The following is a 60,177-nucleotide window of genomic DNA, read 5'->3' as shown; positions in this document are numbered from 1 at the left end:
CATGGTGTTTTTATCTTTTATTTAAGTGTTATTGCTTTTTATGTTTCATTAGCTATGGCTTTATGCCGGCAATAAATTCCTATCTCTTGTTGATAGGGCAAAGTGGGCTTGGTTCCGGTATGCACACTCAGTGTGCCTGGTCGGCCCTAGCGAGGAAGCGAGCTATTTGCTTGATCAAATGGAAGCAACCTCCTAGTGGCAGGATGAAATTAAGTGTCGCCGGATTTATTTCCGTGCGGCAACATAGTGGGAAAACTGTGCTATTTGTAATGATGCTTCTTCGTTATAGAGTTATCTTTCCGGTATGTCACCGCTATGTCAAAGCAAATGGAGTAATCATTTGTGCACTCTTTGCTAATTGGTGCTTGTTAGAATACATAGATTTTATTGAGAGTCCTGGTATTATTTCAGGATGTTCTCTCTATGCTTATTGTAATCTGGGTTTAGGCTCTACGTCCCCCTTTGTATTCTGCAAATGCTTGAGGGCAGCAGCACCAGCCCATTTTCAAAAAAAAAAAAAAAAAGTATAGATATATATATATATATATATATATATATATATTGAAATAGTCTAATCTTATATTTTAACATCACTAATGATTTTTGAACAAGGCAGTAAAACTTTGTGGCAGAGTTGTATTTGGCAACGTGTTCAAAGTTGATTGGTTCTCCAAACCACGTCACCGTTACCCTGTGCCTTATAAATAATTAAATATCAACCCCTGAAAGAAGAATCGTCTCCGGACTCTCTCTCCCTCAATGGAATCGTCAATCGCTGCACCGCCGGCGACAAGAAGCAGCCACGAGAAGCTGGTACAGAGAGTAATATTGCTGGCGATCCGAGGGCAAAACTGTCCAATATGCTTAGGAAGCCTCGAGCCTCGCAGCGCGGCGGTGCTGGAGGCGTGTAAGCACGCGTACTGCCTCCGATGCATTCGCAGGTGGAGCACTTTGAGACGAAAATGCCCGCTCTGTAATTCCAACTTCGACTCTTGGTTCCATAACATCACCCTTTCTTCTCCAAATTTCCACACACAGATTTTACCGCCGCTCAATACTAACGCTTCTCGAACTAGAAGCGGCGAACATCCAAGGTCAGAAATCTTCGTAATCCTTCTGTTTTTGATTCTTCAAGTTTGTGGAAATTGCGATTTGTAGCTGAAACTTTTTTTTTTTTTTTTTTTGATAATTAGGTATGTGATGAATGAGCGGCGGCGATCACGGCCGTTGCCATGGCGGCGATCGTTTGGACGGCCAGGTTCTGTGGCTGCAGATGTGATCGCTCAGAGGAAGCTTCAGTGGCGTGCAAGGTAAAAAAAAAAAAAAAAAAAAAATTTATTTTGTGTGTGTGTGTGTTTGTGTTTGTGGTTTTGGCAATTTGATATTGTAATTTTTTGGTGAGCAGTATATATGGCAGACGTTTGCAAGCTGTTGCTTCAGCTCCAAGAAACCGTGTTCGAGTGGTATGTGCATGCCATTACTCAATAGTGAGTTGCCACTATCTGTTTAAAGATAATGTGCTGTATGATTGATTACTGGAATGAAGGGTGGACTGAATTGTATGCTGTTTGTGAATTTTCAGAGTGTGCCGGTTAACGATGTGGTGAAGGAGAGAGTGTTGCAAAGAGTAGAACCTTGGATTAGAAGAGAGCTGCAGGTTCTTCTTGGAGACCGAGATCCGTCTGTTGTTGTTCATGTGGCCACCTCGCTATTCATTGCAAGCCTGGAAAAGAAGGATTGTGTCTCTTCAGAGCAACGTAATGTACTAGATAACTTCCTTCAGCCGTTGCGCCCTTTCCTCCTTGATCGAACTGATATGTTTTGGCACGAATTAAGGTAGTACTAATGACCTTGGAATCATCTTTTATGGCATTTGTGTTTGGTGTTTCTCCTACCTTGAATGTATAGATGTCCAACTCATTTGGAAGTCATCAGTTCATCGTGTTTCAGTTGGGGCTAAATGAGAAACATTGTTTCATTAGCTGAAGTTCATATTACTTCAGTAGGAAATATCGTTGATAATCTTGTGTTGCCTTTACTGTTTTATTCACTTGTATATAAGATTAAAAGATAAGTAAGAAGCCAAGATTTATGTGAAGAACATCTAATGAAAAGTAAAGGCAGTCCTTGGGGAACTTTTAAAAGCAAATTAAGAGTGAAATCCTTTTTATTAATTTTAGGCATATATGTCAATCATATGATTTATAAGGCGCAGCAGGCCTAAGCTCTCTACGAAAAGTGAAGGTCCTGTAGGACACCCTCAAGTGTGGAAACAATCAAATCCAACACTTTTTCAAAGTTTCATCAACACCAATGAGCCTAGAGTGGTTCATATAGATGTTGCTGAACCTATCAAAACTCAGTTTAAGATTCATTTTATACGTCTTAGGGCTATTTTAATCATGTCAATCATATCATAAGTAAGTTGCAGAAGGCCTTGGTAGGACTCTAGTTAAAATTCACTTTTCATCTCTCTATAGAGGTGAAGAAAGTAAGTAATCTATTTTTCATTTCTTCCGATTGCATTATGTGTTTTCTAACCGGAAATATTGCCCTTCAGATGTTTTGCAGAAAGTCCGTTTAACATGGAAACCTATGATGCCGTTGTTGAGTACAGAAGGCTGAGTTGAATGAAGAGAGAAAATTAAGACTATTCCTCATCTTTCTCTCGTATCTGTTCCAGTTTTCGCGTTGGACTATCAAGTTATTAGACGCTGTTGAACTTGCGTATGCATGGATATGAAGTTCTGTATGGTAATCTCCTCATTGAGGAAGTCAGAGGCGGCATGCCCAGTCATGTTATGCATTACCTGAGTCATTTGAGAAGGTAACGAGCAATCCTACAGCTTTAATGTTTACGAACAAAATTCGAGGATCATATATGACAACTGCTACTAAAACAATCCAAAAAGCAGGAGCTCATTTTATGGACTCAAAATCTAATATTGTAGTCGGAGTTGCTACCAGTTTTGGCACAGCAATTAGTTTTGCTTTTTCTAGACCAGCAAGAAGGATTTGAGGTTATCTTTATCTGATGGCTTTTAGAGTCGGGTGTTTATGAGAGGCACAGTGATTAGTGTTTCAGCTTTCTGTCAAGATGCAGTAGAAGATTGGTGAGATGGCGTTTCTGCTTGTTCAAGTGAAGTTATTCTACTTCAAGGTGCTGTGTATGAGCAAGCTCATAGGACTATCTTGACTCGATATGCGGCTCTGAAGAATGATAGAAATTAGGAAATCTCTAATCTGCACTTGTGAAAGATCTCTCATTTTGTCTTCACATCACGAGTCTCTTTTTCAGCAATAGGAGATGACCATTTCTTTCTGCTCAATCCTATACAACTGCAGTTTACATGTGCAGAACACAACGGATATCTTATGTTAATGGGAGTGATTAACTCGTAAGATCTGCAGGTCCTAGGGTCAGTGTGCGATCTTACTGTCATGGTGGATTGCACCTTGGTCTTTCTCCTACAAGCCTACAACAAATTGTTCAGGTTGTTCCAAACAACTTAGGATCATTCAGTATTCCCACGTGCTTACCACTTGCATTGTTCCACAGGGAACATGGAAGCCTCCAGTCCTCTGATGACTCGTGGGGGTAGGAAGAAATGGGGTTGCTGGGAACATTTGAAGAGTATTTATGATGCATCTAAGACAGGGAAGCTAGTCAAGGTCCTCACTTATGAAGTATATGAGTTTTTCATACATGAATCTAGTTTGCTAGAGCACTGTAATTTGGAGTTGGAAAACACGTCCTCACAACAGAGGTGTTTTGCAAATATCTTTAACAAGACGGAACAAAACAAACCAAAACAAGACCAATTTTGGTGCAAAAATGCCAAAAAATAATAAAAGTTCCATTCATTTTGGTTGAAGTTGCCTTACCATTTAAAGTAGGAATTTTTTTAAGCTCAAAATGAATGCTGTTGACTTGGATTTTAGAGTTTGATTTAGAACCGACTGTCTAATGATATAGTTGGAATGACCAAGAAATTCTTGGCATAGATATCACTGTTTTTGCTTTCTCTAGATTAGATCGAAAGAATGATTTTCAGTCTATGAAAAGATGCAGTAGACGACTGGTGAGATGCTGTTTCTGTTTGCTCCATTGAGGTTGAGTTTCCAAGATTCCATATAGGAGGAAGCTCTTGACACGAAAATGCGACTGTCAAGGAAGGAAGTTAGAACCTCTAATTTGCACTTGTTATAGATCGTTCCATTGGTCTATACATGGTAAGTGTCTTTGTCAGCAAATGGAGATGGCCTTTTCTTCTGGTCGGATCCTATTTCATTACAGAATTTTCATGTGTCCTACATGACCTATAAATTGAGTTAATGGAATTAATAGCACCAGAGTTTTAACATTTGAGGCATCCATGATGCAGATTTTCAAGCTCAGTGCAGAATCTTGCGATCATGGTAGACAGCAATTTAGCACCTTGGTTAAAAGGAGACGCATAGTACTGATAAACTTGTCTCTGAAATTTTGGTGTGTACTGATAAATGACCAAGGTGCTGGGTCTTCTTGGGGACCAAGATCCATCCATTTTTGTTCAAGTGGCTGCCTCACTCTTTTTTCCAAAGCCTTGAAAACAAGGATCGTGTCTCTTCAACCATAGCAGCTTAATGTCCGAGAAAACTTCCTTGAACCGTTGAGCTCTTTGCTGCATGTACGAACTGATATATTTTGGCATGAACTAAATTAATGAACTTTTGAGTTTCATTAGCTTCTGTGTTTGGTGCCTCCATAGTATGTAACATTAAAGAAAGGCAAGAAGCCAAGATTTATGTGAAGAACATTTAATGGAACTGTAGCCCTTAGGTGTGGAATTCAAATCTTGTTTAATGTTCATCACCAACATCACCGGATCTTTCAAACTCAGTCGAGGACTGGATTTTGTTTTTCCCTGGCTAGTTATGCCTCCTACGTAGAAGTGTAATCCAACACTTTTTCAAAGTTTATCATCAACACGGTCTTCCAGTTGAAGATTATACGTCTTGGGCTATTTTAATCACGTCAATCATACGATAGATAAGTTGCAGCAGACTCCAGTAAAATAAACTCATGCATGTTTCATTTCTCAAAAATGAGATGACTGATTTCACCTTTTTTTTATAGAGGTGAAGAAACTTTTTCATTTGCATGTACTTGTTTTTCTAACTGAAACAATTGCTCTTCAGATGTTTTGCAGAGTCCATTTAGTACGGAAGCTTATGATGCCGTTGTTGAGTATAGAAGCTAAGTTGATTGCAGTGAGAAATTAAGTCTATCAAGTTATTACACGCCGCTGAACTTGCATATGCATGGATATGAGGTTCTGTATGGTAATCTCCTCAGCGAGGAAGTTGAAGAAGGCAACGAGCGATCCTTTATGAGAGTCTTGATGTTTAAGAACAAATTTCGAAGTTGATTCATGAGAAGGGATACTAGCTAGAATAATTGAGAACAATTAATATATATAATTTCTTTTATTGGCTTTAGAGCTTAGCTAGAAGTTTGGACCTCACATAAATAACAGATTACCGTGAGCAAAGGAAGCTTTTGCATAAAGAAAATGGGATTTTCATCAACTCAGTTTTTTACCGATATGAGGGTGTATTCATAGTTTATACACGAGCTATAACTCTAAAAACATAACTCATAAATATCGTCAACAAATTAGGGAGTTCAATAGTGCTCTTCTGGCTAAGCATGCTTGGAGATTGATCCAATGTCCCAACTCTTTTTGGAACAAATGGTCGAGAAGAGATATTTTTAGGGCTTCATGGTGGAAGGAGAGGAATGAGATTATGTGAGAAAGAGGGTGTGAAGCTGTGTAATAGTGGGAAATGAACAAGAGATTGATCTGTAGATGAAGGTAGAAATGGCGAGTACTAGTAAGGGAGGCCTCGAAGGTAGAAGGCAACCAGATCATTGTATCAATTGGAGCTCCGAGAACAGCAAGGTTATCTGCACAGCTTTGAGTAGTTGCATGTAGGTGATCATTGGAAGTGTGCATTCTTGATAGATTTAACTCATTGAAGAAGAGACTTCAACTGGAGGAGATGAGCTTGAGACAGACCTACAAAATGAGCCTCAGGATCGAGTAAAATCTCAAGCATAAGCACAACCAATGACATAAGGCAAGACCATTTCTACACGCGTGGAGTTTAAAGAGCGTTATTCACTAAACAACCGAACTTAGAAAATTTTGTACAGAGCATCTCTCTCTCGAAATTAGGAGGCATATAGCTAAAAGCTAAAATAGAGAGGTGGTAGAGACTGATTTTTCTCAACACGTTCTCCAAGAGAACAGTGAATGTTATCCATTAATAGGTCTGAGCATTCCAATCAACAATTAACTATACTAGATCACATATCACATTGGCATACACAATTCTACAATACTAGATTACATGTCGAATTGGCATACACATAGCTACAATACAAAGCAATTCTTCTCGTTAAAACAAAATGTCGCTGCATTTGTTAGTAAGCAGACAAACGTTCTCCTCAATGAGTATTTAAGCTTCTTCTTCTGGTTCCTCCTCTTCTTGGAGAAGATTTTCCCTATTGTCATGTGCCCAAAAACCACGCACATCTATGAGCATGCTGGCTACAGTACCTCCCTGTTTGCATGCAAGAAGATCCGCCAATGTTATCCTTAGTGGATCAGCCGGCTTAACCATGTCCCAGATTTCGTCCCTTACATCCTCAATACACAACTCATAGTTTCCACCCTCAATCCATTTTTGGTGTACATCCCTGTTTCATATATCAGGAAAGTAGATCTGTCAGTTGGCACAATTTACCAAGGGGCCAGTTTAAAGCATATCTATAATCACACGCTGTAAAATGGCACTAGAGATGTCATAGATTATTGAATATGTTTTTGAGATTCATTTCTCTAAGAATCAGAGACTTCTAGATATTGCTCAAATACTGCAAGCAGGAAATACTAGAGGTTTTCTGTAGGAAGGTTGTATCAGTTAACATCCCATCTTTTGGATGCTCCCTTCTTTACTTCCATATTTGGCTCTGCTTGGTGGCTTTGAATAGGGTGAGAAGCAATCGTTAGCACCACCAGCAGCCAAGGAAAGCACAGAATCTGAAGTCCTACAAAGTAAAACAAACGTTCCTTCTTTTCTAACTTAATATCAATGTCACTAAACCCTAAGTGTAAAGAATATCTGTGATTTCATACTATTCAATGACACTATAGATCTCATAGGTTGTTGAATATGTTTTTAAGATTCATGTCTCTGAGAATCTGAGACTTGCAGGTATTGCTTAAATACTGCAAGCAGGAAACACTAAGAGGTTTTATGTAGGAAGATTGTATCAGTTAACATCCCAGCTTTTGGATGCTCCCCTTCTTTACTTCCATATTTGGCTCTGCTTGGTTGTGCTTAGAACATTGTGAAAAGCAATCCTTTTGCACCACCAGCAGCCAAGCAAAGCCAGAATAAAATTTGATAACATCAGTCATTCTACAAAATAACAAAATAAAAGAAGTTCCTTATACTTTATTTTTCATATTTGGTTTCTATGAAAATATGCAAAAACAAGTTAATAGCAATCAACTGAGAATGTTCACCTGAAAAGAGAGTGTATATCAGCTGTTGTAAGGTAACCCCTTCCATGAAGATCAAGGCATCGAAACAAATATGTTAACCCTTCTGGAGTGTCTTTATTTTCTAAGGCCAAGACAAAGTCCAGAAAACTTTCGAAGTCCATTTCCCTAGAATTTGCTCCACCAATTTTTCCACGACGAGCATGCTCATCAAACACTATTGAGAGCATATCAAATGCAAAAGCATGAATAAACAGGATGAAAAAGAAAACCAAGATGCATGATAAGATAGTTGCGGTTGATCTATATAATATTGTAAAGAAAATATAGTGGACATCATAAGAAGTAATATTTCACATTGATTTTTTAGCACTTTCAGGTAAACGAATATGCAGTGTAAATTGTGGAATCTAAATTTTGTGCATACCTCTTTCAATGATGATTTCAGTCAACGTCCCATCTGCATATTCTCGAAGTTCTTGCTTGCTTAACGATCCATTATTATCTGTATCAAGGCCAAGGAACACATCTACAGAAAGAATGAAGGTGCAATTAGTTATAAATTATACCAACTACTAAGTTTTCAACTATAATCATCACATTTAGCTTGAGCTTAAGAGTACAAGATAGATATTTAAGTCTAGTCTTGACGATTGGTAAATCAATGACCTGTACCATAATGAAGATATCTAGAACAGGATGACTTTGAGAGGCTATCAAAACTAAAGGTGATCAAGACATGAGTCATTATGCATCAACAACAATAAGGATAGGCTACACAACCCCGACCTAGACAAGGTAGGCTTAAGAGACCATCCAACTATTGTCAATTTAACTTGGATAGAGTGTTGATCTTCGACCAGAACACTATTAAGTGAGTCTCAAGGTAGATTGCAAAGTGCAACCATGCAGAGTGTTGATCTATGTTCATTGTGCTTGAATACCTTAATACATAATGTCAAATTTGGATGTATGCTCACTGTATGAGTCCATGACTATTGTATTATATGTGTAAGAATAGATGAGCATATTGATTGTCCATCAACCAATTGTACATAGATAAATTGAGTAGTATATGATGAAGTAATTTGTACAACATGATTTAGGGTAATTCTATATCCCAACATATTCCAAGACATTCTTAGGAGGTCGGTTTAATTTAAATACAACTGAAGAAAACACAAAACAAAAACAAAAAATCTAAACAGTGAAAAAGTATCAGAATAAAATCATATTATTCAACTGGAAAAAAAAATCATATTAATTTAAATACAACTGAAAAAAGAAATATAAACAGTAAAAAATTATCAGAATAAAATCATATTATTCATTCAGAAAACCTAGTCCTATTCATCCCCAGCTAGGACAGTTTCAGAACTTTCACAAAAAATACAGCAACTTATATGCGATAGATATTGGTTATTAGGCTTTCTCTTATAAGCGAAGAGAATTCATTCAGCATTCCAAAAACACAGAAACAGGCATTCATCCTTACCCTTCTCCCCACCCTCACTATCCCTTGGACCTCTAAGACAAAACTAGTCAGGAAAAACAACGGATTTAGTTTCTATGTAGCAAAATGCCCTTTTTCCTTAGTGTTTGTGTAGTGAAGTGCCATTTTTCTTTCATATCATTAGTCATGCTGGAACAGGAATGCAAGTGTTACACTAGAATGGCAACAGATATATGTGACAAGTAGAATATAATCAATCAGACAAAAGCAAAGTAGGTATAGATATGGAACCACGCAACATGAAATGAAAGTTTAGATACAAAAACACCCACCACATATTCGCTGGGCAGATGTCATGGAGAACCAATTTTCTGCTTGCTCATTGTCAGTGACTTCTTCCTCACTTTCCTAGTATCAAATAAAAAGTCAGAACATAAAGTTAGACAAGATCAGACTTTGCTCAATGCTTAATCCTAATAATTAATTGCTTTTCAGAATAATATATACCTAATAAGATGGTTCAATATATACAATAAATTTTTGACAGATTCTTTGACAACCTACCTGGTGCAGTTCCATTAATTCCTGGAGACAATTACTCAATAACACCTTCTTTATGCAGGCTTTTCCTGCATGCCCAAAAAAAAATATATATTTAAGCTATTCGTAACAACACAAGAAGATACAGTATCTGTTCAACTTAGAGCATCAAAACCAAAACCTATTCACAACAAGTTTAGCAGCCCAAGATTTTATATCTAATACAAGGCTTATAATGACTTTAAGTTTTCAACAGTATCAAAATTACATAAGAGGAAAAGATAACTCGACAAACCTCGTCTATGAGGGTCACAAAAGAAGAAGAACTTCTGTGCAGCTATGCGGCAATACATGTTAAGAAATCCTGCAGGCATGTCCCGTAGTTGCGCCAGATTAGGTATGAGACCTCGTATATATGCTTCCATTTCCTAAATAATTAAAAGAAAGCCATTATAATTATAGGCAAAGATGAAGAAAGATGGCACATTATTAATCTGTGTAATATCATATAATAGATTATGTAGCCAAAGACATAATTTCAATAACTCGATGGTAGTTTGCAATGAGTTCATACATGACGCTGAAGAAAACCATCAGAATCCTCATCAAGCTCACTCATGTCAATTCTAGCTTGTGTCAGTGAAACCTGAAAGAAAGAAATGGATAGTAAGTAGCAGTAGTCACATTCTATGAGAGAGAGAGAGAGTTTCAAAAGAGATAATGTGGTCTCATATACGCACCGTTCTCATCACATAGAGATAGAAGGGCAGAATGGCAATTCTTCCTTGTTCATCTTTCTCAAACTTCATGAAATTTGAAGGGCTGAAAAAGCGACGGCATTTGGGCCCTATGTGCTCTGTGCATACAGAGGCAATGTGGCAGAAGTCTTCATAATTCATCTACAAGATAAACAAGGGGACTTATCAGCCAGATCTAACCACACAACTAAGAAGTCATCAGGATGCAAATCCATAAATTGAAGATTGATAACATAATTGAAGCAGATGAGACATCATAATACTACAATAGTATACTCATTTATAGATTCCAGAAAGAATTAATAAACACTATTTTGAAAACGATAAGGGATATTTACAGCATAAGGCAAATCCTTAAGCAAATTAAATGGCCAAATTACCTTTTCTGCACCAGTTGCATCATCAATCACACAATTTTCCCTTAAGCAAACCCACATGGAATCCAGATCATCAGCATTTAGCAAAAGATCAGATTGCTTCTGCAAAACCGTAATATACCAATAAAGCATTATGCCAGGTGCTTAGCCAACAAATGAAACAGAAAAAAAAAAAAAAAAAATCAAAAGCAACATAAACAATCAGCTGGACCAGGAAGGAAACCCTCACCTTTAAAAACCGATATTTTGCGAGCCTCTGGACCCTTTGACTAATAGATCCTTCTTCAGGTTTCTAAAGCAATGGGAAAAACATGCAAAGTCAAGGAAAGTGTAATTACAAGAATATAAACAAAAACACAATCAAACAATACTAGTTTTGAATTGTCATTGAAAATACATCAGCCTTTCATACTCAAAATGCCCATCATGAACATAAACCCTAATACAAACAAAATTTTACCACATGCCTTCTTATAGAAACTTGGGATTGTGGCAGCTTCAGCACTTTTTTGTTGCTTCTCTTTGAAAATGTCAAGCAAGATTCTCTTTGTTTCAAGCTCTACAAAAGAAAAAGGCAGAAAACATGAACCCTTGGTTAATTGTATGCCGCACACAATCAAAATTCAGCATCTAGACAGATACACAGGTTGCATCAGCTTTAGCTTCATCTTTGCATTACCTCCGCAGAAATAATAACAGATTAAGAAAGCATATCCAATATAGACACAGATAAGCAAAGCATATTATAGTGGCCCATATTTACTGAGAAACTTGGGAAAGGACGCAAGTAGAAAAGACTCAAAGAAACCAAAATTAACTATTGATGTTGGGTAGCACAAATGAACTATCGATTTAGTCAAGTGCACCCAATTTCAACCATTCCCTCAAAAGAACCACTGTGAGGGAATGACATCAACTGCTACACTTGAAAAAAACTGAAGCTTGAAAGAAACCCAAATTCTCTTACCTAGATATACGTGTTGGTTAGCAGTATCATAGCTTAGCTTACTAGTGTGATATTACAATCGTAGAAAGGCTAGCACTTGATTAATGGGTTCAAATGGGAAGCTCCTAATTGGTATTACAACATCTTGCTAATGGTTTTTCTGGGCATTCAAGCCTTACAAAACCGAAGCATAAAGGAAACCAATCTTTTCTGCTCTGCTGCATATTTATGTTGGTTTGGATCATCATAGCTTAGTTTACTAGTTTCATGATTATGGATTCTATTGGGAATCTAATTGATATGAGGGGGGTTTTCAAGGCCATTCAGCTTGCTCTACAGAAAAAGATGGAAAATTTGCATGGAAATGAGATTGAAATTCAATTCAACAGTAACAAATTGAACTAACAAGATAATGAAGAAGAAGATGATAATGAGAAAGTGAAATGTGAGGAAGAATACCCATGAGGGCTTCGGATCCGAGTCCGGCCCCGGATCCGATGTAGCGGCGGAGGTTGCGGACCCACAACATAGACGAAGCCGGTGGGATCTTCCTCTGCGCGGTCTCATGGCTTTCGCCGTCACTGGACCCGCTGTACATTCCACCCAACTTAGGTTTCCGGCAGCCCTTAGCCTAGAATATGATAAAGATGGAAGCTTGCTCTGATCCAACGCCAAAAGTCACGAAAGGGAGAAATGCCTTGTGATTTTTATGGTTTTCTTCTTCAAATGAGTCGAGGCCTACGAGACCTTTGTCCCAGTCCAAAGTCCAAAGTCCAAACTATAGGTTATTTTGATTTTTATTTGCATCATATCCGTATCAGAATTCTCATAATTTTGAATTATGGTTGAAATAATATTTATTCTACACACAGTTGGTGTATAGGCGTGTTTTTGGTTGAGCCTCAAGTTCGATTCTCATTGTCACTAATTCTGTGTTGGATCGTGCGATCTGTAAATCTCCTGCAGAAATTCATATATGGAGGCTATGAAGAAAAGTATGTGTTCCACGTCAGTCATTTAGGATCGAGGTTATAAGTCTACCCTGACGCGAAGATGTAGGCTAGTCTTCCTCTTTCCAAACTTTTTGTAACCGGAAAAACAAATTTCTAACCAATGATTTAAAAGTCTTAAATTTAAAGGTCTTTATTAGAGTCACACTCATTCATATATATGATTTTTTTTTTTTGTCTGACATCCATTATGTATGATAAAATAATATATTTCTCAAATAAACTCAAAAAGTGAAACTATATTATGGAAATGAGGATTGTGATGAGAGTGACAGTATAACAAGATGAAGTTAGTGTCTTTTTTATTTTTTTAGAATAGATGAAGTTAGTGTCTAAATCTATTTGTTTTATAAAAAAAATAAAATAAGAAAGAAGAAAGAGGAAGATAATAAGTACGGAGTTGATAAATATATGCCGTTTTGAACTATATTAATAAGTTAGTGTGAATAGTGTCTACTTCAATAATCAATAGTATCTCAAGAGAGAAGAGTGGGACAGATTTCCTTGTCTTCCAAGGCTTCAAAAAACAAAAACAAAAACAAAAAGAGCTCACCTTCCTCCAAAAAGTGTCATATTCTTCAATTAAGGGCCTTTATATAGGCCAGGGGAGCTAACCCTAATCAGTCACCTTATTTATTTATTTATTTATTTTTTTCCGGTTATCACACTACTATTTGCAAGATGGTGTTTCCCACTGCTAAGACTCGAGCTCAATGGGTCAAGGTTTTTTCCACCATTGTGAATCGTGCCCACGAAAATTGGAGTTCTTTTCTTTAACTAGGGTGCAAACTAAGTAAAAGCCAGAAGAGAAAAATGCACCAACAGTCCCTCAATTCTTGTGCACCGGCCAGTTTGATACCCAGACTCACAAAGTTATCAATGTGATACCTAGAGTCTTATATTGCTATCAACGACATACCTCCGTCAAAAATCTGTGAAGTCTCCGTTAAAATGCTGACGTGGCAAGCACGTGGAGAAAAATAAAGAGAGGAATGACCAAAATAACCCAGACTGATGGCTTCAATGACTTATCTGCCCTTGAAATTATTTATTTAGATAATTTTTTTTTTCTCTCTCTCTCTCTCATTTTTCTATCACTTTTCGTTTCCAAGAAGGATGAACCCCAGATTCAACAAGAAGGATGAACTTCTATTCATCAACTCCAGATTCAACAATTGATCAACAAGCAGGGAGTATCACACTTGCCGCTAACCATGTGATGTGGAATGAGTAACTCAATGGGGGGACTTTTCTAGCTAATCCTTTTTCTATCACTTTTCGTTTTCAAGAAGGATGAACCCCAAATTCAACAATTGATCAACAAGAAGGATGAACTCCTATTCATCAACCCCAGATTCAACAATTGAAACCAAGAAAGATGAATCAAGAAAATACTAAAGCTTAATCGTAGGAGCAGAGGAACGCAATAGAGAGAAGGATATCGCAGAAGTAGAGCAACCCAGTAGAGAGAAGAATTCAAGACAATCTGTTACGGCATGTCCAATTCACAGCAAACCAAACTTAATGTGCTGCACTGAAGCAAGAAAACGCACAGGTAATCATGGAATTGGGATGGTCTACGAATTTGGATTAAGGATTGAAATTGGGGAAAACATTAATAGAAATCGAATTACATGATGATCAGAACCCGAAAACCTGGGGAAAATGGGCAAGGATCTGAGCGACGATCAAGTCAACTCGATCGATGAAGGAGGTCTTCACCCTCTTCGACACCGACAACGACAACAAGATCACCTCGTCTGAATTGGGAATCCTAATACGGTCCCTGGGCGACAATCTGACCCAGGCCTAACTCAAATCCTTCAAGGTCCTCGACAAGGACGTCACCGGCTTCGTCTCCGTCTCCTCTTGGTCTGGGTGCCAGCTTCAACAAGATCGACTACGTCAAGCCAAGAATTTCAACGACTTCAACTATTTATTTCTTTTTTTATCTTTTATTGATATTTCTGTCAATAAAAAATAAAAAATCGATTAATTCAGCCATTTGGGTAAAAAGACATGTTTACCCTTTTTTTATCCTCCATGTGCTTGCCACGTCAGCATTTTAACGGAGACGTCAAGGAAATTTGACGGAGGTACGCCGTTGATAGCAATATTAGACTCCAGGTATCACATTGATAGCTTTGTGAGTTTGGGTATCAAACTGGCCGGTGCACAAAAGTTGAGGGACTGTTGGTGCATTTTTCTCAAGCCAGAATAATGTACAAATGTACAAGTTCACATACGTGTGACATATACCATGACATGATGATATGCAAAAAAGAATAGTAATTTGTTTTTTTTTTTTTTTTGTCATTATTTGATTGACAAAGCTACTTGCATTCAAAGTAAACTATGACTATACTAAGCTACGGTTTTGATGAATGGATTCTCTCCTGCAAGTAATGATGCATTTAACTAAGGATGATGTCATTTTAATTACTCAATTTTCCTCTTAGTATTCAATTAGGACATTGTACTTGGGAGAACCTCCTAATTAATCCAATTAAGGCATAAAACTAACTACCTAGATTTTACCCCAAATCCGATTGTATTTGATGTTTAACAGATAAGTTCTTAAGGTTTTAGAGATGAAGAAAGGGAAGTGAAATTTGCACTCCTCATTTTACAATTCATACTCTATGTTTCTTTTTTATCATCTCAAATTTTGTCTTTTTATAATGTAGATTGTAAAAGTGTAATATTAAGATACTACAAAAATGAAACATCTAGTGTGGATTGTAAAATTGGGAGTGTGAATGTTAGCTGGATTCTGGAGGATTGTAAGAGATATGCTAGTTCTTTTGCTTTCTTTTGGATTCGGTTTAATTGTCGTGAAGCAAATAGTGTGGCCAATAGGTTAGCACACCTTGCTAATTGATGTAGGACGAGATTTTAGCCAATTTCAACCAAAAATCTCGAAAAGAAAGAAGCGTCTTCACATTAAGAAGAATAATTTGAATATTGGAAATTGGTATTCAAATAGGCTTCTTAATGATGGAATTAATCATAAATTACTCATTTGGATATATCGGGATTCTCGACCCTAAAATTACAATCTAAGAGGTGCCTTATATAGGGCACATAGCATAAACCTAATGCAACTAGAAAACAAAAAGAGCAATTTATTATAGACTAAAACTAGGAAACCTAATTACACCTCATTAAATAAAAATTAGAAATAGAATCCTAGATACTAAAGTATTCAAATTATTATTCTTAATGTGAAGACGCTTCTTTCTTTTCGAGATTTTTGGTTGAAATTGGCTAAAATCTCGTCCTACATCACTAATGGTTGTACGTTAGATGATTTTTGGATTGATGAGACGCCTGATATTATTTCATATGTTCTCTATGAGGATCAATGTAATCCTTCTAATGTAGCTCGGGGTTCAGGTTATATGTTACCCCCCCCCCTCCCGGCCCCCGCGGATGCAAAATTATATATATATATCAATAAATGAAACCGGTCGTGGGGCTGAGCCTCCTAGCTAGACTGGATTCCAAATCCTTTAATATATATATATATATACACACACACACACACACTAAAGGTGATTGTAATTCATAACCTTCATGTGGACATATATCATGCTTTCATGCTTCATGTTCAAAATTGATCAAGTCATACTGCTCATGCGGTGCAAGCTTTTCTGGATGATTTAGATGGGGTTTCTAGACCTAGAAGGACTGGGAATACTGCTATTTCTTAGTTAGTTTCTTTCTTCGTTTTTCTTTTTGGGCCTCTTTGGGCTCCTATTGTAACCAAAAAAAAAAAAATTTGATCAAGTCATAATCATTTTCCATGCAACGACAAACACAATACTCAAATTGATTAGTTTCAAAGCATATGTATTCAACTCTTGACTTAGCATAAAAAGTTGTATTCAAATCCATCTCAACAAATTCATAATATTATTTCAATACAAGATTGGACATGGCTTTCAGTCCTAGTCAGAACAAATTAACCACTTACTCAGTTTGGCGTCAAATCTATGAAAAACATAGATGAAAATTAAAGAGGTAAGAAAAGAGTGAACTAATTGAACCCTGACAACAATGACTATAACTCTTTCTTGGTTCTCCCCCTTATTTGAATGCTCCTTGATGATGATGTGAATGGACGATAATGGAAATATGATGTTCTCTTGACCAGATTTGAGTGGTAGGTGATTGAGTTTATGGGATGGTGATAAGGGTTTACAATGGTAGAAGATGGTTGTTGTGGTGATAGTGATGAAGTGTGATTTTGGATTGTTTGGACGTGGAGTGTATGAAGAGATGGAGCAAAAGATCATAATGAACTGAGAGATGGTGGTGATGAAATAGATGACGTATGATTTGGATTTTTAAGAGGTGGAGTGTATGACGAGATAGAGCAAAAGAGAATGAACCGAGAGATATGGTGAAAAATGAAGAACAGAAAAAGGCTTATAAAGCCTTGGAATTTCAGCTAGAATAAAGAACAGAGAAGGAGAAGGTGGTGGTATTAGTAGTTGGCAGGGTGGTGTAGTGGAGGTCATGGTGGCACAATGAGAATGACAACCAATTGTTGGAGGGAGGTGGTGATTTGCTGGTTGTTACCATATATACAGGTTGCAATTGTGGTAGTGGTTAGCGACATTGACCTTGCCAAAAAGGAGATTGGTGTGTGTAATTTTCAATTTTTGTTCTTTATAAAAAAACTATGATCAAGTTTCTAACCCAGACATCATATCCACTCAATTAATTTGGGAAACTATGACAAAGTTGTTATTTACTTGTTGTAGCCCCATTTTCAATCTTGTAAATATTTATTAAACAAAAAGTCCAATGATATACTTGTAAGTTGTAACAGAACTCAAATATATATTAAACAAGTGAAATAAGATTTTTCACCTTTAACTCAGCAGTTTTTTTCTTTTGAAGACTAACATCACCTTACAACGTACTATGACAGATATGGGCTGCTTGGTAGTACTAGGGCTGTCACTCGGTCGGTTCGAATCGGTTATAGGTATTACCAACTTCAAAATCAAACCTTTCGGTTTTAAAATTGACCTACCAATTACCAACCAAAATTTTTGGTTTTAAATTATATCTACCAAATTCGGTATTTCGGTTTTTGGTATTACCAACTTTAGAACAACTAATTCTTTGTAATATAAATTAGAATGAACAAAATTAGGTTTTTCAATTTTATAACTGTAAACTTCTTATTCATCTACTAATCATAGCTTTCTTTTGTATATAATTTTAGCCATTTCAATAAAACTAGGTTATTTAACCATCTTGGACTAGGTTACTCAAAATACATGTACTATTAATGTAGTATCTCGAGTAATGTTCATACTATTATGAAAACTTTTATGTTTATTTCTTGATATACATGTATGTGTATTGAAAACCATAGTATATAAAGCTAATATTTAGATAATCGATAGATTCAGTATTTACCAAAACCAAACCAACTTTTTCGGTAATTTTCGATTTCAGTTTTATCGGTCTCGGTTACCAAAAAGTCGGTTTACCAAACTTAAAGCATCGGTTGGTATTCGGTCGGTTTGGTAATTACCAAACCAAGTGGTCCTACTTGGTACCATAGATGCCCTTTGAGATTCTAACCATTCAGATGGCATACTGTCAGTAAGAAAAGTACCGAGTACGTTTTTGAACAAAATCAGCACGTTTTTGAACAGCCTAAATGACAGGGCAGGTACATAGAAAAGTACCGAGTACGCAGGGGTAAACAAAGTTGAAGCAAGATAACAGCTTTATTTTTTTTTTTAGAATAGAAGCAAGATAACAGCTTTGGAGTCGTGCAAACGCTCAAAAAAATTCAGGGCACCAAACACCTAATAAGGTTCCTCCACAGATCTACTATGTCCCCTGAGAATAACATTAGAGATCATATCGAAGAACACATTCGATTAACAACAAGCAAACATATATTCTTATACCTTCTCTTTTGTCTCAGACCACGAATTAAGAAATTTAGGGGTTAGACGAAAGAAAGCTTGATGCAAACACAAAAATGAAATTATAATGAGAACCCTCGATCTAGAACAAACAACACTTAAGTAATCGAAAGTGCAAGCATATATATGAAGCCTCAAGTGGTGGACCAAGTGCCAAGATCATATTCTTTCCGCATAATATCTTAAGTTTGCAGCAACATCCGCAATAAAATTCGCCTCCCCGAAACTACTAATTGCATTCCTAATTTTTGTCGTGACACTCAACTAACCCTCTAAAGTTTAGTAAGATAGTAAGATGTGAGGATCCTGGGAGTAATTTAGGGCCCTTATGACATTGTATAGTCTTTTGTTTCCTATAGTTGCAGTAGTGCGTGATAGGACTGATGGCCCCTCCTAATATAACGTCAGTGAGTAGGTGCAAATCAAATCCAGCATTGCTCACATATTCGCGGACTCGCAGCGAATCTGAATCGAGCTCTCATAATTTATTACAACGCACAAGTAGTACTACAACCTATTGTAGTCTCACTAGTATGTACAATTGATTCTTATAAAATGATAATGAAAGTTGGACGGAAAGGTAGTTGAGTTGAGGGTTTAGAGATGTGCTGGAAGTAATATATACATACATATATGTATATGTATATATGCTTCATTCATTGAACCCTAGCTAGAGTCTAGAAAACTAAAAGAGAGTTGTGATCTTGGAGACAAGCTATGGTACTTGTGGGTATCTCATACACTCATTTACAACTATTTGAACAAAGAACTACAATTATTTGAACTAAAATTACAACATTGAGAACAAAAGTTATCATATTCATTTACACTATTTACATATAGTTAAACAAAAATTACAACATTGACAATGAATTTGTTCAAAATTAAGCTTGTAACAATGTCGTAAGAGGTGTAATTACCATTATTAGAACTAAGATTACACAAAATATGACTCAACATTACAACTCTAACAACAAATTTGTTGTCACTTTTGTAAATGTGGGTATGAGATACCCACAAGTACACTAGAATTTTCCGTAATCTTGGTATAAGAAATACATTATTCAATAGGGATTTATAGATGTGTTCGCGCCTCTTTGAAACTATTTAGTTAACATAACTAGCTTAAGAAACATACGAATAATCAACTTTACGAGTTTTTGTACCAATCCGTTTTGAGTACGAAGACCACATCGTGTACTGACTATTCTTTGTGTGAATGACAATAGGACCGACGACTTGCTCTTTTCCCTCCTTACTTTCGAATCATCTGACTAATGTTCCATAAGCAAAGCCCTAATAGGGTCAAAAGTTCGAGACTAGCTAGCTAGATTCGGAATATAAATTTCCAATCAAATAATTGCATATGCTTCTAGCTCACAAGGAAAAGAAAGTTCATTTAAATAATGTAATAGCTTGGCAGTTTGTTTTCGGCGTAACAAGCGGGATTTGGGAAAAAGGTTGCATAAAATATGGTGACTTTAAAAATGAAAAATATAAAAAACTGGTCTTTCATAAGGTAACATTTCATTTCAGGTCTCCACATCTTCAAAGTCTCAAAATTAGCAATGATTAAAGCATTGCGTAAAGTAAGAGAAAAAACACTTCAATTATTGCATATCAAGAGCTCAATATTTCATACCTACGATCTTGAAGTCTTGAACCTAGGAACATGATTTATAATTGAGTAACATAACATGCTAAATTATCCGACGTATATACACTGTTTATTTCATTGGAAAAAGATGAAAAGAAAAAACCAATGTATAATAGATTCCTTCCTCATCATATCCTCTGCATGAGGAGTCAGTTTCAGAGCTCAAGAATCAAGTGCAGGACACTGCAAGGCTAGAGCAATTCCATCTTCCTTCAACTGGTCCCCCCTTCACACCATTTATAAAGAATATTGGGGTAAACCATGTTATTGTTATTGACTGATTGCTGTTGTTTTGTAGGTTAGTTACTTGGTTTCATTAATACCAAGACATATTGAAAAGGAAATAATCAAAGTCTTTCACATATAAGAAAGGATAGTCAGAAATTTCTATATCCCCCACATGCTGCCATAAAATCAGAATCAGCTCAGGCATCAGATCCAAACAGCTCAGAATTGGGTTTAAGAGAAAATCCAGCCTTCCCTACAAAACTTCAGTCTGTGATTTTTTTTTTTTTTTTTTTTTTGGTTGGGGGACCTCTTAAAATACAGCTTACAAAGTATAGGCCTGCAGAACATGCCAATCCTCTTTTCCAATCCCAACCCACCTTCTCATTTTCAGAGACAAACTAGCAACACATCAAGTCCAGGAAAATAAACAAAATATATTAATAAAAGGAGAAAGACGGGGAGAGAGAGAGAGTTAGAGACTTACAGCTCAATGAGAGCCATCCCCACCAATTTCCTCTTGTACAGCTCAACCCAGTTGCTGAAAACATAGATATATACAAAAGCATTGAAGGGAAGGGAAAATTTTGGGGTACCAATTTTGCCAAAACAGAAAAAGATTCAATCTTGGGCAATAAAACCAAGAACATGTAGCCATGGAACTGAACAGCAGCCTGGTGTGGTAAATCAATGTGTGTTGTTGGGTTGGAGGCATCATGACAGCTGATGACCCCATTCTGATGAGGGATTGAAGAGACCCTTCTTTATACAAAAATGGTAACTCCCCTATCTTTCTTTCCAGATCAGATGACAGAAAAAGAGGCAAAAAGGGAAGGTAGATCAAAGTGAGTGAATGAGAAAATATTATTGGAGTTGATAGCTAGAGTGGTAAGTAGTAACTACTCTTTTTTTTTTTTTTTTTCATTTCTTTCTTTTGAAGTTTTTGATCCCTCTTCAGTAATTATGTTTTCCAGTGCCCAACCAATTCAAGTCCCTTTCACACCTGTCCACATCTGCATAGTAAAACCATATGTAAATTACAGTTGGTAGCTATATCCCCCAGCTGAGGCACTTATTTTTCAAAGATTTTCTAGGTGCTTCACCGTGCTTGTATGCTCAATAATTCCTTTGCATATCCACTGATATCTATATAAAGTGTACCTAGGTTGTCTGCCATCTTCATCTCTCTAAATTGACAAAACCTTTTGCTACTGCATCATTTTCCTTTTTTTTTTTTTCTTTTTTTTGGGGGGGGGGGGGGGGGGGGGGGGGTTCATTTATTCATTCTGCCTCGGACAGTCAGATGGCAATTAATTAAACCTCTGAAATTACAGTGACTGAACATGAAATTTTGCTGTTGTACTGTCAAATTTGAACCAACATGAAGTGTAACATCAGTGAGAGAAGAGGGTAGTAATTATTTTGCTTTATTTACTCTGCCTGTTTGAAAAAATGACCACTCCTTTTAATTCTCATCAAACTCAACAGAGGGTGGAGGGGAGGAGGTGGGTAGATGCATGTTCATGGAGATGGGCCTTCTCCAATGTCATTTTTGATGAGATGCTGAACCACAAGACTTGAGCAGCAGCAACAGAAAGGTGGGGTATGCAATGAAAATAAAAAACATATGAGTTGTCTCCTCATCTGTCTGTTTAGATTTTAGCAGCAGCAGTTTTTCATCACATACCAAAATTCTTGTTTCCCAAGTAGATACTTTGAGATCAGCCAGTTAACATCTCTGAACATTTGTCGGCACCAAAACCCCACCAGCAAGTGCTCAAATGCCACTCTAAAACTACATTTTAGTTTTCTCAAACCAAGAGGACCACTTGATCCTTTTGAGTAGTATAGTTGCCATAGAGACTGGTATTTAAAATCCCAAACTTGTTAAAATATACGGTTGGATTGACTGCTCTTTTGGTTCTTCTGCAGTATCATCACTGGTTAAATGTTTAGGTCTGTTGTTGCTGGAGAAAGCAAAGGCTCTAAGACATGTCAAAGTCATCTTCTGCAGCCATAGTTGGAAGTGCTGTTGGGGCACTTGCCCTGGTGGCAATAGTCGTCGGATTCATGTGGTTCTGCAAGACACAACGTAATAGGCATTTCTCCAACAAGAACTCGGAGACTGCTTCTTCAGATCCATCTGCAATAGGTAAGATTTTATGTCACATTTTGGCTAGTGCTTTTGCCAATTTTTTTTTTTGAGAAGAAGTGCTTTTGCCAATTAGTTAATACTCTTCTTGCCAACATGGTCAGTTGAGCTGACGAGGGGTGGACCTAGTTCAGCAAGGCACTTCACAATGGAGGAGTTAGAGCAAGCTACCAAGCATTTTGATGAAAGCAGTCTTCTGGGATATGGAAGTTTTGGACTTGTTTATAAAGGTTTGCTCCGTGATGGGACGGTTGTGGCTATCAAAAGGCGCCCCGGTGCTCCTAGACAGGAGTTTGTCTCAGAGGTATAACTAAGTGGGGACATATCATAGTGTTCTATACACTATACTTCTGTGCATTACATTTTATAGCTCCTAGTTACTTAATGAACCATGTTCTATGCCTAAACTGGATATGGTGTTAAGGATCAGTTTCTTTTCATCTTGCATAATGAACAACTATGCATAACAAAAACAACTATGTAAGAGCTTAATTATGTGGTAGCAGGTAACGTACTTGTCGCAGATTCATCACCGAAACTTAGTTAAAATACTGGGTTACTGCCAGGAAAGTGGATTTCAAATGTTGGTTTTTGAATATGTACCAAATGGAAGCATGTGCAATCACCTATATGGTATACCTCCTTTTACTGATCATACTGGTTTTTAAATACTGTTGATGCATATATACTTATGCAAGTTACATATATATGCCATTCATTTTCTGGCAGATACTAAACAGGATCCATCAACTAAACTAGAGTTTAAGCAAAGGCTATCCATAGCTCTAGGGGCTGCTAAAGGTAGAGTTGGAATATATAATAACTGTCCTAGACCTAATAGAACTGAGGAAAAGCCATTTTAATCGAAGGTTCTCTGGTTTCTTACTCGGCAGGTTTATGCCACTTGCATGGCCTAAGGCCTCCAATCATACACAAGAACTTCCAAACTGTCAATGTCTTGGTTGATGAGAACTTCATTGCTAAAGTTGCAGATGCAGGGATCTCAAAACTACTTGAAAAGATAGAAGAAGCAGGTCCTTCTCACACATCCAGTGTCAATTTTTTCCAAGATCCAGAGTAATTCAATATCTTCTGAATGAACTCTGTTTTTAATAATGTGGAATGCAAAAGTGGATTTTTCATCAATACTTGGGTACTCATGTATATGTGCCAATTGATAATAGGGTTGGACCATCTGAGAGAGCTTCATCTGAAGTGAGTGATGTTTACAGCTTTGGTGTTTTCCTAATGGAGCTTCTAACTGGAAAGGAGGCTTTGGATATTGGCTCCTTGGGATCTAATGAAAGTTTATTTCAATGGGTAAGTGCAAGTACTTTCTCAATATTTTTTCTGATTCCTCTTTCAACGCCTAGTAGAAACATACAATGTGTCACATAACAAGACAGATTACGGAAATTTCTACCGAAGTACGAACAATTGTCAATAGGATTCATACCAAATGCCCAATCACATTACTAATCACCTCTCTTTTGAAGTAAGAACAGCTAAAGACTCACACATTTGACTTCATTCCCACTTCTGTTATGTGGTCCTCTGTACAATTTTGTGCATCTCCCAATCTAACAAAACACAACTATTATCACCCTTCTTGCACCCATTTGATTTCCTACTTGTAGTTGCTACTGGTACTTAAAGGTCATGCAATGCATGATGGAGTTTGTTTTTCTTTATGTAACTTTATGTAGGTGGAATCGCGGCTGAGTTCAAACAATTTAGTGGATAGCCGGCTTGCTGGAAGCTTCACTGCAGAGGGAATGAGGGACTTGATCAGGCTAACACTACAATGCATGAGTTTTCTGGGAAATAGACGACCCAGGATGGAAATGGTTGTGGTTGAGCTTGAGAGAATTCAAGAGAAAGAAATGGCAATGACCACAGTCATGGGTGAGGGAACTGATACAATCACTCTTGGGAGTGTACTATTTACTTGAGTATGAATATTATGAAAAGAAAGTGTACTGATCTGTACGTTTGGTGTTCATTGGCTTAGGCAAAACTTAAGCTTTACCACTTAACACCAACACAAACAAACTTGGCTTGGGTGAAATTCAGTTTTAGTGCAAGACCCAAATTAGTGTAATTGTAAAGTATCGATTTTACATTCTTATTGATGCACAATAGCATTTTGATTAGCAAGATTACTTCCATACACTTGCTTCTATATCCTTCTCAACAGTAGTCCAAAACAAACCAACTATTACCAACTCGCTTTGGTTTGTATTCTTAAATATCCAATACCTAAAAATCATCACTATTTAGCAGTCATATGATAGCACATTCATCAGACCTATAAAGCAATTAACAAGATTGTGAGAAGCTTAGTCCTGCTAGAGCTTGGAGCCTCATTTTTATCAACAGCAACAATAAAAAGGCAACAAATTTTTGTATTTAAAAAGATAACATGACCTAGGTTTAAGTTGGTTTCTTGTGAAAGCAAAGGCTCCAAGGCATGTCAAAGCCTTCTTCAGCAGCCATAGTTGGAGGTGCTGCTGCTGGGGCACTCGCCTTTTTAGAAATAGCAATTCATCATTGGATTTGTGTGATTCCTCAAGACACACTACTTGCAACATTTTCAAACAAGATTGAAACTTGGAGTTGTTTTGAACAAAATCATCCCTGTGAGTGTAGCAAACTGTTGGTGTTCTTTAGCTTAAGTTTGGGTGAACTGATTACTGGGTGCTGGGAACTTTAGTATTTTAGATTCATATTCCTTCAACATAAAAACATCATAGCAAAAGCACTTCCATACTTATTGCTTCTGCTCAAAACAAAATAAACCGCTTAATTTGTATCCTCAAATATCCAATATTCAAAAACTACAACTTAGGAATCAGTATCATATATATAGATACCACATTCTTACTGCAATTAACACATTTGCATAACTAAGAATTTGAGAAACTCAATCATTGCTAGAGCTTAAAGCGTCAAATCAGCAAGGGAACCAACCTAGCATGCAGCATTTAATATATTTAATGAAAGACCTACAAAACCAAAGCCAATCATCAAGTACAGTAATGGGAAAGCTACTACAAAGCTCATAAACCGTGAAGTGAGAGATAAAGAAATTACTAAGGAGAAAAATTGTTCACAACTGGCTTGCTTCAAAAGGCGGTACAACCCAAATAGGAGGATGCTTCTTAGCATCTATGGTGTAAGGGCAGTAAGGCTGTGAAATATCTTCACTTTCAACATTGTAGACACCATAGTCATGAGAAGGTATATTATCCGAGGTTATACGATCATTGTCATGGTTGAAGTATATGCAATTCGGCCGGCATCCAGGAAAGTTTGAAGCAAACACAGATATTGAGGAATTATCACCGATGAAAAGAGTTACATCTCCTAGGGTTTTTTTCTCGATCTGTAAGATCAAATATGGACATAACACATATCATCATAAAGTAATTGATGATTAGCTTAATATCAATCCTAGTTTAACATGGATACAAACAGTAAATCAATACTAGTAACTTAATGAATAGTGTATCAATTCATTAAGGATAGTAATCCATTGCTTAGTCGACAAGAAAGGCTACAAGTTGTGATACATTAGGAATCTAAGAGTGAAACCTAAACCGACAAGGAATGCTTTAATGGGAAGCTTCTTGAGGTTTAAGTCTCATATATATACAGATGAATTGGTCCCTGATTACTACCACGACTATTGCATATTGTTCTGTCCATTGAGAAGCAAGTTGGTAAGTAACAGAAGACCATATTCAGTGATCGTGTTTAGCAGCTGCATAAGATGGAATCCATGACAGTGATTGCTGAAGGTATGCCTTAATCCTATTATGATTGTTGTGCATATGTTGTGAGCATGTAACTATGGTTTTACAATTGGTATCAGAGCATAGGCTCACAAATATGAAAAATTGTTTTAGGGTTTTGCAAAACAAACATAAATTTTTTTTTAAGGGTTTTTGCTTTACGGGTCAAGTAACTGATCAGATTATTGACCAAGTCACTGGTCATGTAACTGATCAGGTACCTGACCAAGTAAGTAACTGACCAGGTAACTGACCAAGTAACTGGTCAGGTACCTGATCAAGGTAAGTTACTTAAGTCGACTGCTGCATCTGGTTAATTATAAAATTCACGCTTCCGCTATGATTTTTTAGCAGCAAATTGGGGAAAAAGCAAAAACAGGTTTTTCTGTGAAAATTGTTTTCGATTCATAGCATGATAATTAAAGTTTTGATTGTGCCCAAGAACCCTAGTAGCATTCCCGGCGTGCGTTAGGCTAGAGTAGATGGTGACCGGATGAAATTTACAATTTCTTGATTGTTCTGTGGTTTCTTGGAATCGAACCAATTTTGGTTATGCTTGAATATGCATGTTGAATTGATTGATGATGTGGTATTGTATCTGTGATTGTGTGAACTTGTATGAAGAACAAAAATCTCCCAGATTTTGTTTACACGTTATTAAAATTGACAGATACAAGAGCTTAACTTTCTTACAAGGATGAATCTGGATAGAATGTAAAGTAAAAGAGCTCATATGTTTTGTGGTTTTCTGTTGGCACAAGTGATTATGATGCACAAAGCATCCTTCATTGATGTTGGCAGAAAACATTGATCAGGTACGTGTAACTGGTCAAGTAACTGTACCTGATCGAGTAACAAAACTGAAATTGTGTTTTGTGTTTTAAAACTACGCTTCAATTTTATCTTCCAAAGAAGTGGTCAAGTGTGGTTTTAGAATACAAAACAGCAGTATGCATGCTTGATGAAAATAAATTCGGATACTTAGAAATTTTTCTTCTGTCTAAAGATGTGGATAAATTTCTTTGGATAACTTGTTTTCATTGAACATGGCATATTGATAAAGAACTCCAGGATATTAAGTTTCTGCTCAAAAGTGATGCTTAATATTGTTTTTGTTATGGACTGACATGAATGCAAGTATGGTTGTTTAGGTTTTCTGTATGTTCTTGTTTTGGTTACTTAAAGCTAAATAAAACACAGAAAACTTAAACATATTTTCTTTACAAACTGAGAACTCACTCGAATTTTTGTTTTGCTCCTTAGGTAACTCTTACATGAACTTGAACAGTGTCTTGATGTTAACTGGAACCAACTATAGAGCTTGGCTAGACTCTGTGGAAAATTATATGGGAATGCATGAGAACATAGACTACTGCTTTACTGAGGATAAGCCTGAAGAGTTAAATGAAAAGAGCACCAAGAAAGATACTGACCTTTACAAGAAGTGGCATAGATCCAATAGAATGGCTAAGAACCTCATTAGAACATCTATGTCTAAGACTGTCAGGGGAAGTATAGAAGAGCCTGAGCTAGCATCAGATTTTCTGGAACTCATAGGTGCTAAGTTTAAAGAAAGTGAAAAAGCAGAAGCAGCTAGGCTAACCAAGGAGTTTCATGATTTGAAGTACATGGGTTCAGGGGGAGTTAGAGAACATATTATGAAGATGATCAATATAAATGGCAGACTCAGGGAACTCTTAATGGGGGTTAGGGATGAGCAAGTAGTGCATTATGCACTACATTCCTTGCCTAACAGTTTTAGTCATCTTAGGACCAGTTACAACTCTCAAAAGGGAAACTGGACTCTAGATGAACTTATATCCATCTGTGTGGATGAGGAATCTAGGATCAAGGAAGAAAAGGAACCTGCTACAACCATTAACCTCATTGAGAAGCCTAAAAGGAAAAAGCCCCAGAATAAGCTCAAGCCTACCAAAGCCATAACTAAGAGTTCAACAGCTGTAGTGGCCAAGGAAAACAGGCCATTCAGGTTCAAGTGCTACTTTTGCAAAAGAGTAGGACACATGAAAAAGGACTGCACTGGCTATAAGAACTGGTTAGCCAAAAAGGGTAAGATTTTTTCTAATACAGTTTTTTCCTTAGAAATTAATCTTATAAATGTTGAACCACAGTCTTGGTGGATAGATTCAGGCTCACCTATTCATATTACTAATTCTTTGCAGGGATTCATAAGGAGGAGAATCCCAAAAAGTGATGAAGTGAACCTGTGTGTAGGAAATGGCATGAGAGTAGCAGTCAAGGCTATTGGAACCTTAAAGCTCGATTTAGGATTAGGAAAATTATTAGTTCTGGACAATGTTTTTTATGTACCTTCCATGAGAAGGAATTTGGTTTCAGTTTCTCTTTTAGTAAAATCTGGTTGTAGACTTGTTATGGATAGTAATGGAATTCTTATTTCTAAAAATTCTGTTCAAATTGGTTCTGGTGTTATTATGAATGATTATTTACAGTTAAATTGTTCAATGGCTCAACAAGAAATTTTACTTGTTGAAAATAACACTAACAGTACTAGCACTTTAACAGGTGTTAAAAGAACCAAACTAAATGAAAAGTCTGCATTTTTATGGCATAGAAGACTCGGCCATGTTTCAAAAGAGAGACTGAAAATTTTGGTGAAAAACAACATCCTAAATGAACTTGATTTTTCTGATCTAACAGACTGTGTTGAATGCTTTAAGGGAAAAATAACTAATACTAGAAAGAAGACTGCATATAGAAGCCAAAATTTATTAGAACGCATACACACTGATATATGTGGACCATTTAGGCATCAAACTATCTGTGGAAATGTGTATTTTATCACATTCATTGATGACTTTTCTAGATACAGTTATATTTATCTACTTTCAGAAAAGGCACAAGCATTGAAAGCCTTTCAAATCTTTAAGTCTGAAGTAGAAAATCAACTAGAAAAGAAAATCAAAACAGTAAGATCAGATAGAGGAGGTGAGTTCTATGGCAAGTACACTGAATCCGGCCAACAAAAGGGTCCATTTGCCTTGTTTTTACAAGACAATGGAATTAAAGCTCAATATACAACACCCTATAACCCACAACAGAATGGTGTTGCAGAGAGAAAGAATAGGACTCTTTTGAACATGGTTAGATGCATGATGTGTACAACAGGTTTGCCTAAATTTCTGTGGGGTGAGGCTTTAAAAACTGCAAATTATATTTGCAACAGAACACCTAGCAAAGCCATAGAAAATACTGCTTTTGAGCTTTGGTGTGGCAGAAAACCTAGTCTTCATCACTGCCATGTTTGGGGATGTCATGCAGAAGCTAGGATTTATAATCCAAGCTTGAATAAACTTGATCCTAAGACAGTTAGTTGCTATTTTATAGGTTATCCAGATAAATCTAAAGGCTATAAATTATATTCTGCTTATCATTCACCTAGAATTTTTGAAACACATCAAGTAAAGTTTCTAAGTGAAAAAGTTCACAATACAAACCTTGAGGATTTATCCTCAGATTTTGAGGAAATTGTGTCGGATGAGAATATAAGCGTAGCATTGCCTTTAGAACAAGAAGTAACTGATCAAGTCACTGGTCGAGTAACTGACCAAGTAACTGATCACGTACCTATAACTAGTCAAGCAACTGACCATGTCACTGACCGAGTAACTGTCACTGGACAAGTCACTGACCATGTAACTGGTCAAGTATCTGACCAAGTCACTGGTCGAGTACCTGTAACTAGTCATGTCACTGACCAAGTAACTGGTCAAGTACCTGTCACTGGTCATGTCACTGACCATGTAACTGACCAAGTAACTGTCACTGGTCAGGTAACTGACCACGTAACTGACAACCCTCAGCCTAGAAGATCACAGCGAGCAAGAAAACCAACTTATGGGGGGGAAGATAGTGACTACATTGTTTATCTGCAAGAAGCAGAAATTGAAATAGATTGTGCAGAGGACAATGATCCAACTACATTTAACCAGGCCATTGAAAGTAGTGAATCTCATCAATGGCAGCTAGCAATGGAAGCAGAAATTAATTCCATGAGTCAAAATGCAGTTTGGGAATTAGTTGAACCTGACCCAAATCAGAAACCTATAGGTTGTAAATGGGTTTTCAAAACCAAAAGAGATGCAAATGGCAATATAGAGAGACATAAAGCAAGATTAGTTGCCAAGGGTTTTACACAGAAGGAGGGCATTGACTTTACTGAGACTTTTTCTCCAGTTTCTACAAAAGACTCATTTAGAATAATCATGGCTTTAGTTGCTCACTTTGATATGGAGCTACACCAAATGGATGTTAAGACAGCCTTTTTGAATGGTGAACTAGATGAAGTGATTTATATGAAGCAGCCAGAAGGTTTTGTGCAAGCTGGAAGTGAAAACTTAGTATGCAGGTTAAGAAAATCAATTTATGGCCTTAAACAAGCTTCTAGACAGTGGTACAAGAAATTTGATTCTGTGATTTCTACTTTTGGATTTACAGAGAATCTTGTTGATGAGTGTGTTTACTTGAAGACAGTTGGGAACAATTTTATTTTCCTAGTACTTTATGTTGATGATATACTTTTGGCTAGCAGTAACATTAAACTGCTTAAAGACACCAAGAGCTTTCTGTCAAAGAATTTTGACATGAAAGACTTAGGAGAAGCATCCTATGTACTAGGCATTGAGATTAAAAGAGATAGAGCACAGAGACTACTTGGTTTGTCTCAACAGAATTATATTACCAAAGTTTTGAAGAGATTTGGTATGGAGAAGTGTGCAACTGGAGAAGTCCCCATGTCCAAAGGAGATAAACTAACCAAGAAGCAAAGTTCCAAAAGTGATGTTGTGAAAGAAAATATGGAGTCAAAGCCTTATGCTAGACTTGTAGGAAGTCTCATGTATGCACAAGTCTGCACTAGGCCAGGCTTGTCTTTTGCAGTAGGGATTTTATCAAGATTTCAGTCTAATCCAAGCCATGAACATTGGGTAGCTGGGAAGAAAGTGTTGAGATACCTGCAGAAAACTAAAAGTCACATGCTAGTTTATAGGCAAGTGGAGGATCTGAACCTCGTTGGATTTTCAGATTCTGATTTCGCAGGGAAAGGGAATTATCCAGACTCCAAGAAGTCAACTTGTGGATACGTGTACATGCTAGCAGGAGGTGCAGTTGCTTGGAAAACCATGAAGCAAACTCTAGTTTCAACCTCCACCATGCAAGCTGAATTTATTGCAGTATATGAAACTGTGTGTGAAGGACTTTGGATCAGGAATTTCTTGATGCAGACCAAAGTGTTAAGTCACATTGTGGCAGACACACTTGTGATTTATTGCGATAATGAAGCTGCAGTTTTCTTTAGCAAGAACAGTAAAAGATCAAATAATTCTAAGCATATTGATTTAAAGTATTACAGTGTTAGAGAAAGGGTTAAGCATGGTGAGATAGCTGTTTTGAGCATTGACACGAATTCACAGCTAGCAGACCCCTTCACCAAGGCATTGTCAGTAGCAGCATTCCAGAAGCATACAGCCAACATTGGAGTTTTAGCTAGTCTAGATGCTTAGGTTCAGTAGAGAGTTAATCCAGTTGGAGCAATTTAAATTTCTAAGGTTTTTGAGTTCTTGTATTTTTTTAGTTGTGGTCTTTTGACTTTATTTATCACAACTTGTTTGTAATGACAGATTTTATTATTATCAATAAACTTTTGAGGTATTTCCAGTTATGATTTTGCTGCAGCTTTATTGTTTTATTTTGGAAATTATCATCTTGTTTTGAATATCATACTTGCTATCAGATGGCTTAAATCATGTGAAGCATGATGTTAAGGTTCAAGCAATATTTTTAAGCCATCAGTGTTCAGTGAATTTGCTTGAGTTTCTGGATTTAGAAACATAAAGTAGGACCTAATATATGTTTACTTGTTGATACACATTAACATATATTGTATCACTTCTGGTTGAACATATGTGGATTGCAGAAGCTTATGTTAGTGGTTTTGAAACTCTGCATTTTTGTTAAAATGTATATTGTTTCTTGCTCTGCATAAATAACTGTGATCTGACCATGTTGGAATGGATTTTCGATTTGAGTTTGTTATCTGGCGCGCACTTCAGTAAGTTAAGTAGGTTTTGATGTTCTCTGGTGCAAATCATCGAGCATGATATGTGTGAGTCCAAGGGGGAGATTGTAAGATCAAATATGGACATAACACATATCATCATAAAGTAATTGATGATTAGCTTAATATCAATCCTAGTTTAACATGGATACAAACAGTAAATCAATACTAGTAACTTAATGAATAGTGTATCAATTCATTAAGGATAGTAATTCATTGCTTAGTCGACAAGAAAGGCTACAAGTTGTGATACATTAGGAATCTAAGAGTGAAACCTAAACCGACAAGGAATGCTTTAATGGGAAGCTTCTTGAGGTTTAAGTCTCATATATATACAGATGAATTGGTCCCTGATTACTACCACGACTATTGCATATTGTTCTGTCCATTGAGAAGCAAGTTGGTAAGTAACAGAAGACCATATTCAGTGATCGTGTTTAGCAGCTGCATAAGATGGAATCCATGACAGTGATTGCTGAAGGTAAGCCTTAATCCTATTATGATTGTTGTGCATATGTTGTGAGCATGTAACTATGGTTTTACACGATCCACTTACCATCATCGAATTTGTAAATTTTGAAGAACTTTGTCTTATGTTTCAACTCTCTATAGCTAATGTACCTATGAACCGTCAATAATTCTTTCTCAACCGAATCCACGAGATATATCTCTTTGCAGCTTCTCATCAGCAATTCATCCTCTGGTGGTGCAATATTTTCTATATTGTTATTAATGTCAAAAGCCATAAGTTCGCCATAACCATCAACACAATAATGCTTGTCTTCAATTTGAACAACATCCTCAGACATCCTCCAGTTAATATAAGTCCACGTTGTGTCTTTACCAAGTCTTAGAAAAGCCAACTCCAGGCATCCCTCATATATGACCGCCACAGTGCAATCCTTTGCATTTAAAATTGGGTCTGCTGAAATCGTAGCTTTGTAGACACAATAGTTTCCTAGTTCATGGTAGCAGACTGGAATGGCTATCTTGGGAAGCCGAATTATGGAAATTCTTTAACCCTAGAGAAGGGGTTTATTAGGGTTATTGTCAAATCTCTCTCCACAGATATTAACCATCCTTTTGAACATCCACAAAATCGCTTCATAGGCAATCTTATTTGCAAATCAATGAACTTGTTATCCATTACGTCGTATAGAGTCCATATAAATTTATCATCAGTGTGGATTAATAGCATTGGAGGTCAATGACTACTTGACACATTAGTGCATGGTTGCAATTGTCTGATTATCCTTTGATACATAGTGCCATGGCCATGACATACGAACAACATTGGATCGTAAACTGTGTAGTAATGGCGCTAGTCTCTTCGAAATTAAACCGAAGAGATGCTTAAGAAATTCTAGCCAATCTGACAAGAGAAAGAAAAATATTATTCAGAAAGAGAGAACGTCCCAATTCTCGACAATTGGGAACAAGAAATTTGAGCACATGTGTTACATTATATTCAAATTCAGAAAATACATGTAGAATCTGTTATGTTAGAATGGTGTGAAAAAAGTAATGGAGGCTGAACTAGAATAAAGACTTTTAAGGGTCTCCTAATACACAAGTTATAACAATTTGTTATATGTTAATTTGAGAAAACATTGACCAAAAAAAACTTTGAGTAAACATACCAGAACTCATGCTTTGCAACTCGATGCAAGGGGTTCCTCTTTTAAGTGTTGAAAGTTCAGAGTTGATTTGTGTTAATCAATTATATATGGAGAAGCTATATCTACAACACAATGACAAATGTAAACATTATTCTTCTACATCCTTAAATCTATGACAGTCCAGTTATATTAAGTTTAGGAAATTGGTTCAAAAGTGGTTTTCCCTCAAAATTAGGGCTAACCATGAAGTGATTGATCCTTATACTGATCATACTGGTTTTTAACTATTGATGCATGCACATACTTATGCAAGTTACATATATATATATATATATATATATATATATATATATATATATATATATATATATATATATATATATATATATATATATATCATCAACTAAACTAGAGCTATCTATAGCTCTATTAAGGTATATAGACTCAGAAAAACAGTTATTCTATAACTGTCCTAGACCTTATAGAACTGGGGAGATAAGAACCATTTTGATTGAACGTTTTTGGTTTCTAACTAGAAGGTTTGTGCCACATGCATGGGCTAAAACCTCTTATCGTACACAAGAACTTCAAAACAGCCAATGTCTTGGTTGATGAGAAGTTCAGTGCTACAGTTGCAGGGATCTCAAAACTACTTACAAAGATAGAAGAAGAAGGTCCTTCTCGCACATCCGGTGTCAGTTTTTTAAAGATCCAGAGTAATTCAATATCTTCTGAATGAACTCTATGTTTGGTAATGTGGAATGCAGTTAAAGCTGGATTTTTCATCAATACTTAGGTACTCATGTATATGTGCCAATTCATACTAGCTAGGGTTGGATCATCAGAGAGAACTGCCCCTAAAGTGAGAGATGTGTACAGCTTTTGAGTTTTCCTTATGAAGAGCTTCTAACTGGACAGGAGGCTTTCGATATCATCTCCTTGGGATCTAATGAAAGCTTATATCAATGGGTAAGCACAAGTAATTTCTCAGTTTTGAAAAAAAAAAACTCCTTTCTGATTCCTTTCAATGCCTGTGTAGAAATTGAAGGAATTATGTCCTAAAACAATCATTTTGATGTAATTATTATTAATCAAAAGGGCAAGTTTATTGTTCATTGCTTATATTTAATATTTGATTGAACAATGTCCAAGGAATATGAGTTAAAGAGAAAGTAATCTAAAGAGTTAGATGTGTGAGACCTTTACTCTTTCACACTCTTATCCTAAAAGGTTCCTAGTCATAGGATTATCACTTGGACATTGATAATCCGGAAAGACTAGCACATACTATGTATGCTCAATATGGAGGATGATATGTCTCTTGTCATTTATGTAGAGACACTAATACAAGTATGTGGGTGCTCTTAACTTAAAGAGTACACTGAACGCGATCATTAGAGTTCTTGTATGGAGTCTTACTTACATGTCAAACTTGAACTCTAAATTGCAATAATACAAATTAGTCCTTTGACCTGAGACACCATAGTTGTCTTATGAGTGAATGGATTATCTCTTGATGATGCAATAACATTGTGTCCCTTAATGGATATAATAGATGCATTCATTGGTATAATCAATTCGGTCATGGAGACATGTGAGTGTACAATAAGGAATCTCTATCCTTAAGTAAATAAGGTGTATGTTCAAAGATGTGATTCAATGAGTCTTTGGCCAAAGCATTGAATGAGATTAAAAAGGAGTTTTTAATCACATTCTAAGAATCACATAAGAATGAAAATCACATTAGGGGATTGACATATCAATTCCATACCCCGATGATGTGATTTAGAACATAGTGTTAGAGAAGGACCGTATTGTATTGTAATTCCAATTGAATAGGTTCTTTGTCATTCTACATTAACTAGGGTAGTCATGATATGTTGCAAGACGTCACTCATGACTTGTGAAGTCCCCGAGGATTAATAAACATTTATAATCCTAATAACAAGGGAGAATCAAAAATGGAGTTTTTGATTCGTAAACAAAATAGAATGGTTTCTATAAACTTCACTGCCTTGTTAATTAGAACCTAAGAGATCGCACACCATATAAGTGGATCCTTGAGATTGTATATGAAGAAGATTAAACAAGAGTTGGTTATGACCAAATAATTAATTAGATTTATTATTTGGACATAATTAGGTTTTTCGGGTAAAACCGAACCTATTGGGCCTAAACGATTGTCGGGCTTTTCGTGTGGACTTGGGCTTCACTAAATGAGATTTAAATGAAAGCCCAAGACACATTTTTAGTGCCCAATAACAAGTATGGACCAGCCAAAATATTGGCTTTATGAAAGTCAATATTTTCTTTTAGTAATTGGAGTTATTTCCTATTATATAAAAGTGAAAGCATGGACAAAGAGAATAAGAGTGTCTCCACACTATTATTTTCAGATTTGAGATAGAGAGAGAGAAAGAGTTCTTTCTTGGTCCATTACAAAATTAAAGGAAAGAAGAACACTTGCATAATTTCTTCTTTTCTTTCATCTTTCTTCATCTCTTGATTCACTTGGTGAAGATCCTTAGAGGCCATATCCTTTTGTGGCTTTACTTGTTACATCAAAGAGAAGATTACAAGCACAAGAAGGAGTACAAGAAGGAGTTCTTAATCCAAGGTGCTTCAAGGTGGAGGAAACACACACAAGGAGAGATCAAGGAGAGGAACTTTGGTGGTTCACTTGGATCGGATTAAAATCACGCTCCAAGGGTGAGTAGAACATAAACTCCCTCTTTGTTCTTCCTTACTATGCATGCTATGTTTATATACATATCACAATAAGCCAAGATCATGGGTTAAAGGAATGGATTTTATGTTTAGTTAGTAGTTTAATGGTTAAACTAATTCCGCACTAATTAAAAAGTTTTGAAATCCATCCATTCCTTCAGAAATATGGTTGTGTCACATACCCGCATGTCCGATCACATTACTAATCACAGTTCTTTAGAAGTAAGAACAGCGAAAGACTCAAGTATGTGAGTTTATTCCCACTTTTGTAAGAGATCGATGAGGTCCGCTGTACAATTTTGTGCGTCTCCCGAGTGTCTTTACTGTTTTCTAACAAAATAAATAGATATTACGTACCCTTTTCTCCAGCCATTTGGTCTCCTACTTGTATTTTGCAACTCGTACTTTATCTGAAGGTTATGTATTTGCAGACAACGCCCTGAATGATTGGCTTCTGTTTCACTTTATTGAACTTTGTGTAGGTGTAATCACAGCTGAGTTCAAATAATTTGGTGGATATATAGCCGGCTAGCTAGAAGCTTCACTGCAGAAGGGTTGAGGGACCTGATCAGGCTGACACTACAATGCATGAGTTTTCCAGCAAAATGACGACGCGTTGAAGATGAAAATGGTTGTGGTTGAGCTTGAGAGAAATGGCAATGACAACAGTCATGGGTGAGGGAACTGATACAATCACTCTTGGGAGTGTACTATTGATACAAGCATATTTATGCGATATTAATAACGTTAATTTCCATACTTTTTTTGTTAGTTTAGTGTATTTTCTAGTTATTTACTTTATTTATTTGTTTTATAAGTATCTTGGAGCAAAGGAAGGGAAAAGAAGCAAAAGAGGGATTGAAGTGCAAAATCGGCAAATCTGCCTGTGCAGATCAATCAATTTCGACAGAGCACTGAGACCAGTTCCGGATGAACCAGATGTTGATCTTTATATCGATGGAAAGCCTTGGATGTCTAGTTTCCTATCTTTTTACTGTTTGTCAATATTATTTTTTTATAAGAAGTTATGGCCAATTTAGTACAAGAAGGTCAGGCTGCGCGTGAATCTGAGATTGGACGGGAATTTATGTTTCGAGGCCCAAATCACACAGGGAAGCCTGAGGAAGAGTTTGTTCTTCATATTCCAACTTAATAGGGACAAGTGGTGCGATGTGAGTGGTTGGAATGAGTCATCAAGTTCAAGAGCCAATAGGAAAACTCCACCTAAGCACGCTAACCCTAATTCTTTTAGGTTTTGGATTTCCTACACAACAAGAAAAATGAAAGCAACCTCTAAACATATAAAAGGGCATCAATATGCAGCAGCTGGCTCTCTCTCTCTCTCTCTCTCTCTCTCTCTTCCTCCCCTTCTTTATTTTATTTTGTTTCTTCCATGTTTAACTAGTTTTTATTAGTTAGGGGGCTGCTTGAAGCCCCTAGACATGAATTACAAGATGATTTGACTTTTGATTTTATTTTCTTTTAGTTCAAGATGAGACTTTAGTTTACTACTTTTCCATTGATGAATGCTTGCTTGTATGCTTTGAGTGCACGCTTAGTATGCATGTTAGGATTCTACCGCTTTGATTGTTTGATGCCTGTGTCAATATTTGGACTCCTCAAACCTTCTAGAGAAGCAATTGTTAGTTTTCACTATCAAGTAAGCTAAGTCCTAGGTTTAGCAAGGCGCTAAGTTTATTGCGATTCCTAGTGATGTCTCAAACCCTTTTAGACCTTAATGATCTCTTCTTGTTAAATCTAATAAGCGTACCTTTAGGTTGCATGTTAGGGAATAGTCTAGGTGTAGAGCAGTACTTCCTGCCTAGCGTACGAAGTAAGAAAGGGTAATAGGTTGTGTTCAAGCGTACCAAGCTAACCTGAGCATCTTCATCTAGATTAATTGAATTAGCTAGGATTGAACAAATTATCTTATGTGTGATTGTCGGGGGTGGATGCATCTTCCCTAGCTAGCTTTATTCTCATTGTTTTCTAAAACCAAATCAAAAATCTCTTTTCGTCACTTTCTGTGCTCCATCTTTTTGTATTTGTTTAGAATAGTAAATCAATTTCAAAAATCATCACCAAATTTTGTGTGCTCGACGCCCTATGTGTCTAGTACATCTCTGTAAATTTTTATAATTTCTGAATAGTTTAGATTAGGTTTTTAATTAGATTTTCGACTGCTGTTCGCTAGGAACAGTGGTCACTTTTGTGACATTGTTTTCAATAGTTAGAACCATAGTCTTCTGCGGGAGAGACCCTTGTTTACTCTTGCTACAATTGACAATCTTAAGTGTGAATAAGGAAAATCAATAGCTTATAAATTTAGCTATCAACTATTTATTACTTGAATATGAATATTGTGAAGAGAAAGTGTATTGATCTGTTGGTGTTGATTGGCTTAGGCAAAGCTTAAGCTTTACCCGGCCGGCCACTTAGCAGTTTAAGTTTTAGTGCAAGACCCAAATTAGTGTAAATGTAAAGTATCCATTTTACATTCTTATTGATGCATAATAGTAGCAATTTGAATAGCAAGATTACTTCCATACACTTGCTTCTGTATATCCTTCTCAACATTAGTCTGAAACTTACCAACTATTACCAACCTGGCTTGGTTTTTATCCAATACCTAAAAACCATCACCATTCAGCAATCATATAAACTTTGAATAAGAGTTGGACCTTACACTTGAAGGATTCCTAGGGCTACATATCATCAATTGACATGAATAAGAGTTGGATCGATCCTACACCCGCTGCATTTGCATATCATATAACTGACACAATTAGCCTAAAATATCTCAACAACAAAAAAAAAAATTAGTTTATTCTTCAACTAAATTTGAAACTTTCAGTAATATATGGACCACCCTAGAGTCATTGGTCTCAGAGATAAACATCGAACAACATTTGGATTCAAGATCTAAGGGCCACCTGCACTTTTACATGTTCTTCACAAAATCCTTCTACATCATTTTTTATTTCTTCTAATATTATATACCAAGTGAATAAAATTATAAAGGCAAGCTATGATTGTCAATTGTATTTCCCATTCAGGCAATGCATAGTTGTGAGCATAAGATTATTGAACAGTGTTTCTCCTTCAGTCTGTCGTACTTCCAGTTGAGTTGCACATTTGTAGCAGATTCAAAGTAGGAAAAGCACCGACCAAAAATTCCCTAAACAATGAAATTTTTAAGTCTTAATTCATGCCAAAACATATTGATGGATAGAGTAGGAAATGGTGCAACGGTTCAAGGAAGTTATCTCAGACATTAAGATGCTCTGAAGAGACACAGGCAGATGAAATCAGGTGAGTCATTTGCCGGCTTTATCGAGGGTCTAATGGTGGTAAGTTCCAGAGTTTAGAGATGAAGTCAACTATTTTCCAGCTAACACTTAATGTCCTGATGAGGATTGCTGGGAAGAGATACTGTGGGGAGGCTATAGCGGAATCGAGATCGGAGGAAGCTACAGGTTTGAAAAAATTGTGGTAGAGACATTTCAATTGAAGGGTTGCTAAAATTGGAGATTATGTACCAGTTTTAAAGTATGTAGCAGGAAATAGGCTTGAGAAGAGTTGGTGATACTGCAGAAGAAGAGGGATAAATTCCTTCAAGAGTTGATATATACACAAAAGCAGACTGACTCTGCTTAAGAACAGAAAAGGAAGACCTTGGTGGATGTCTTGTTGTCACTGCAAGGAACTGGACCTGAATATTATGACATAAGGGGCATTTTGCATGTAAGATCTCTAAACCCTAGCTAGTCTTCTGAAATCCAAGAACTGTCATAACTTTCAGCTAGAGATTATTTACTATTCTATTGGTAAGGGAGAATCCAGACTTTCCACTTTTCCACCTAGCGTCTTTTTTTGTTTTTTTGTTTTTTTACCATGGCTCTTGTTTTCACTTTTCTACTCTAAATTTCTTACCATACTGTATGCTAATTGGCACTTCACATTATGCAACATACTAATTTGGTCTAATGCATTTTGTAACAGGTCATGTTAACAGCAGGAACAGATGACCCCTCATCTGGAACCATGGAATGGGCACTATCACTTTCCCTCAGCATTCAGCAATGCAGAAGCCTTGTAAAGGCCAAGAGTGAAACTAATGGGCAAATTGCGCAAAGCAGGCTAGTTGAGGAATTATACCTTGCCAAAGCTTCTCTATCTTAGTTGCATCATAAATGAGACCCTCCAAATGTACCCAGCATTCCAGCAGCCCCACTTCTGCACCCCACATGAGGTATCAGAGGACTGCACCGTCGGAGGCTTCCACGTTCCACGTCAAACAACGGTGTTGATGAATGCCGGGCAATACAGAATGGCACAGCCTCAGCAATTTAAGCCAGAGAGGTTTCAGAATCTACAAGGAGGAGGAAATGGTTTTAGGTGGTTGCCTTTTGGGACAGGAAGGAGAGGCTGTCCTGGCGAAGGCTTAGCAACCTGGATTAGAGAGCTGGTCTAAGGGCTACTGATTCAGTAGTTTAAGTTGGAGAGAACTGGTGGTGACAGAATGGTAGACATGACTGAAGAAGCTAGGCTCGCCATGCCTAGAGCTCAAACCTTTGCTAGCCAAATGCAGGCCACGCCCAACAATGCTGGCGGCAGCTGGCCTTACTTTCTCAACTCTAAGTCTCTAATATCTTTGATTGTACATCGTTTTCAAATAAAAACATTGTTTTCAAATGCTATTAGATTTTGATATTCAGTTTATGTCAAGTGTCACAGGCATTTACCTGGTAGGCATCTTGTAATAACTTAAATATGTTGGTTCACTCTGATGGTAGCACGTCTCACAAGCATGATCACAACTCCTGATTGAATTAAATACCAAGTAAACTTATTAGATTTCAAATAGTTCAACACAAAATCACATACAGAAGCTTCTCGATGACAAACTGAATTATTTGGAGCAAAAGAACGGCAAATGATGTGTAACTACTATAGCTATTAGTGGACCTGGAAATCTTCAAGGACAGTATTTCTTAACTTTTAAACATTTAGGATTTCATTTCAATTCCAGGTCTCACGGGAATGTCGTCAAGCCCAGAACGTCTGAGACCTATAATACCCCAACAGGAGAGACAACTTGCAGAAGGAAAACAACTAAGAAGCTTATGAGTGCACCATTTTGCAATTACCTTAAATATACATTCAGATAAGTCAATGAATGCTTTGAATCCAAAGTGTTTACAACTTCAAATTACAATCTGGCTCGGCCAAACATATACAATAATCAACATTACTGAGGCCAAAAGGACTGTGTGGTTTACTTGCTGCAGTGATTCAGGGAACATAAATTAACCTAGTAGTTATCAATAACCTTCCATCTTCTTAACCATATGATAAGTGAATCCAAAGTAAACAAAGATGTAGCGACAAATCATCTGCAAAAAAAACCATACAAATGGACCCTAAAAAGACTACCTACCTCTAGTTGATAACTGAAGCTTGTGTTACCTTGGATCAAAAGAAATTCTTCAATCAATTTTCCGTAAATTCATTAGAAAAACTACATAAAAAGAACTTGAGGCTACTAGGAAGTCCTCTGCGATTTCAATATTTCCGGAAACTAGAACAATCTGGTGCGCATCTTTTATACAATCAAATTCCAACCTTACCAGCAACTAAATGATTTGAATAATCTACTAGACTTTAGAGCTCAGACACTACTCCTTGGGAGCTTCAAAATTTATCGCCAAGAAAATTGGTTTTGAAGCATGGAAATCCATACCTCCCTCATCCATAAACCAAAACGAATTGCAGAAGACAATGTATATAGTACAAGAGGGAAAATCTCTCTCAAGTCTCAGTAATTTATCACTTGTATACGACATATTGGACTTATACAAGCTTGCATCATTGACATCACTACTCTTGTCCATTTGCCCTTGTCCATTAGCATCACTACTCGTCCATTGGCCTTGTATATCCTCCCCTTCTACAGCTGAGGAATGATTCACCAAGCATGACATCGCTTTTGCAAACCACCAAAAGCTGCTTGTCGGTAAACACCTTGGATATAACTATACCGTGGTTAGCTGGGCTTCTCATAGCTCCTACTGGCATAACTTGAGACACAAAGCTTTCCTTAAATTATTGTCATCCAACAGCCTTCAGATGTTTCCTGGTATACGTGCAGATGAAGTCAGGTCACTTGTTTGCTGGTTTTCTCGAGGCTGTAATGGTGGTGAGTATTGGACTTTAGAGATGAAATCAACGTTTTTTCAACTCACTCTTAATTTTATGATTAGGATGGTTGCTGGGAAGAGATACTATAGGGAAGGTATAGCAGATTTGGAGGAAGCTAAAAGGTTTCAACAAATTGTAGCGGTGTCATTTCAATTGACAGGGGTTACTAACATAGCATTTCGTACCAAATTTGAACTGAGTAACTAAAGTTGAGAAGAAGTTGGTAATATTGCAGAAGAACAGGAATAAGATCCTGCAAAATTTGATTGAACAACATAGACAAAAGCAGAGTGACTCTGCTTCTGAACAGATGAGCAAGACCATGGTGGATATATGTCTTGTAGTCACTGCGAGGAACTGAACCTATACCAACCAAAACATAAGGGATTAAGGGGCATGATGCATATAGGATCTCTTAGCCAAACTCTAAAATCTAAGCCAACTGCATTAATTTTCAGCTTAAAACATTCCTACTTCTTTAAATGTTAAGGCACAAACCAACTTTCAACCTAATAAATGAATTTTTATAATTTTATTTTAGCATAATTGGTATACATCTTTTTTTTTGTTTTTATTGTAAGATATTTGCAAAACCCCTCTGTAGTAATAAGGTGTTTTCCAACTCCAAATTACACTGTTCTAGCAAACTAGATTCATGTATGCAAATTCATACTTCATAATTTGTATCTAACTGATCCGTCTGACTGTCTAAGATGTTAACAGCAGGATAAGACACCTCAGCTGGAACCATGGAAACACTCAATCACTTTTTCTCAATAACCCACGAGCCCTTGCAATGGCACGATCTGAGATTGATAACCACATAGGGCAGAGCAGGCTAATTGAGGAATCAGACCTTGACAAGCTTCCCTATCTTAGATGCATCATAGATGAATCATCAGAGAACACCATCGGAGGCTTCCATGTTCCCTGTGGAAGAATGATAGTGGTAATGTACAGGTTGATCCTAAGTTGTGGGCACAGCCTGAACAATTTGAGCTAGAGAGGTTCCAAAATGTACAAGGAGAAGGAGATGGTTTAATGTAGTTGCCATTTGGTCAAGGAAGGTGAAGCTATCCTAGTGAAGGCTTAGCATACCGGATAGGGCTGGCCTTAGGATCACTGATTCAGTGCTTTGAGTGGGAGAGACCTAGTGAGGAAATGATTGACATGAGTGTAGGGACTCTCCCTACTTTCTCAACTCCAAGTATCTTTCATAATTTCTGGGTTTGTATTTTTTTTTTTTTTTTATGATTCTGGCTTTGTATTTCCAGTCATATATGCACATTGTTTTCAGATGCAATTAGAGAGTGATATATAAGTTTTTATCATAGCACACTGAATCGTTCTTAAACAATGAAATTTTCAAGGTCTTTAGTAGGAAAAGGATTATGGCGCAACGCAAATTTAAGTCACATATATTGTACATTTTTTATGATAGGTGTCAAGCTGTAAGGGGGTGATGATGTGCCCACCCTGACTATCAAATTTTAATCCGCTAGCAGAAAATGAAAATAAATAAGCATTGACCGAAAAATATTTCAGTCTTCAGTACTGATTTTCTGTAGCAGCAATGATTTTCGAACTAGAAGATCCGTGAATACATGTTATTTCATTGGGTTAGAGTTCTGTGAACATTAGGACAATAGGGCACTCGTACATTTTGGTTTGATCCATGTGTGCATGTGAAATTAATTTGTACTAGGTACTACTTTCAGGTACAACAAGTACTAGCATGGCAAGACTTTTTCTTTTTTTTCTTTGAAAAAGACTTTGCATTGCTTTTTCTTGTCTTTTTTCAGTTAAACTTGCATAGTTTATTAATGAGAAAAATTCAGTCACCGTCCCCAAACTATGCTGCCAAGGCCAATTTGATACCCGAACTCTCAAAAGTATCAATGTGATGCTTCCGTCCAAAATTTGTGACGGTTCCGTTAAAAAAGTGACGTGGCAATTACATGAAGACTAAAAACAAAGAAAAAGACCAATGTACCATTTTCTTTTGTTAATTCATTTTTTTTTCTTTTTCTTTTTCCTAGCTTCTTCTTCTTCTTCTCTGATGATCTGGGAACTTTCCCAGAAAACTTGACATCATCATCATCATCGACTCATGCTCAAGCCTACTTTACTACCCCAGCTCCTCTTATGCCCATGAAGAGGTGGTCTTGGGGACCTAAAGGGGCTGCCTAGATTCGAAAACACCCTAAAATCTAGAGGCGAAGTTGGGCTTCTAACTGAATCAAAATTTGTTAAACCTATAGGAGATCAACCCCAAAAACAAACCAGGGACAATGAAAAAAAAAAATTGCTTTTCAGATTCGGTCCAAGAACATCAGACCAGAAATGTGACTCAGACTGAGCATTAGAAATTGGCATATGCCCCATTTGGTGTTGATCTTGATCCTTTTGAGTTGACCTGGTCCGCTTCCTCAGCATTATCTCAAAATCCCCAACTAAGCACCAAAAAGCCCTCTTTTTCTGTATCAAAACCAACGAAGTTCAAATCAATACAAGAACTAATCAACAATCAATAGCTTATAGTCATCCAGAACATCACAATCCATGAGCTACATTGTACAAAACAAATACAACAAACACGATTAAACCTCTCACATACATAACCCTTTTTTCTTTATAGCATCAACCAAATTCCAAAAATCCTTCACAAAACCAATATAATATAACTTGAAGCTCAATCTCTCACCTTCACATGAGAAAACCCAATCCGGAAACCTCCTTGCAATCTTTGAGCAAATGTCCTCTTCCCCAATTTCCTCATCCTCTCCAGCCATAACTCATTATCATCATGGCCACGGCGGTCATCAAAATTGAGAGGGGTCAGGAAAGGTAGATCAAGAAGGCGAACGAGAGGGGTCTGACGACGACGGGTGTGGGCTCGGATCAGGTCGGCGATGGGCAAAGCAATTGGGGAGTCGAATGAAGTGTTGGGCCCAATGAGCTCGGAATTTTGTGGTGGTTCGGCGTCGTAGTTGAGGTTGGGAGGTTGTCGTCGGAGTCGGCGTTGGAGAGGTCGATGAATTCCCAGAGAGAATCTTGATCGGAGTCTTCAAATTGCAAGAATTCGAAATCTTCGAAACTACTGACGGAACTTGCCATGGTTGATTTTGGTTTCCGATTTGAGAATGAAATTTTGGGGCTTATTCAGTTTAATTTTGAGAGAGAGAGAGAGTTGAAATTTTGGGGTTCTTGTTCTTCTATTTTTGTTCTTCATGGGGTTCTTGTTCTTCGGTTTAAGTTGAAGATGAAAAGCATAATTTTTTTTTTAATATATATATTTATATCTATATATATAAATATATATAACAAAATTGGTGTAAAAGTACGACTTTGCCCTTAAAAATTTGTCACATGTATGACACGTGATCATTTTTAACGGAACCGTCACAAATTTTGGACGGAAGCATCACGTTGATGTCAAAATATATCTTTAGGTATTACATTGATACTTTTGAGAGTTCGGGTATCAAATTGGCCTTGGCAGCATAGTTTGGGGACGGTGACTGAATTTTTCTCTTTATTAATTAACATAAGATGCTCATAGAAATATCCAATACAAATACCTCATCGAAAAAAATATCCGGGAAAAATTCATGAATAGTACTCGAAGTAAGGCCCACTATGCATTTCAGTACATCAAGTTCCAAAATATAAACTTTGGTACATGAGGTTTCAAAACCGACCCAGTATACATACACGACGTCAATAACGCCGTTAGGTTGGTGCCAGCTGTCGTATTTAAAGGGGTAAAACAGTCTCTTCACATTTTTTTTTTACTATGAGCACCCATCTATCTCTCCTCTCTCTCTCTCTCAATTGGAAATCGGAAGCAGGTTCCGAAATCTGATGGTAGGCACCCAGCTCTCTCTCTCTCTCTCTCTCAATTGGAAATCGGAAGCAGGTTCCGAAATCCGATGCTACCATCAGCAGCGAACCATTACTCGGCTACAAAGGAGGAGTCTTGGCTCCAGAAGCTTCTCTCACTCCAGCTCTTCCCTTCTGAACCACTTCGATGGCCCCAGCCTCTACTACTTCGTCGCCCAGACCGCCATTGTCACTGCTTCCGAAGCCGGAGAGTTGGATCAGGTTAGTGTTGAGCTTGGTGCAGAGCAAGAATTTGAGTGAAATGGTAGATGCCGAACGGGTCAGATTTCGGGTCGTGGACCAGAAAGACGGTCCCCATGTCTCCCTTGCCGAGGACTCTGATGGCTTTGAGGTTGTCGAGGTCGAGCTCCGGTGAAAAATCCGACTGTGATGGAGGGTAGGATTGGGGATGGGGGCTGTGAGCGGAGGTGGTGAAAGGCAGTGCGCGGAGGCGTGGTGATCAATGGTGGTGATCGGTGACAACGAAAAGAAGAATGAAAAGAGATGCAGGCGGTGATGGATATGAGAGTGGCTATGAAGAAGATAAGAAGAGGAAAAAGTGAAGCCACAGAAGGCATAGAGGTCATGATTCTAGATCAGAATCTGGTGCTTCTGATTCTTCAAGTGGTGACAAAAGGCATAGGCCTCTTGAAACCGTACTTCTCGTCGTCAGCGGTGGCTGACATGGTGGAGAAGTCGTCGGAGGCCATTGCTAGAGTTTGGGGTAGCAGAGTCGGTGAGAGAGAGAGAGAGAGAGAGAGAGAGGAAATACATTGACAATGAAAAACCAATTTTACCCTTCATTATGTGCGTAATGGTATATGGACTGACAGAGTCATTGACGTCGTGTACGTATATTGGGTCGGGCTTCATATTTGATGTACCAAAGTTTATATTTTGGAACTTGATGTATTGAAATGCATAGTGGGCGTTACTTCGGGTACTATTCATGAATTTTTCCCAAAATATCCAATACGTACAAATAATTTGATGAGATTGAATGTAAAGGATTCTCTCTTTTATTTTTTCTCCCCTTAAGCTTGATTAAAATTATAGATCATGTTACTAATCCCAATTTTTGGGTTGGCCTCGGTATAAAATAGATCATTTTGGGCCTAACCGATACCAAACCGAATTTGGTCGGTAAGCTCAAAGTCATAGTCGAAATTGAAATCGAAATCTCGATTCGATAATGGGTTTGTACCTTATGCAATTGGGCCTTTAAATTTTTTTCACCCAATTTGTGTTTTCTCTGGAAATTATTCATTTGAAGCTCAATTGTAGTCATTTTGAGTTCCGTTTTTAAGTTCCAGTGACCATACATAAATACCTAAAGTGTGTCAATCCATCCATAAAAACACTTGCGTCCAAATTGGGTCTGATTGTGTCTCAAAATTCTCTCTTATAATGTTATTTGCCAAAAATCAACAATCTAAACTCATGATTTAACCGTTCAAAAGTTATATGAATCGTTAAAAATCATATGTGCAAAAAATTAATGTAAACAAATAGACGGTTAATCATGAGAATGTTAGCTTTTACCAAAACTGTTCATTTGTTTAAGCAATCGAATGAGTAAACAATTTTTTTTTAAATTGATTTTTTCTATAGAGACGATCTTTAAAGGTTGATTTAACTTTTGAACAATAGAAGTATAGTTTAGATTGCCGAATGTATGTAAATTAAAAAGAGTTTGGACATACATATCTTAACCGGTTTGGATGCAAAATACTTGCTCCAAATGTATTTTTCATCCATTAATGAAGAGAAAGGTACAATTACACACAATGACCAATTCATAATGGACAACTTCATAAAGACTAAACAAAGTCGTCTATGAAACCTAGCAGATCTCTATTAGGGTTGGGAGAGCGCCGCCCTCAGGCTTGACCTCTCTGTACCTCTCTCCGTGAGTGGCTATTGGTCTTCTTTGCAATCGCCCAAATCAAGTCCAATTATTGTCATGTCTTCTCTATCGCAAATTTCTTCTACACCATCGTGGTTGGTAGGCATGGGGGCCTGATTTTTACAGGATCGATTGCCTCTTGATATGCATGTCTGTGCGCTCCATTAGGGGTGTCCTTTTATGGTGGCTCGTTGTAATACCCTAGAAATTCGTTGTTATTTTTCGAGGATTTTTCGAAATTAATTCAGTGGTTTCTTGTACGAGTACATAGTTCGAGGATGATGTGGAAGTATTTCGGACGAATAATTACTCGAAACGTTTTATTTTCGAGGGGTCAATGGGTTGACTTTTTATTCGTTTGGTTTCTCCTAAAACTTCCTTCACAAAAGTCGTAGAGTGCGTCAATACGAGTTCGTGGATATGTGGCACGCATAAATCAGAGTTCGTATGTGAAAGTTATGATCAGCGAAAGTTTCTACTAATTTTGGAAATTACTATAAATAGAGGTTTTTGTTTTGGGAAATTCATTATTTACATTTTTGAAAATTTCCCTTTTTGGAAATATTCTTTCTCTCCGTTCTCTCTCATTGAAACCCTAGGATCTGCAAGTTTCGCGTCTGACCCGACCCGAACCCGGTATTCTAACCCAGCCGGAACTCGTTACTCCAACGATCTTCGACGACTGCGCCAACCCAGATCGCTTCACCTCCTTCGTACGGTCCTCCCTACGGTGGTCTCTAGTAGTGATTCTCACCCATGGCGGCGCAGTGAGGCGGCGACGACGAGAGAAGTCGGACCTGATCAGAACTCTCTCCTCCAGCGATAGCTGAGCACGAAACCAGTCTTGTTCTTCTCGTAGGAGCTTCCTCTTTCGATCCATGGTGGTTGTTTTGGACGATTTGCACCGGAGCATAGTCAACTCAAGGTGAACAGTGGATTCCGGCTTGTGGGCTTGATTTCGGCCGATCTAGGCCAAACTGGCCAAAACCTCAGGTATTAAAGTTGATCCTCGTTGTATAAACTCCATTTTGGACGGTTAGATGTTGCTGGTTTGGAGTTTGGCCTACGGCGGTGGCACACCGCCACTGGAGACGCTTGGTAGCGTTTCCAGCCATGTTAGGGGCAGTTTCTGGTTTTATATATCTTCTACTCGTCGATACGAACATTTTGATATATAATGCGTAATTTTTGGAGATCGTATGAGCATGTTAGGGTTTTTAGTGTTTTTGATTATCTCGGTTTCGATTCGTGAGGATCCGGCCGTTCTATCGACTTGTAGTTTTGTCATGTCGATCGTAGAAGTATTCTGGAGACTTTGGGTGGTCTCGGATGAAGTTTCGCCTCGATTAGCGCTACTTTCAGGGTTTTAGTTCAAATGGGGGTTCGAACTTTAATCGCTTTGTGATTCGTGTACTGAGATGAGACCGTATGTAATTAGGTACTTGACGAAGTATTCTTGGACAGATATTTTGTGGTTATGTTACTCTGTTCTGTATAGAAGACGCAACAGGATTCAGAGGTGAGTAATCTCACAATGTTCATTTACGAAAGGAATTACCTTATCGTTTTGGGAGTTATTTACTTAACTACAAACTATAGTTGGTATTAGCGGCATTCATGAGTGAATGACTACTTATATATATATATATATATATATATATATATATATATATATATATATATATATATATATATTTACGTGAAATATATGTTGGTGGATTTGTTATGATAAAACAATAATTGTTGGTGCGTTCGTTTTATTGTTTTGGGGAGTGACATTTTAGGGATCCAAAGACTTGAGGGTTGAGGATCGGAGAATTTTTTATTTTAGATTCGGGTAACATTTTGGGTCCAGTGCGACTTGCTTAATGTTTTGGTCTTTGTACCGGGAGGTCACAGTTGGTGATCGAGATTTGTGTAATATTTTGGGTTCAGTGCGACTCCTTTAAATGTTTTGGTATTTATACCGGGGATCCAAAGACTAGAAGGTCGAGGATCGGGGGTCACCACTAGTAATCGGGTGTCACAAATTGTGATCGGGGGTCACGAATGTGACCGAGGGTGGTTATCGGAATCATGCCCTTGGCCGAGGTGTAGTTACGATCAGTTAGAGCTCTAATCTGTCTGTTAGGGTATCTCATGGGGGTAATAGTGAGGTTACTTGTGACTCATGAGAGTTTTTAAAAGAGAGTCTTGAGTATATTCTTTCTTTTATTGTCCATGATGGACGAGAGTTTTCATGTTTCCTTAATTGGAACGGGTGGGTTTTTCCCGTGATTTGTGTGAGTTGTTTCCTTAATTGGAACGGGTGGGTTTTTCCCGTGATTTGTGTGTTGTTTTCCTTAATTGGAACTTGTAGGTTTTTCCCGTGATTTGTGTGTGTTGTTTTCCTTAATTGGAACGGGTGGGTTTTCTTGTGATTGGTGTGATTTTCAATTGTTGTGTTGACTTTACTCATACAAGCTTTCATAAGCTTACCGGGTTTGTTATGTGGCAACCCGGTGCACTATTCGATGGTGTAGGGGTTAATCCTGTAGGTCAGGGTAATCGTTGCTGAAGCTGAGTTCCGATAGTTGCAGTTATACAGTAGGAAGCCAATTTTGTGATTTTACCGTTGTTAAGACTTCCGCTTTGTAGTAAGCTCTAAGGAGCGCATTTACTTATTATTTTGTTGTGGCAATTTAATTCGTAAACTTATGTAATATTTGACTCTGCGGAGCGAGTCTGTATTGATATAGTGGGTTCAAGGCATCAATATGTACTTGGTTTTAAAAGAAAAAGTTTTCCAGGTATTCTGTATTGATGTCTGAACCATCACGCATGTATAATTATGGGATTATATTTGATTTTTAATTTTGTTTAAAAATCAGGGCGTGACACTCGTCTAGGTCAATGTGAGTGCGGATCAGAGGTAGTGGTGTGTTATCTAAGGTGCTGGCAAATTTAGTTAGATCATGGTGGTTGCATTTGAAGTGTTGGTGTTTGTCCAGGTCTGGTCAGATTTTGTTCGGGTCTTCTCTTCACCAATGGCAGCATTGCGGGCGTGGATGTCTTCTGGCTGATCGACGTCCAATGATGGTCTGGTGGCAAAGTTCACTTGCGATGGTGACGGAGAGATATAGAAGGGTAGTTGTTGGATTGCCGATTTGCTGGTCCTCATTCCAAGGAGACGACGTTGTTCTATAGGTTGACTAGTGATGTGAGCTTTAGGGTTTCTTCTTCGAGACTTTTAGACCCTCGCCATCAGCAGGTTAGAGGCACGGTGTTGCTTTGGTGCGGCAATGATGGCAAGGTTAGAATAGTTGTTGACTTGCCTGTTAGGGGAAGTACTCTTTAGGGTTGGGCTTCGATTTGTTTTTCAGATTTGGGCTTGGGCCTTTTTGGGTGGTTTAGAGCAATAGTAATTGGCCTTACCAACTCTTAGTTTCAGATTTAGGATCCCGATGGATTTTTATAGAAACTTGAGATTTAGGACGCCTTCCGTCTTGGTACCTAATGTTTTGTTTTTATTGGGATCAATACCCGCAAGGAACTACATGGCTTATTGATCTGAGGTGTCAGCAAGTCTACTGATGGATTATGCAGAAAAGTTTTAATCTCAGTCTCTTATCAGTTTACTCCCCTTGAGCTTCACTTAATAGGTGGAGTGATATTTGCGTTAGCGGTGTCTCTTTCTGACGGCCTCATAGGGGTGAGTCAATGTGTAATATTACTTTCTTTTATTAAATAACATAGCTGACCTCATTCGATTTAAAATTAAAAAAAAAAAAAAAAAAAAAAAAAAAAAAAAAAACTTCTTAGAGAGTCACTACCTATGTAGAGTGGTTTCCACATTTTATTTCTTCTTTTCTCTTGTGATACAATGTTACTAAGTTTAGTACGTAAAAATATGACAAGTATAATTACTATTTTTTTATATTTTAATCAGAAGAGAAACTTATTCATAGTAAAAGATTACAATAGGTAGACTGCAAAAGTTATATATTCTATCAACAGTCAACTTGAATGTGATAAAACAAAACGTTAGCCACATTAACTTCAAACTAAAGGTCCATACTGACACACTATTGGAACAAAAAAGGCCCCAACTCTAAAAGCAACGTAAATACTGACTAACAAGGCTTCTTTTACAAGACGATTGGAAAGCTTTATTACCCTCTCGTCTTACAAAATCGCCAACTATAAACTTGAAAAGACTTAACTAACAATTTAACTTCAACTAGATATAACCAGAAGCATAACGAAGCTATGGCAAATTCAATTAAAAGTAATTTCAATTTATAACCCATGCACAAGAACAGTATGTGGAGCTAACACATCTCAACTCGCGTCTAGCCAAAAGGACCAATGAACCCTACAACCTCACTTGTGCCAACATTAACTCGCCACCACCCAGAGTCCACCGAAACAGTACTTTGATCAACCTGGTCTATACTCCGAGCAAGAGCCACCCAACTTCAGGGGAAGTCTGACTATGAGTCTGTTTCTTCGTGACTTCGACCCTACTAAATTGGATTGCTAGACACTTAAACCTGGGACTACAATAAAACCAGCACTGCGACCACCCTACTATCGATACCATGCCATCACCTTTGTATCTTCACTATCATCTCTTTGGCCCGTCCTCGCTTGTACCATCTCAAATATACCAAGACCATATCTATGATTACCAAATACAAACCCTCTCCTTTGGCCGCCACCGTAACACACCCACACGAATCCCCAACCTCCACTTGCATGCAAATCAGATCGATCCCATTGATCGCACCCATGTGAATTCCAAACCCAATCCACCCTTGACTACACCAACCTATCCCTGAAATGCTTGCGAGAAGAAGATAACCTCACCCATACCCACCAACCACTAGTCCACCACAGCTCCTTTTTGCCATCGCCTCTGACCCAAAATCATATGTAATCGACCATCGAGAATGCGAGATTAATGATTGCCTTTGGCTCAACTCAATGTATGTGCTCCATAACCAACCGCTTACACCTCACAACAAACCCGAACAACCAAACGGAGAAAATTATAGCTCGTCCAACGACAACGCCCATAGGACGTGCCACCAAACAGAGAGGGGAAGAAAAGTAACCGCGCTCTAGGGTTTTCTCGTGTCAAAGAGAAAGTTCTGTTTTTTAGTATAAATAATAAAGGGGGGTGAAATTTGCACACCCTAGATTACAAACCACACACCCTTTGATATTTTTAATAATATTTCATCTCAAATATTTTTACACTTCCTAAAATACCCTTGAAGTCAGATTCTCTCTCTCTCTCATCTCCGAAACCACTGGACCTTATCACTGTCCCACTGGACTCCTCACTCTCCTTTTCGAGCTCACTGTAATACCCCGAAAATCCAAATTAAATTCCATGGATTTTTAGAAATGATTTCACGATAGTAGGAGCGAGTACGAAGCTTGGAGAAGTTGTGGAATTAGTTCGAACGATTTTATTTTCAAAAACGAACGTTTTTTTAGGGGGTCAACAAAGTTGACTTTTTATACGTTCAAAATTTAGGAAAACTTCCTTCATGAAAGTTGTAGAGCTCGTCGATACGAGTTCGTGGACATGTGGAACGCAATATTCGGAGTTCGTATGAATAAGTTATGAATTTTTGAAATTTGGGAATTTTCTATAAATATCGAAAAAAAATCAGAAATTTCATTTAAGGACGAAACATTTTCATTTTTGCTGAACAGTCCCCCAGCTCTCTCCGTTCTCTCTCTTCCTTCGACCCTCAGACCCGACGGGTCTTAGTCGACCCGACCCGGCCGAAAACGGCGCCTCCGGCCTCCTCCGTCCCCGGACCCGGGCTCCCCTGGGATCGCCGGCCCACGACGAGCCTCCCTCTGGTGTCGCTTTGCTCCGCCGCTGCCCCGAAAACTGGATCGAAGAAGCCAGCCAAGAGGAATCCGACCCGACCGGAATTCCATTTTTCCGGCGTTTCGTGGGCCGATCGTTCCCATTTTCGTGATCTCCTCCTCCCCCTGATCATCCCCATATAGGCCTTGCATGACGATTTTGGGTGTAGAGCGCTTGATCAAAGGTTTGACTTTTTCGACGGCTCTGATTCAATCTGGAATCAGATCAGACGCTCCGGATTAATCCAACTTCAACGCTTGATCTAGGACGATCTAGGCCGAACCAGGCTTAGCTCCAGGTATGAAAGACGATCACCCTTTCATTTTGAACAAGTTTGTAGTTGGTCGCTTTGCCATCGGAGGTGGTTGACCCGGAGTTGACCGCCCACTGACCACCGCTTGTGGCGGCGCGTCAGACCATATTTCGAGTTTTCATTATCTAGGCGATGATCTATGCATCCATACGAGCGTTTTGATATATAACTTGGTCATGTTAGAAAAAGTTGATAAATAGTGGATTTACGTTTTTACGTTACTATTTACGGTTTTTACGTTTTATCTTCGGTTTACGATCTGCGAAGATCAGACCATCGGTTTTACTTCAAATTTTAATATGTTGATCGTATGACTGTCCCGGTGACTTTGTGAGGTCACGAGCGAAGATCCGACCGTTGGATCTTCGTATAATTGAGAAATAGTGATTCGGAAGGCGATTCGTGAGAATCCGACCGTCGGATTTTCATATAATTTTGTGGAGATGTTAGTAAGGGCGATTCAGGAAGATCTGACCGTTGGATCTTCGTGATAATTTTGGAGGATGATCCTAAAGGCGATCCGTTAGGATCCGACCGTTGGATCATCATTAAATTCAGATCCAACCGTTGGATCATCGTTTAATTTGAATCTGACCGTTGGATCGTCGTTTAATTACATTTATGAGTTGCTGGCTAAGTTAAGATCATTATTGGATTAGGTTATCGACGGATTGATTTGGCGGACAATTCGGGAAAATTGTTGTTTTAGCTGTTAAGAAGACGCAGCTGGATTAGAGGTGAGTAAACCTCACGTGGTTCATATTACGAACCGAATAAATTTAATTACTTTATTTTTGTCGCAATTGTGTGAAAATATTTGTGGAATAAATATTTGTTTTCAATCATATGGACTTGATCAACTACGGTCCATAGGTAAGTAAAATGATTTTATTATACAAATGAATTTCACGGTTTTTATGCTTGAACTATAGTTGGTATTAGTGGTCATCCCTGAGCGGATGATTACGTATATATATATTTACGTGGAATATATATATTGGTTGACGTGTGATTGGTGTGATGAAATAATTGAGAATGAATTGGATATTATTCAAGCTATTAATCTCGCATTTAATTGTTGAATAATGAAATGTTGATCATGTGGTGTGAAAGCTATTTTATATGCCCAATGGTGAATATGTGGAAATTATTTTAAGAAATAAAGATTTGTCTTGAAATAATATGTCTCTTTGTATTTTGGTGATTTTGATTATGTCTGAGAAGTACAATTGTGAAGTCGGGTGTTATCTACTACCCCGTGCTTAAGTGAATTACTGGTAAATGTGTTTTGGTGATATGTGGAAGTTAGCCTTGGGCCCTAGTCCCTACAGATAGTGCACTATTATACTCTTAGGAAGGTTGCTTACTTTGAGTATACATACTTGGGTATAGTACGTTGGACCCTAGTATGCTGCGGCTTTCCCGTACTTTGGGTATAGTACGTTGGACCCTAGTACGTGGATTTATGATTTGTTACCAGTCAACCTGGCTTACTCGTGCTTTGGGTATAGTACGTTGGACCCTAGCACTTGTATTTATGATTTGTTACCAGTTAATCCGAAAATTCACTAAAAAGAAAAGTGTACTTATATTATTTTGATCAAATATCTATTTGTGATATATTGTTAATATGTGAAGGTGTTAGTGGAAAGAGAATCAAGCATGCTTTGCTTTAATGTTATTTCACATATTAATGTTGCAATATTTGTTGGTGGTGATCAGTCAAATGCTGAGTTTTAAAAGAAGTATCGAGAATAAATATGCTTATATATGTTTCTGTGATTTTTGGAATTACATTGTGAGTGCGTCGATTGTTTACTTGAGTTATAATAAATATAATTGAATAAATCAACAGTTCTTTCTTGTTTACTCATACGGGCTGTCAAAAGCTCACCGGGTTTTGTGTTGTTGCAACTCCCGGTACACTATTCAAATTGTGTAGCGGGTAGTCTTACAGGTCAGGAGAATCAGGGCAGTGATCGTGCGGTTTAGAATATTAGTATTACATTTATAGCATTTGTTTTGTGAGGAGAATTGTGCTCTCTTGAGCTTTATAATTTGTTTTGGTGAGAGTGTACTGTAATAAGTAGCTTGAGGATTTGGTTTATGTAATTATCGAGAGGTGTAATGTGCAGTTGATTTTGAGAAAAAAATTCTGAGATTATAAACAGGGTATTTGAGGTTCATGCTTCGAATATGAATTACTTAAATTCAGAATTCGGGGTGTGACACTCACAAACCAGAGTGTCTATCTCCTCCACCATCCCATTTCTGGCGAGAGCCAAAGCCACCTCGGCGTAGACGGACAGGTCGGGTTGGTATTCGGATCGGAAGGCGGAGAAGGCCTGGAGAGCCAGGTGCCACTGATCCTGCCGTAGAAGCTCTTTGAGGACGGCGTCAAGGTCTGACTTGATTAGGCGGGAGAGGGTTTTGGAGACCAGGGATGGGTTCGGGTCGGATCTTTGGGCCCGTTTGAGGGCTTGGATGGCTTGGATGGCCTCGATGCTGAGGACCCGGTCTTTGACCAAGGCACCGTGTGGGAACGCGGACTACGGTGGGGGTGGGTGTGGTTGTGAATGGTCTGGGTACGGGTTTGAGGAAGGTGGTCGGGTTTGGGTGAAGAGAGGACGCCATGGATGAGGTAGGTGAAACCAAAGAGCTAAAAGGAAGGGTGGGCCGAGCTCAAAGCCGCCGTGTTGGAGCTCGAGCGCCCCTGGGAGGCTTCGGAGTCATAGTCCCTCTTCTTCTTCCTCGTCTTCGTCTTCATCTTCATTTGCTCCGCCTCGCCTCTCTCTTACTTCGCCGTTTCTCTCTCCTCTCCCTTCTCCTTTCTCTTTCTCTTCTGGAGCCGTGGTCGATTCTGTGACGGTGGCGACAACGCCGTTTCGAGGACCGGTCGGATACGTCGGAGCTTGAAGGAGAGGACGACGGTGAATCATCGTCGCTCGTTTCCGGCAAATGCTTCTCCCTCTTGCTTTTACTCCCCATTTTGCAATCAAATTCAAAATCAAACAGTAACAACGAGAAGGTGAAGATGGGTGTCGACGCCGTTCCAAGAGATGTCGGAGAAGGTGAGGGAACTTTGTCGTGGTTTTGGAGAAGAGAGAGAGAGAGAGAAGAACTTTGTCGTGACTTCAAGGATATTTTAGGAAGTGCAAAAATATTTGAGATGAAATATTATTAAAAAAATCAGAGAGTGTGTGGTTTGTAATCTAGGGTGTGCAAATTTCACCCCCCATAATGAATACTATTTAGAATGTTAATAACAATTTTAAGATATGTCTAAGTGCAATTCATATACCAACTTCACTTTCTACTTTGTTGCCCCAAACAAAATAAAAAGGTCTTACTTTTGATTAGTTTCATTAATTAGCTCTCTCCTATTGTTTTGCACTGGTCTTTTGATTTGTTTTACTTCAATTTCAGTATCAACAGATCGAACTCACTTATTGAGAAATGAAGAATTATAAATACACAACATGCCAAGCAAATTAATGGCAGTGAAATGGATTTGTCAGTGACTTTTCAACATCCAACGTCATGAAGAAGACAACACAGTGAGTAGCCAGGCCCCACCTTTGGGCTCAGAATGCAATGAATGGAGGTAAATTCATGAAAATTGAAAAGCATGGTACAGCTAATGCATGCATGGAAAGAAAATGTGAAAATGAAAAAAAACTTACCTGTACCATTTTTTTTTTTTTTTTTTTTTTTTTCTGATGCTAACTTGAGTGTCGAAAATTTATTTATTCCCACCCTCTTAATTATCACAAGTTTTGTGGGCCAAGATAATTTGATACTTCATTCTCAAAAAAGAAAAGAAAAAATTGATAGTTTATTTACTTTAATGATATGATAACCATGGTTGGCCATTGTTCCAAAGGAGAAAACAACCATGGTTCACTGAAGTAGTACGTGGCAAACTTGGAAAGAGTGGGCATGTTAATACTCTTTGCGTTAGATACAGGAGTTGGTTCGCGTGATAATGAGTCGGCGCGTTTTAAGGGGGCTTTGGTCCCATGCAGCTTTAGTGGTAGAAGTTATGTACTTTTACCGATGGGTATACAATAACTTTTCCTTCTTTATTGACAACGAATCCTTGGTGTATATATCAGCCTTATGCAGTCTTTCTAATTTTTTAATTTCTTGTTTTTTCTTCTTTTGTTTATGGATAATTTTTTTTTTCTTCTAGTTTTTCTATTTAGTGGTTCACGCACAACTTTTTGTTTTCTGTTCAAAAATGTTTTTCTTCTTTCGTTTATGGATAAACTTGTTTTTAGTTTTTCTATTTTGTAGATACTACGTACAATTTTGTGAATGAATTTGTTCAACGTCACAATTGTTACCAAACCCCAAAAAATAAGTACAGAATTTTAAAATGCTCTATTCTCTGACTCTCGCAAGAGAGGTTTCTCCGCGACGGCTGGCTTCGACTGGTGGCGGCTCTGATCCTTTGACAGGGACTGGGGTCCTTTCTCCTCTCTCTCGTCTAAATGGCGGTGGTGGCGGCGGGCCTATTCGTCGGTATCACCTAAACGTAGGCTTTGGCCTTTTTCTCATTGCTATTGTTGTTGGACGTGATGGCAGTGATAGGTGTGTGGCCGATCGGATCTGGGATCGAAGGGGCTTTGGAATGAGGGCAGGGGTCGTCTCGACCTGCAGTGGTGGCTGTTTTGGCAGCAAAGCCGACTGGGCTGGCATTCAACCGTCGTCTGGGGCTTTACCAGTTGATGGATGTGATGGAGATCCAGGGGTTGATTTAGGGATGGGTTGGCCTGAGATTGGAAGCTATCGGTTTGGGATGATTACTCCCTCGTCCAGCACAGCCATTTTTGGTAGAAGTGGGATATTGGGTTCGGTGATGCCAGTGGAGCAACGCTGCTCGTGGATGGCTTCGGCGACGCAATCTCTAGCCGGAGTCGTTGGTCGTTCTTGCTTTGGTGGCAGTAAAGGTGGCATGGCTATCGGCGACATCTCTGACAACGATAGAGGCAGTGCAGGTGAAGTCGGCGGCCGGTCTTTGGCGGCGACAGGGTTGGTGCTCCTAGGGCGAACTGGATTTCTTGGTGGGGCTGTGTTCAGTTGGGTTTGGGCCTGGTGTGCTAGGGTTCCTCGATTTTGGGCCTTGGTAGTGTGGGCCTGCT

General features: G+C 37.9%; 3 protein-coding genes, 2 non-coding genes and 1 pseudogene across 11 annotated transcripts; 3 read left to right on the top strand and 3 right to left on the bottom strand.

The window, feature by feature from the left end:
• The first annotated feature begins 725 nt into the window (after positions 1 to 725).
• On the top strand, positions 726 to 4,715 carry LOC133710293 (uncharacterized). 4 transcript variants are annotated; one of them, XR_009846589.1, is made up of 7 exons: positions 726 to 1,094; positions 1,194 to 1,310; positions 1,406 to 1,487; positions 1,583 to 1,836; positions 2,561 to 2,827; positions 4,073 to 4,233; positions 4,386 to 4,715. XR_009846589.1 is itself a non-coding variant. In XM_062136331.1 (5 exons), exons 1-5 carry the CDS (start codon positions 760 to 762, stop codon positions 2,628 to 2,630), a joined length of 834 nt encoding a protein of 277 aa, XP_061992315.1. In that variant the 5' UTR covers positions 726 to 759; the 3' UTR covers positions 2,631 to 3,875. The 4 variants fall into 4 exon arrangements, 2 of the variants coding, with proteins under 2 accessions (XP_061992315.1, XP_061992313.1); XR_009846588.1 differs by having other exon boundaries at positions 4,067 to 4,233; XM_062136331.1 differs by lacking the exons at positions 4,073 to 4,233; positions 4,386 to 4,715 and having other exon boundaries at positions 1,406 to 1,463; positions 2,561 to 3,875.
• Positions 4,716 to 6,266: 1,551 nt separating this feature from the next.
• On the bottom strand, positions 6,267 to 12,470 carry LOC133710720 (probable serine/threonine-protein phosphatase 2A regulatory subunit B'' subunit TON2). Its single transcript, XM_062136856.1, has 12 exons — positions 12,087 to 12,470; positions 11,149 to 11,240; positions 10,911 to 10,973; positions 10,685 to 10,783; positions 10,287 to 10,445; positions 10,121 to 10,192; positions 9,842 to 9,974; positions 9,571 to 9,635; positions 9,339 to 9,414; positions 7,981 to 8,082; positions 7,578 to 7,770; positions 6,267 to 6,745 (listed from the first exon to the last, which is right to left on the bottom strand). The coding sequence occupies exons 1-12, from the start codon at positions 12,223 to 12,225 to the stop codon at positions 6,505 to 6,507; spliced, it is 1,434 nt and encodes a 477-aa protein (XP_061992840.1). The 5' UTR covers positions 12,226 to 12,470; the 3' UTR covers positions 6,267 to 6,504.
• Positions 6,880 to 6,997, bottom strand: LOC133713213 (small nucleolar RNA snoR104). Its single transcript, XR_009847883.1, has one exon. It is a non-coding gene; the product is annotated as a small nucleolar RNA snoR104 (small nucleolar RNA).
• Positions 7,235 to 7,353, bottom strand: LOC133713212 (small nucleolar RNA snoR104). Its single transcript, XR_009847882.1, has one exon. It is a non-coding gene; the product is annotated as a small nucleolar RNA snoR104 (small nucleolar RNA).
• A 7,999-nt stretch (positions 12,471 to 20,469) lies between the features above and the next one.
• Positions 20,470 to 24,781, top strand: LOC133710252 (proline-rich receptor-like protein kinase PERK3). 4 transcript variants are annotated; one of them, XM_062136273.1, is made up of 9 exons: positions 20,470 to 21,253; positions 21,965 to 22,074; positions 22,409 to 22,628; positions 22,733 to 22,932; positions 23,135 to 23,261; positions 23,358 to 23,429; positions 23,522 to 23,705; positions 23,813 to 23,948; positions 24,335 to 24,781. In XM_062136273.1, the coding sequence occupies exons 3-9, from the start codon at positions 22,469 to 22,471 to the stop codon at positions 24,578 to 24,580; spliced, it is 1,125 nt and encodes a 374-aa protein (XP_061992257.1). In that variant the 5' UTR covers positions 20,470 to 21,253; positions 21,965 to 22,074; positions 22,409 to 22,468; the 3' UTR covers positions 24,581 to 24,781. The 4 variants fall into 4 exon arrangements, with proteins under 4 accessions (XP_061992257.1, XP_061992256.1, XP_061992259.1 ...); XM_062136272.1 differs by having other exon boundaries at positions 20,470 to 21,364; XM_062136274.1 differs by lacking the exon at positions 20,470 to 21,253 and adding an exon at positions 21,618 to 21,641.
• A 17,862-nt stretch (positions 24,782 to 42,643) lies between these two features.
• On the top strand, positions 42,644 to 44,377 carry LOC133711292 (cytochrome P450 81D11-like; annotated as a pseudogene).
• Positions 44,378 to 60,177: the final 15,800 nt, after the last annotated feature.

This window comes from Rosa rugosa, chromosome 5, assembly GCF_958449725.1.
Source record: "Rosa rugosa chromosome 5, drRosRugo1.1, whole genome shotgun sequence".
NCBI lineage: Eukaryota > Viridiplantae > Streptophyta > Magnoliopsida > Rosales > Rosaceae > Rosa > Rosa rugosa.
Note: the sequence above shows the minus strand (reverse complement) of the source record. Positions and strands in the feature narration are given on the sequence as shown.

Coding starts and splice junctions, on each gene's coding strand:
- LOC133710252 (XM_062136273.1), top strand. CDS start 22,469: ATGTCAAAGTCATCTTCTGCAGCCATAGTTGGAAGTGCTGTTGGGGCA. Junction 23,430..23,521: donor AGCTCTAGGGGCTGCTAAAG/GTAGAGTTGGAA, acceptor CTTACTCGGCAG/GTTTATGCCACTTGCATGGC. Junction 23,706..23,812: donor AATTTTTTCCAAGATCCAGA/GTAATTCAATAT, acceptor AATTGATAATAG/GGTTGGACCATCTGAGAGAG.
- LOC133710720 (XM_062136856.1), bottom strand. CDS start 12,225: ATGTACAGCGGGTCCAGTGACGGCGAAAGCCATGAGACCGCGCAGAGG. Junction 10,784..10,910: donor CAAAATATCGGTTTTTAAAG/GTGAGGGTTTCC, acceptor ACGGTTTTGCAG/AAGCAATCTGATCTTTTGCT. Junction 9,415..9,570: donor AATTAATGGAACTGCACCAG/GTAGGTTGTCAA, acceptor ATTTGATACTAG/GAAAGTGAGGAAGAAGTCAC.
- LOC133710293 (XM_062136329.1), top strand. CDS start 760: ATGGAATCGTCAATCGCTGCACCGCCGGCGACAAGAAGCAGCCACGAG. Junction 1,095..1,193: donor AGAAGCGGCGAACATCCAAG/GTCAGAAATCTT, acceptor TTTGATAATTAG/GTATGTGATGAATGAGCGGC. Junction 1,837..2,560: donor ATGTTTTGGCACGAATTAAG/GTAGTACTAATG, acceptor ATTGCCCTTCAG/ATGTTTTGCAGAAAGTCCGT.